Source organism: Cucumis melo, chromosome 4 (genome assembly GCF_025177605.1).
Source record: "Cucumis melo cultivar AY chromosome 4, USDA_Cmelo_AY_1.0, whole genome shotgun sequence".
Taxonomy (NCBI): Eukaryota; Viridiplantae; Streptophyta; class Magnoliopsida; order Cucurbitales; family Cucurbitaceae; genus Cucumis; species Cucumis melo.
In genome coordinates, this window is record NC_066860.1 from 34,274,520 (window position 1) to 34,335,985 (window position 61,466).

General features: G+C 31.8%; 6 protein-coding genes and 2 long non-coding RNA genes across 14 annotated transcripts; 3 read left to right on the plus strand and 5 right to left on the minus strand.

Annotated features, from left to right (window-relative positions):
- Window positions 1-2,424: 2,424 nt before the first annotated feature.
- On the plus strand, window positions 2,425-4,553 carry LOC103486319 (uncharacterized acetyltransferase At3g50280). The gene is made up of 2 exons (XM_008444240.3): window positions 2,425-3,054; window positions 3,165-4,553. The coding sequence occupies exons 1-2, from the start codon at window positions 2,626-2,628 to the stop codon at window positions 4,191-4,193; spliced, it is 1,458 nt and encodes a 485-aa protein (XP_008442462.2). The 5' UTR covers window positions 2,425-2,625; the 3' UTR covers window positions 4,194-4,553.
- Window positions 4,554-6,410: 1,857 nt separating this feature from the next.
- LOC103486318 (sulfoquinovosyl transferase SQD2) lies at window positions 6,411-11,778 on the minus strand. 2 transcript variants are annotated; one of them, XM_008444239.3, is made up of 11 exons: window positions 11,116-11,778; window positions 9,899-9,965; window positions 9,533-9,603; window positions 9,239-9,356; window positions 9,078-9,151; window positions 8,866-8,921; window positions 8,702-8,785; window positions 8,431-8,518; window positions 8,272-8,349; window positions 7,298-7,354; window positions 6,411-7,048 (listed from the first exon to the last, which is right to left on the minus strand). In XM_008444239.3, exons 1-11 carry the CDS (start codon window positions 11,469-11,471, stop codon window positions 6,553-6,555), a joined length of 1,545 nt encoding a protein of 514 aa, XP_008442461.1. In that variant the 5' UTR covers window positions 11,472-11,778; the 3' UTR covers window positions 6,411-6,552. The 2 variants fall into 2 exon arrangements, with proteins under 2 accessions (XP_008442461.1, XP_050940195.1); XM_051084238.1 differs by having other exon boundaries at window positions 8,866-9,151; window positions 11,116-11,739.
- Window positions 11,779-17,277: 5,499 nt separating this feature from the next.
- Window positions 17,278-17,918, plus strand: LOC103486317 (josephin-like protein). Its single transcript, XM_008444238.3, has one exon. The coding sequence runs from the start codon at window positions 17,415-17,417 to the stop codon at window positions 17,784-17,786; it is 372 nt and encodes a 123-aa protein (XP_008442460.1). The 5' UTR covers window positions 17,278-17,414; the 3' UTR covers window positions 17,787-17,918.
- Window positions 17,919-18,551: 633 nt separating this feature from the next.
- Window positions 18,552-25,398, minus strand: LOC103486316 (putative tRNA (cytidine(32)/guanosine(34)-2'-O)-methyltransferase). Of its 3 annotated transcripts, none has more exons than XM_051084239.1 (13): window positions 25,238-25,367; window positions 24,702-24,792; window positions 23,045-23,121; window positions 22,865-22,958; window positions 22,587-22,636; window positions 22,157-22,206; window positions 21,630-21,738; window positions 21,298-21,358; window positions 21,163-21,215; window positions 20,573-20,665; window positions 20,207-20,270; window positions 19,237-19,344; window positions 18,552-18,984 (listed from the first exon to the last, which is right to left on the minus strand). In XM_051084239.1, the coding sequence occupies exons 3-13, from the start codon at window positions 23,069-23,071 to the stop codon at window positions 18,743-18,745; spliced, it is 951 nt and encodes a 316-aa protein (XP_050940196.1). In that variant the 5' UTR covers window positions 23,072-23,121; window positions 24,702-24,792; window positions 25,238-25,367; the 3' UTR covers window positions 18,552-18,742. The 3 variants fall into 3 exon arrangements, with proteins under 3 accessions (XP_050940196.1, XP_008442456.1, XP_008442455.1); XM_008444234.3 differs by lacking the exon at window positions 25,238-25,367 and adding an exon at window positions 23,813-23,907 and having other exon boundaries at window positions 24,044-24,787; XM_008444233.3 differs by lacking the exon at window positions 24,702-24,792 and having other exon boundaries at window positions 25,238-25,398.
- A 696-nt stretch (window positions 25,399-26,094) lies between these two features.
- On the minus strand, window positions 26,095-30,372 carry LOC103486315 (26S proteasome non-ATPase regulatory subunit 7 homolog A). Its single transcript, XM_008444232.3, has 10 exons — window positions 29,927-30,372; window positions 29,084-29,176; window positions 28,914-28,995; window positions 28,553-28,649; window positions 28,358-28,433; window positions 28,172-28,230; window positions 27,889-28,011; window positions 26,749-26,806; window positions 26,580-26,665; window positions 26,095-26,437 (listed from the first exon to the last, which is right to left on the minus strand). Exons 1-10 carry the CDS (start codon window positions 30,111-30,113, stop codon window positions 26,366-26,368), a joined length of 933 nt encoding a protein of 310 aa, XP_008442454.1. The 5' UTR covers window positions 30,114-30,372; the 3' UTR covers window positions 26,095-26,365.
- A 3,778-nt stretch (window positions 30,373-34,150) lies between these two features.
- LOC103486314 (glycerol-3-phosphate 2-O-acyltransferase 6) lies at window positions 34,151-37,616 on the minus strand. Its single transcript, XM_008444230.3, has 2 exons — window positions 36,922-37,616; window positions 34,151-35,287 (listed from the first exon to the last, which is right to left on the minus strand). The coding sequence occupies exons 1-2, from the start codon at window positions 37,537-37,539 to the stop codon at window positions 34,391-34,393; spliced, it is 1,515 nt and encodes a 504-aa protein (XP_008442452.1). The 5' UTR covers window positions 37,540-37,616; the 3' UTR covers window positions 34,151-34,390.
- A 7,088-nt stretch (window positions 37,617-44,704) lies between these two features.
- LOC103486313 (uncharacterized) lies at window positions 44,705-46,587 on the plus strand. 4 transcript variants are annotated; one of them, XR_537074.3, is made up of 4 exons: window positions 44,705-44,806; window positions 45,402-45,656; window positions 45,748-46,033; window positions 46,124-46,587. It is a non-coding gene; the product is annotated as an uncharacterized LOC103486313 (long non-coding RNA). The 4 variants fall into 4 exon arrangements; XR_537073.3 differs by having other exon boundaries at window positions 44,708-45,124; window positions 45,399-45,656; XR_537072.3 differs by having other exon boundaries at window positions 44,708-45,124.
- A 4,695-nt stretch (window positions 46,588-51,282) lies between these two features.
- LOC103486312 (uncharacterized) lies at window positions 51,283-52,441 on the minus strand. Its single transcript, XR_537071.3, has 2 exons — window positions 52,056-52,441; window positions 51,283-51,449 (listed from the first exon to the last, which is right to left on the minus strand). It is a non-coding gene; the product is annotated as an uncharacterized LOC103486312 (long non-coding RNA).
- Window positions 52,442-61,466: the final 9,025 nt, after the last annotated feature.

The following is a 61,466-nucleotide window of genomic DNA, read 5'->3' on the forward strand; positions in this document are numbered from 1 at the left end:
GGAAAAGTTTAGTATTTACAAATCTAGCTTAACATAGCTAATTAAACATTAATTAGTTAAGTAAAATAAAAAGAAAAAAAATGCAACTTTTGAGTTCTTAACTTGCATCCGATAAAGATTTATACCAACAAAATACATCTTCCATATTTTAATGTCTCGGTCATAAAAAAGTATGAAAATATTCATAGATATCTCAATAAATATATAAATCGAAGGGTCCGGTACATACATCAAATATTCGTGGATATTTCCAACTTTTTTTTTTATATATAAATGACCGTAAAACAAAAGGAATTCTATTTATTTAGTCCAATATGAATATGACTACGAACAACAATTTTGAGTAAAAAAACAACTTAATTATTAATATATATAAGTTTTATAAATTTCGTGACTTACGTAAAAGAACCATCGATATCAATATTATATCTATATATCAGTAAAAAACTGAAATCTTCATATTGATATCAACATCGATTATTTTAATTCTTGATTATAAACACTTTCAATGTCAAGTGTGTTTTTAACTTAGATCATAAGTATCGTATATTGAATGACACGTTGTAAGGTCTCGGCCACCCACCCACCCGCAAAATGCAAAATGCAAAAAAAAAAAAAAAAAAAAAAAAAAAAGAGGTAGTTAGATATGCTTAGAAGCATTAGGCATATTTAATATATGGTAATGGCCGGAAAGGGGAAGAAGAGAAGTGAACATAAGAAACACTATCATTATGGCTGCTTATATAATTTGTTAACGTTTATGAGTTTCTTCACATTTTTCTTTTCTTTCTTCAAATTTCAAATAAAATGCCAAAGGGTAATGATTGTTACAGTGTTTTATTTTAAAGAAAAGAGAATGATGCCAATGGAAAAATAAACTCAACGATGTCCACGTTTTAATTAAATTCAATAAAGTACTTCCTCTCTTCTTCTTAGTCAATACTTTTATTTCTTCTTCTTCTTCTACTACTTAAAAATCCATGGCCGCCATCTCTTTTCTAATTATTTTACTCTTCAAAATTTGCATCTTTAATTCCCTTCACGTACTGTTAATTATATACACAAATGGATGATTAGAACAACCCATTACGTATAATTAATTGTAATGATCGAATTTCAATTTGACCAACAAAAAGGAAAATAGAACGTTTTTATTATTACTAATTTTTAGTATGTATTACTTTAACTTTTTTAAAAAAAAAATAAAATTTGATTCCTCAAACCATTAATAGAAAGTAGAGGATATAAATATTAATTTGTGATTGGAAGTATAAATTTTAAACTAATATATATAATAGTTGTCAAAGGGAACCATTCATTTTGACTTTAAATTCTTATTAAGTTTTGTTATTTGGAATCATTTGAAAGAAAGAGACAATAAAATTTGGTCTAATTCCGTAAAAGCCATTAAGGTAATTAATGGGAAGCAATTGATAAAATTAATAAATATTTTTTAGCTTGAGAGTTTAATTAATTACATAATAATTGATGTATTTAGTCTCTCTTGAAATTTATGAATATGAATTAATGTAAGAGATAGGTTGATTCCTTGAATGATTAAGAGCTTTAATCTTTTTTTTTTTTTCAAATACAAATTATATTAATTTTAAGTATAATAATTAAAAGGCAGTGTTAGAAATGTTGTCATTTAGCACATATGTACAAAAACAATACGTAACCATAATCTTTTTACAACTTAATTAAAAGATCTTGTTTAAGATTTTTGACGAAAGAAATAATTTCTTTGTTTAATTTCTTTCTCCAATGACAAGTTAGACAAAAGAAAAGGCAATTTACTAATATGATCCTTAAAAGTTGACGACTCCCTTTTAGATGAAGTTTAGGATAAGTTTTAGATAAATTAAAATAATGTTTGGGTAGATAATAATTTTTTTTTTTAAAAAAAAAAGATATTTCTTTGGTATACAATAGCATTTACAATTCGTCCTCTATATGGTAAATTTTTGTATGATCAAAACCTAAGCTGGAAAAATACAAATTACCTTTAGTAGCAACACATGATGACCTACAATATAAAAGAAATATATACATTGGCATAATGTTTGTAACAAATCTACGTTTATAATGTTGTAAAACGGATCCATAATATTTATTTATACATATACACCCTCATATGTATATAGATATATATATATATATATATATATAAAAGTTACCATACTCATAGGCTCATAAAAGTGAGAAATATAGCACAGAAATCAAGAGTGAGTTTGTTTGTCAGAGAAAGGTGAAAGGGATGATGTTTTTTAATGTTTGGGAGGGGTAAGTAGAGAATCCATGTGTCCTTCTTCAACCTCACTGTTCAATTCAGACTGGATTCTATTCTTGCCACGTCATCAAACTCATATACTAATCTTTCTTTCTTTCTTTCTTTTTTTTTTTACAAATATTAATTAATAAAATAAAAATTGTAGTGAGAGAGAGAGAGAGAGAGAGAGTTAAGCACCACCCAACATGAGTAGGTCCAAGTACTCAAAGTGCATGAATCAGCCACTTCCCCTCAATTCCTATATATACTTCTTTTCCCTTCCCTTTCAATCCCAAAAACCTTAATTTCAATAAAATCTACAAAACTCACATATACACTTACATCAATTAAAAAACATGCCTTCTTCTTCCATTTCTATTGTTTCAAAATGCAGTATTTTCCCAGATCAACCTTCCCCATTACACTCTCTTCAGCTCTCTGTTTCTGATCTTCCTATGCTCTCTTGCCACTATATTCAAAAAGGTGTTCTTTTTCCTTCCCCTCCTTATTCCTTTCCTGATTTTGTTTCCTTTCTCAAACGCTCCCTCTCCACCACTCTCTCTCATTTCTCCCCTCTCGCCGGTCGCCTCTCCACCGACTCCAATGGCTACGTTCACATCCTCTGTAATGACGCCGGTGTCGAATTCATCCAAGCCAAAGCTAAACATCTCACCCTCCACTCCCTTCTTTCCCCTCTTGACGTCCCTAATTACTTCAAGGAGTTTTTCGACTTTGATCGCACTATTAGCTACTCTGGTCACTCCATGCCCTTAGTTGCTGTCCAGGTAACCCAAAAGCTAAAACATTCTTTATTCGATTTCGTGATTTACTAAACTATTGACATTTTTAACTGCACGGAATTTCTTATGTTGACGGTTGATTTCTTTTTTTATAGGTGACAGAGCTGGCAGATGGGGTGTTTGTTGGATGTACCGTCAACCACGCCGTTACCGACGGGACTTCTTTCTGGCATTTCTTCAATACATTTGCTGAAGTTTGTAAAGGGACTAAAAAGATCTCCAAGTCGCCGGCGTTTAGTAGAGATACTGTTTTTAACTCCTCGGCGGTGCTGAAATTTCCCGAAGGTGGGCCGGTGGTGACGTTCAACAGCGACGAGCCATTGAGAGAGAGGATTTTTCACTTCACACGAGAATCCATTCTGAAGCTGAAGCTGAGAGCTAATACAAACAATCAAATCGCTGGCCGGAGACCGGTCAACGGATTTCACGACGCCGTTGAGATTTTGGGGAAACAGGGGAATGACAGTTGGAAAACCGTCAACGGAACTAATAACGGAGGAAATATAACGGCTGTTTTGGAGAATTTGATTAAAACGAATGTTCCAAATCGTACGGCGGAGATTTCTTCTTTCCAATCTTTATGTGCACATCTGTGGCGCTCGGTTACACGTGCGAGGAAATTAGACGAGTCTAAAACGACGACGTTTCGCATGGCAGTTAACTGCCGTCACCGTCTAAACCCACGGATGGAACCTTACTACTTCGGAAACGCGATACAGAGTATTCCGACGGTCGCGACGGTCAGAGATGTTCTGTCGAACGATCTCCGGTGGTGTGCCGATCTGCTACATAAAAACGTGGTGGCACACGACGACGCTACCGTTCGTCGGGGAATCTCTGATTGGGAGAGCCAACCACGACTGTTTCCACTAGGGAACTTCGACGGCGCGATGATCACCATGGGCAGCTCGCCAAGATTCCCGATGTACGACAACGATTTTGGTTGGGGACGACCGATTGCAGTCAGAAGCGGTAGAGCAAATAAATTCGACGGCAAGATCTCCGCCTTCCCAGGGCGAGATGGAAACGGCAGCGTGGATCTGGAAGTCGTTCTTTCGCCGGAAACAATGGCGGGACTGGAGCGGGACTCAGATTTTATGCAGTACGTCACCACTACAGGATGATTGGTCCACCCATCCATGGGGCCCGCAAAGTAAAAATCTCTTTCACGAATTAATTACTTTTTATGGTAAAAGTAAAAATTATATATATTTTCAAGATTGTCTCTTGGAAGGTTAAAATGTAAAACTGAGAGTGTGAAAGTGGAGCGAAGTTTGGTAGTCAAACTTGATGGAGAAACACAAAACGGCGACGTTTTGGCTACGGGGTTCTCTCTCTCTCTCTCTCTCTCTCTCTCTCTCTCTCTCTCTTCTAAAATATATATATTCCTATTATGTGTTTGTAGGGTTGCTTATGATCTATGTAACTTTCCAACATCGTGGAGATTAAAAAAGAAATCAAGATGATTTTCTAATCTTTTGCTATGATTGAGACCAAACAATTGGATAAATATCTTTGAAATGATTTCCTTTTCATAAAAAAAAATCTTTTATGTTTAAACTACCTACATTCAAATGGGTTAACTATGAATAGTGGACCAATCTATTAAAATGAAAAAACTTTAAATTCTTCTATCACAATTGAGTTATTTGAATTATTTAACAATCTAAAATTGATTATCATCCAACTTAGATTTATGTGGTTGAAAAAGAAAGGAAAGGAGAAAGTGGAACGACTTTAGAAAAATGGGGCTGAAAATTAATGATTGGTCCAATTAAAATTATATCTTTCTTTTTTCTTTTCCTATTCCTTTTTGTGTTGAAACGTAAAAGAAAGTCAAAATCTATTATTATATTAGAGATAAACGATGAAAGGGGAAATGAGGCAAATTACGATTCTGACCCCAACATAAGCCTCCGGTTTTGACCTTAATTAATTATTTTTTAAACCATCTAAATCAATATTACTCAATAAATCGTGGGGGCGGCAATTGTTTTTCACTTTTTCTTTTCTTAAGACAAAGAGACAAAAATAGAAATCCCAAGATTAAGTGATTTCATTACTCGAAACAAAGCATAGAGAATCATTCTATATAAAGAGTAAAATGAATGGAAGATTAAGTGATTACATTACGTGAAACAAACATAGAGAATCATTCTAATATAAAGAGTAAAAGGAATGGAAAATTCACGCTCTTGACTTTTGTAAGGATTCAAAGTCAACTCCAAGATAATCACATTTAAACAATCAAATTTAAACAAAATGTTCGAAGGAAGAATTTAGAGAATATACTATGACATAAACATATATAGAATAGTTACTTTGAAACTTGATAGTAGGTATTTAAAGAAAAAAGTTATGTGTAGAAACAAATAAATAAGATTGGATTTTTAGAGTTTAAGTTTTATTGGGTGAATCAACAAAATGAGTTTGGTTTAAAATCTTAAGCTATAATTGAACCACTCTCAATGCTCTGACGTCGTCACTGCACTTAAGGCCTCTTCTTCTAGGTAGAAGAGAAATGGTGTATGCTTTTCCTTTTTTATCTACTTGACGTTCTCTAACAATCATCATTAACCTTATTCATTCTTTTGTCCTCATCTAAATGATACTTAACTCAAAATTTGACTAAATTATTATCTACTCATATGTCAAAATCATTAATAGTGAGAGTCATAACTCTACTAGCATAAGTTCAAGGCTCAATGTAACTCACGAAAATATATATATATATATATATATATATATATATATATATATATATATATATATATGTATGTATGTATTTTTTATCAATGTAACTCACGAAAAATAAATATTCTTGTGATACTTAATGAAGGGATATATCGTGAAGGACCATATTGTCCAATGATAAGTTGACAGCACAGATAGAATCTGGTGGCACATGGTCGCTGTCATGAATTGGGCAGTGACCAAAAATGGTGTAACCAAAGCAGGTGAGTTTGAGATGAAGATGGTGTCAGATTGTAATGATACTGAAAAGACCTTCTTTTAGAACAACATATCTATTATTTCATCAATTGATATGTCCTCACGTACTTTCTTTTCTCCTCAACAATTTGGTGGGTAAGATTTTATCAATCGATTCCAACTTCTGAAAAAAAAAATGTAATCAAACCATCCCATGTTCTCCATTTTCTTACTTTCTGGCCAAAATGCCTGTTTCTGTCAACATTAATTTGAATAAGGTTGAAGCATTGTTAATATTCTAAACACTTTATGTTTGTAAGTTCTTCATTTTGTAAGTACAAATGAAATGGAACTAACAGTTTAGGTGATGAATTAATAATCAAGGTATGAATTACAAAGAAGACCATGTGTTTTTTTTTTCTTTTTTTGGTTTAATGAATATATACACAATGAATGTATATTATATAGCAAACAATCACACAGATGTTTTCTTCTGCTAATGAAACCAAGCTGATAGAGAAATGAGATAATCAGATCTGAATGAAGCATATTTCACTGATAACTAACTTCTGGGGATGGAAAAATTCGTTTAAACAACCACTGAAATGGTCTTAGAAACTGCGCTCTTTTCTTGCGCCAGAACCATATGGCTGCATTGTATTGTTCGTTGCGAATCGTTCGAGTTGCAGCCTTCCAATCGTATTTCTCCATCTCCTCACGTGCTGCTTTCCCCATAGTTTCCCTCAGTTCACGATTCTCCAACAGAGGCTTCAGCTTGCTTAAGCAGTCATCGATGTCTCCTGGGGTGTAAAGGTAACCAATTTTACCATCTTGTTCAGGAGGAATTATGTCTGGAACTCCACCAGCACGAGCACCGATCACAGGGATCCCAGAGGACATAGCTTCCAGTACCACGAGTCCTAATGTCTCCGATTCGGAAGGCATTACAAAAACGTCGCCACTAGCGTAAGCCTGAGATAGCTCTTCCCCTGATAACATTCCGGTAAATACTGCAGGCATGCCAGTGAAAATCTTTTCTAGCTCCTCCCTGCCATGAAGGAAAACACATCGAACAATTACAAACAAAGTCATCAATTATAATCTGTCCAATGATTGATAAAGTAAAAAAGAAAAGTTGTTTGTTCCACCTTTGATAGTGGATTCATAATTCATAGAAGATTTAATGATATCCTATAGAATCAAATCTGGTTGGTCTACCAGAACTCTTTTTTTTTAAGAATATTCAACTAATTTAGATAATAAGCTCATTACAGCTTTCAAAATCTAGAACAGATACCTGTACGGTCCATCTCCAACTATTGCAATTCTCGCTTCAGGGAGCCTGTCCATGATCCTATCAGATTGCGGGAACAAATGTCAGTATGGGCAAGATATGAATATATGTACAACGCATATTTATGAGGACCATGCATAGTCAAAGGTGGAAGGAAGTAAGATAGGCGGAAGCAGAATCTAAGCTTTGTTTGATAATCAAAAGTTTCAAGATTGTGCTGGTTTTATTACAATTTCTTACCATAGTTTTCATCTTTCTAATGGAAGCTTTAGAATTTTTAACCAAAATCCAAATGACAAAAAATATAACTTTGAAAGTATTTATGAAAAGTAGATCATAAGATAAAGAAACGTATAGATAAAAGTATTGTTTACAAGGTTTATTTCAAAAATGCAAATGGCTAGTAAGTAAGTAAAGCCTTGCAATTTCTTTCGAGAAGAGAGATGAAGTTAAGGACCATTCAATAGTAAGAGAATCGTTTTCAATCAGGTTTGAGGGTGAACATTGAGACAAATTCTTCAAAAGGAAGTGCCTTTCAACGAGTGATAATGGTGCTTCTTTATAATTGTTTCTCAAGCTTCTACTTTGAAGTTGAAGTTTACTTTTAGTTAGACTTTCTTACTCCCTTTTAGTAACAAAGGGACTCATGTCACAACAATGACAAAAACAAAGGCTGTGAAAGAAATCTCCCTTTAAACATTTTCTTCACTACTTTTCTCATTACTTCATGAAAATGCACATCGTTCTGAATTCTCTTTTCTTTTTTTTCAAACTCAATCATTTAAGACTTCGTTCTTATCTAATTAATGAAATTTGAGAAAACTCAGGCAATCACTTTTCTAGATCTTTTTGCAAAACCTCAGCCAGACTATAGACCATGGTTGTTACTTGTTAGTGTATAAATTCTAAAAATGCAGAGAAGGCCAAGAAAGCTGCTAAACGTATTATTTTACATTTCTATTAATCAAAACCAATACCTTTTGAGGAAATCCAAGCTCTTCTCAACTCCAATTCTTCCAACATGAACTATCAGCGGTTTATCAGGCTCTCCACCACTGTTAGACAAAACCAATCGTGTTAAATGAGATCATTTCTTAAGTTTCATGATTAAGGATATATATGTGAGGTAATCTTACCTAAGCCTTAATCTCATTTCATGAGAGCGGAAGCGAGGATGAAAGCTAACAGAATCAACACCCTTATTCCAAAGTCGAATCTTATTTGCTGCAAAGAAAGAGAGATAGAGTAAATAACACTGTTCTTATTTGCTCGTGAACCTATGCTCTAAGGTAAATGAAACAAAAAAAGTACAATTGAGGGCACAAGCCTTCTCATGGAGACCAATTTCTCATATTACATTATAATAAATGAAAATCTATCATCAGTTTGTTCAATATTTCAAATCACCTGCCGTCACTCTTTCAGCTTCAAGATCCTTGCCAATGGCAGCAGATGGGACCAAGGTAAGATCTGCCGCTCTGTGCAGGAATTCTAAAAAGAAAAACTAAATTCTAAAAAGCGATCCTTAACATTCATATTGATATTATGAAATAGAATAAATCTTCACGTACTTATAACAAGCCACATGGGTTTAACCAACCAACTAAATGTATATCTTGGAATGTATCTGCAACACATCACAAAAAACAGATATATGGTTATGTAATATCCGATATAATCAACAACAAGACGATCTTGGATGCAACTGTTCTTGAATCCCCAATCCTCATAATTGGTTGGAACTAAAAGTTGAAGTCCAAGAAAAGAATAGAAAAGAACTAACACTGGTACATGAGTATGGTAAGACATAACTAGTGGCACACTTAATAGTTTAGCAATAATCAGAGCTCCAAACACCTGTAAATAGAATAGAGTTGGACAACAGTCAGTCTGCTTGCTCAATTCAAAAACTTCAAAATATATTGGGATGATATTGACACTTGCCATTATCCCCGGTGATGATGCGTGAATGATATCGGGTTTAAACCGAGCAACTTCTGAAATTATTCTTGGACTAAGTGCTAGAGAAAGGGGAACCTTCTGATACCAAGGGCATGGAAAGCTGCCAGTAGTCAAAGATAAGTTGAGCAATTGTTAGAATCTTCTACTGAAACTGAAGGCTTGAGATTACAAATTTCATGAAATGAAGAGAGTTGAGGTAAGAAGTGAATATGAGAGCAACAAGAAAGAATCAGAGGTTAATAGATATTATGATCTGACATAAAGTACCTAACTTACCTTCGTGATCCGATTAATTTTGCACCATAGAACTCCTTGGGTACACCTTCATGAGTTGTCACAACCATCACCTAAGTAATTTATAGAAAAAGTCAAGTTGTCTATTGTTAAAATATTCACTTTTTCTTCTATCCATATTAATGGCCAAGATATTCGCACTGTTTTCTTCTATCCATATTAATGGCTAAAATATTCGCACTTTTTTCTTCTATCCATATTAATGGCTAAAATATTCACATTTTTTTCTTCTATCCATATTAATTAAATAGAACACGCTCAAGCTTGTTGCGTTGAAGAGATTAAGATTGAATAAAATGGCTGTTGACAGAAGCTAAAATAGAAGTCTGGAAGGGAATAAAATTGAACCTCATCGCCCATTTCACGTAGATAGCGAATGAAGTTTTGGAACCGGTTTTTGTAACCTGACACATACCTGTGAAACCAACGATGGAAGATAACTCTCAGTGATTCAACATTTTAATTAAGAATAAGAAAGTTGATATAAAAAAGAATAAGAAAGTATCCACCTATAGTTCACAATTCACACTTCCAACCACGTCAAACATTTAGTATATAATTCTAAGACAGATGTCTTTTATATATGTGTGTGTTTGTGTGTGGTTTGTATGTATGCATGTAGGTAAGTAAGTATGATTGTATATCCTTTCTTGGAAAAAAAAAGTCCATCAAGAAAAGTTTCAACAGAAAGGGCATGTTGAGATATTGACTAGTGAGTGAGACCACTCAACTGCATTTGTCAAAATAGCAACTCAGCTTGATATCTAATGGCATAAAGCAATTGACTACAACCCCTAGACTCTATTCAACCTCAACGTCAATCTACTTGAGCCATAAGAGAAAAAAAGCAACAGTAGGTAATTCAAAATCTAACACGATTTACATGAAAAATGTCAATAGATGCAAACTTTGGCTAAATATCAATGGAAGGACAACTAATGGCAAAGGTAAGGCATTGGTGACATTCAAAACTGTTCTGCAAGTTCAATGAAATAACAAAAACTGTTTGTGCAAACAAACAGATCCATAGATAGAGAAACAATGATTAAACTATAGATCAATGCAGCTAATTGTTCAGGTAAAAGAAAAATTACTGCTACAAAGAAACAGTCCTGAACATAGGTATCGGTTCCTTTCCAAAAAAACAACATAGGTATCAGTTAAGTAGTTGTGAAATTAGATGTTCATCTAAAGGATCCATGTGAAAACCCGCCATAGGCCAGCGGGCGGAATAGTTGAACAGACACATGGGGAAGAACAAAGTGGCTTTCCATATCAAAAGCTGAGTCAATAATGTTATAAACAAATAACCCCTTCAAGCAGAGGCTTAATTAGGACACCTAACAATGAGATTCAAACAAACATCTCGCTTAACATCAAGCATATAGCAACCTTAGATACAATTAAGTCATGATTTAGTTGAAGAAATCATAAGATCAGCTAAATATGATATTCACCAATCACTTAAATTAGAAAGTAGCAAAGAAGATGAGCAACAAATACACGAGGACAAGAGAATACCCAACACTAGAAATCACAAGTTGAATATGCAAAGTAAGACTCACGCGAAGGGAGAAGGTTCCACAAAGAGAGCAATACGACGAGGTTTTGAATTAGTCTCAGGGTCAAGCAAAGGAGGGCTATCTTCTTCTCCATCTTCAGGCCTAACTTCAGCAATAGTCATTTTATTAGCCTTAACACTAAGAATTCCTCTTCCCCTACTCCTGAATGAACTTTTCAAGCAAGTAAATCGAGAAATTTCACAAAAAGAACTTGTGGGGTTTGAGGCTAAAGATCTAAAATGTGGGAATCTCAAAGAAGAGGGGGCTTCATAGAAGGAAGTGGTGGTTGCTACGGCGGCGGAAGTGGAAAAGGGGGGAGGAGAAAGAGAGAGATTTATAGAGAGAGAAGTGGAGGTCATTATGAAAAGGGGAATTTGCCAGCATATAATATAGTAGGTGCAGTGTCGAGTTGGTTTTGGGAAAAAGGAAGAATTTTAGCTGTCTGATAAATTTGTAAAGTTGAGTAACAAAGCAAGCAATCGAGAACCAAAGGGAGAGATAGATAAAGAAGACAGAAAGAAAGAAAATTCGTCAAGTGGGTATCGAAAGAGTATCTGTGAGGGATTGAAGAGACTCCATTTCTGGATATTCCATCTCTGATTAGTGGGTTTTTTGTCTCTTTGTGGAATCAACCAAATGTTCTTTCAGCATATACCCTTTTCCTCTCATTAAATAATCATTTGATTTCTTTTTCTAACATACAACATCATATTCAATTTTTAGAATACAATTATCGTTGAGTTTAGCTCACTTTTTAGTTAGATTATTGTTTGTTTATATTTTTAATCAATAACTTATTCAAATGATTTGAGTTTTCTGTTTTCTTTATCAATTTGAAGCTAAAAGTTATAACCTTGAATTTGTATCTAAATCAAGTGTTAGATGTTAGTCGAAGAAAACTCATGATTGAAATATTTATATAAATGGTATTTTACTAATTTGATAAGGAAATTACAAATGAACTATTTTCTACTTAGAGAACATTCTCAGATACTGAAAAACAGTTCATTTTTATTCTCACCCTATAATTGTACTTTAGGGATTTCTCATTAAGGTTTAGTTGAGGAAAAAAAATCCTCCTTTTTTTTCCCTTAGCTTACATATTAATCAAATTTGGATTTGTAAAATCCTTCAAAATAATATTTAAGTGGCTGATTGGATATTGGGAAATCTGAAAATTTCAAAACCCCACCATTGTGGCATTGACACATGGACCAAGATCCCTTTTTTTTTTCCTTATGCTGCCCTAGTGGTTGGTCAATGGTCACCCTAACTCTTCTCCCCAATCACATTTTAGCATATTTTAAACTTGATATCAGACAACTATTTACAAACAAAATTTCAATTTAAAATTTGGGTTTCATTATAAGTTTTGGAAAAAGAAAATTAATAAATCTTTTAACCTTTCTTTTCTTTTTTTTTATTCAAATTTATATATAATTGTCTAATTAATTTTAAGTTTCAATTTGTGAAACTTTAAATATTTTATAAGATATTTTGGTAGGTTTAAAAACTTATCGGTCACCTTAAAAAATTAAAAAATCAAATAAACGTGTATGACAAATCAACGAGCATATAATTTAATTATATGATTCAATTTGTTTATGTTGGTACAAACAAGGTGTATGTAAATTTAACATAAATATCTTTGCCCCAATAAAATGTAAACTCCTTAATATAACATTTTACCAATTTACATTGATGGCCATGTGGGTTCCCATATGTCTTCTTTAACTCTCTTAATCTTTCTTATTTCTAAAGTTGACTTCTTAACTAATTTTTTAGATATAAGATGCGAGGATACTAAACTTATAACATTCCGCTCCATGACAATTTATCTTTAAGGACAAAATTGTTTGAAAATATTTAGGTTACAATAAACATCTATTTATCAATATACATCGCTTAAGTAAAAAACATCTATATGAATATATCACGATCTCTCACAAGTTTCATAGTCAAAAGAAGAATTATCTTGAAGTAACGTATTGAGAATTTGACATGAAAACGTCGATTTCGTCGTAATTGTTTAGGTTTGAGAGCACGTAATGAAGTCAAGGTCAATTAAAAAAAAAAAAAAAAGGTTTTTTCCACCCTTTTTGTAACCTTGCCTTTTGTTGGAAAGCATAAGCTACCATTCTAATATATATATGTTTTTTCATTTTATATTATACATCAAAGCAAACAGGTACTTTTTGACCTTCTTTTTGTTTTTGTTTCTTTGAATTATTTATAATGGCATCATACTTGTAACCTTCACTTTTGGATTTCAATTATTAGGAAGACTTGTCTCTAATTATCTTTTTTTTTTTTTTGTGTGTGTGTATTTTACCTCAGGTAATTCTATTTGCAGCTATTTGTAATTTTGAAAGTAACATATACCACTTGATAATAAATTACTTTTGATTTTTTTTTCTCCTTTGATAAAGGTATAAGCTATTAGTAAAAATTTCATGTTTTTAATTACTGAATAGATATTTTTTTAGTTTTTGTGACCAAAGGTGGTGTTTTTTTTTTTTTTAATAAATAAAACACTCCAAGTCTCGCCGATTTGTTATGGGCCTCTATTGGTAATCCACGATAATTTAGGCCAATTTAAGCCCAGTCCACGTATCGAATCCATCAAGCCCACCTAAAAGAGCTTCATTGACAATGTGGGCCTTGTTCTGCTTTTGGCCCACACACAAGGGTTTGAAAGCCCATATTTCCGGTCAAAGAAATTGAGGTAACCGTAATTCGCAGCAATAATAATAAAACCCACCGGTGATAAACTGATAGATCCTTATGAGTAAACAATATCCTAATAAACTCTAACCATTGAATCTAAATTTATATGTATCTGTAGTTTTTTTTTCCAATCTATATGTAAATACTTAGGATGCTTATTGCTATTTTTGCAATTATCCTTCAAAATAATAACTAAACTTTACTGCATTAAGATTTGACAAGAGCCAAAAATAAAATAAAAATATTATTTCAATAGCCAAAAACAAGCATATTTAATATACGATTATACTAACGATCAAGAGATATTATTATTATTTTAATTAAAGTAATAAAAAATTACCGCCAGAATTGATAATTATTTTACTATTAATTAATGATATCCCCCGCTGAGAAACCACTTTATTTTGAAAACTTGCATCAGTATAAAAGATGAGCTTTTTGAAAGGATTGGTCAAATTGGTTGATCAACAATAGTTATTATTATTATTTATTTTTTTTTACGAAAAGAAACCATCAATTTGGTAATGAATCATGGCTAATCCTTGTTCAACTTTAAATAATAAAATAATTATAAGGACAAGTAAACGTGAAACTATCATTTTCTTCAACATATATACAATTTTTAGACGACACGTTCATCATAGAAATTAAGCAAAAACCAGATATTATGGAGATGGTGATGGATGAATTGTGTGGCTTAGACTATTACTTTTATATTAAAGTGATTAACGTCTGAGAATTACTGATTCACGCATTTTTCATTTAAAAATTAATAAAGTAATAAAATATATGGTGCTCAAACATTCACATGTTGCCATGTGACCTATTAATGTTGTAGTTTATAATTTTTGTCCCGTAGGTCCAAGAAAATTGAAATTTAGGGTTTATTTGTTTAACTTTTCAAGTATTTATTTTTAAAAATAATATTTTACATATATATATATATATATATCATTTTAAAAAAAGTTGAAGGGTCTATAGTTATTCAAGGTAGCTTTGGAGAAAATGAGTTTATAAAATAAGTTGGTTTGAAATCAATTTTAAGAAAAATGATCTTTGAGTATTTAGCAATTAATTTCTTCCCAACTCGTATAAATCCTAAAATTACCAAAATGTACTCACCAATCTTCTACTTCACCTCCACCATGTTGCCGCTGATTACCTCTAGTAACCATCATCGATAACCTACTCTCGTGAAACTTTTGGCAACCATCTTCCACTGATGACCAATTCTAAAAACCATTTTTTAAAATTATTAGTTCATACTGTTCAAGTAATTTGTCACTTACAAAAACACTTGTAAGGTATAGCAAACAAAAATTTGTATAGCAAACAAAAATTTACTTATATATAAAACATTGTTTTAAAAAGTGTTGCCAAACACATTAACATTTATTATAAGTATTTATTAAAAGTTCATAAACAAAAATGACATTTCGTAAAACAACATTTTGACTCCCAAGGTCTTTAAGAGCTTAAAAGTTAAAATTCCATCTTAATGATAGAAATAAAACCTCGTAAACAATCTTTTATAATTTGATTAAAAAAAAACCCTAAAAGATATTTAGGAAGGTTTCATCAAACTATAGAAATCAAATTCATAATATATACTACCTACAACTTAGGCTTTAATATATATGAGATTATTCCATGGGTGGTTATTCCTTCACAAGGTAAGTAAATTGGAACCATATCGCTATCCAACAATTGCCAATAAAAAATAGAGGGGAAATTGCAGCAATCCACATTTAAAAAAGGTGAATAGAGATGATGAAAAATGAGTTATGGATGAAAGAGTAGGAAATGATAAAATGAAAAAAGAAAAGAAAAGGATTTCTTTGATTGTCAATAGCAAAAAGCTATTGAGGAAATGTTGGCGCGTGGAATGAACAATCCAATGGCTGTGAACAAGAATTGGTTAAGAAAAAGTAGTAGAGAGGGAAAGAAACAATGACGTAGAGGGAGGGTATAATTAAAGGTGTTGAACAGATGAAGAGAGACATAGGAGAGGGAGTCAACAGGCAGATGAAGAATTCAATTTTCAGGCCCCTCCTTTAGCTTTATTTCTCAGTCAAAAGCCCTAAAAAAGATCTGAGAGCATGCAGATTTTTCAAGACAAAATTCTTCTGCCAAACGACAGTAAAAGAAGAAAAGAAAAAGTGAATGCACAAAAGTTTTATTTGCTTTCCTTTGCTCATTCAAATAAAAAACACCTTGTGACCTCACGGAAAGGAAACAATCCTACTCCCTATCCTACTTTATTACTGGCCTAATACTAGCATTTACGGGTAAATATCAATTCATTCAACAAACTTTAAATTTTCTACACCATTCTTTATTTTCATTCTGTGAAACTTATAACTTAAATAATTAAACTACTAAATTTTCAAAGTTTATTGATATAGACTCTTTGTTACAATTAGATCTAAGAATTATCCCTGCATTAATTCTTAAACACTTACAAACTTTTTAAACGTGGACTCTCTACAAAATAAATGATTAGGAGTAAATGCATGAATGGTTTTCAAAGACAATTTTGTCTTTGTCTCAAAAGTCTAAATTAACAATATTTACCGATAGAGAGTGTAAATTGATATACTTACAAAAGTTCAAAGTCCGAATTGATACAATTATTAGTTATCACTAACTTAAAGTTTATAGTTAGTTTATGATATAAATTGATACTTTTTCAATAAGTCGGTGGCTGTAGAATAAACTAACCTATCATTTAGTGATTCAAGTACTAAAAAATTTATCTATGCTCAAGCAAGAAGGAGAGAGAAATAAAGAGAGAGGAGCATTACCAGGCGGATGGATTTCTGTGATACTACTGGAAATGAGAATCAAGATGGCCAACAAAAGAGAAACTTGTAGGGCCCTTCCATTGTGCCTCAAAAGCAACGATGATGCTGAAGAGTATCGAGTGGTTGTCTCTCTCTTGCTCCCCTTTTATTCCTCCTCCCTCTTCTACTTCTTCTCATTCTCCTTTTTATTCTCTGTTGGCTCCACTCATCTCTTTTTCTGACCTAATCCACTTCCCATTGCTTAATCTTTTAACCAAAACTCCTCCTGTTGCAATTTGCACATATAAAAAACCTAATCTTTCCTTAAATCCTTCAATTGCAAACCAAGAATAAGAGGAGTTGTAAGCATATTCTTCAAAGTTTTTTCATGGGGTCCAACGTTTTCTAAAGGGTAGGTAAAAGTTCCTGGTGCATCACTCATTTGGAATCCATATATAAATGACATGTCTGTTTGAGCGTAATCTAAACGCTCACTTTGAGCCTTACTCCCGACTGAATCAATCTTCTTCAATCTTCCTACAGCGGAGAGTTACTTAATTAAGCCCCATTCTTTCGCTTTCATTCTTCTCTCTATTTCCTTAAATTTGAAGCAATAAATGCTCCTTATTCTCACAACCTAACACACTGTCTCTTCTCCTCAAGAAATCTACTCCATTTACTTCTCACACATCCCTTCCCATATCTTTTACACACTACACGAAATCTCTTTATCTTCTCTCTTTAAAGCCACTATTTTACCCTTAGGATTTACATCTCAGTTGGAAGGTTCAAATGTCAAGGAAAGCGAGCAAACGAGTCAGCTTCAGTCCTGATGTGAATGATAAGCCAACGGTTGTGCTCAAACACGGCAACGGTGGTGATGGCGGAGCCGGAATGTGGAGCTTCGGCCTTAGCAGAGAAACAAGGTACTTGCCGGTGAGGTTTCTACAGAGCCTTAAGGCCAGAGTAAGTGAAGCAATTCGCTTTGTCTCAACAAGAAAATCTTCACGAAAGGTTTCTTCAGCCTCCACTTTTACAAGGTCAAGATCGGTCTCGGATTCCATGGACTCGCATCGAGCTGAAGCCATTGAAGATTGTATCGAGTTCTTAAACCACTCTTCATCTTTGTCCAGATCAAATTCAGTCTCTGGAAGTACTTACTGAAAGTTCTGTACTTGTGAGAATAGAAAATGTGCATGTAAAATTTAGTCGATATTTTAGACATTCTTTTGCGTGCCCGTCTCTGTAAGATGATGCTTTAGCAGGAGATAATAGAGTTTCTGCCTTTGAAGCTCAGGATTTTTTGTCTAAGTGCCGTGATCACGAGCAGATATCTGTTCATTAAAAAATTAAATAAATTGGATATCGACAAAATATCACCTAATCGGGTAAATTCAATAAACGTAAATTTTAACTTGGCTGAGTTATTCTTGTTCAGTGGTGTCTATAAATGAAGGAACTGGATGTAACAACCACCATTAAAGGCCTAAATAATGGCATCTTCTCGAGGAATGAATGGCCTAGACAGCACGAATCTCTCTGCGTGATATGTTTGGGCCATAAATTTTTAGAAAACAATAGTTAGGGAAAGGGATGAGTTAGACCTGTGAATTTGGAGGGCCACGCCTTTGGATAGCCGAGAGATTCCCAATTAGCAAGCATGGTTGGTCGATTCTCAATCAGGGGACCCACCTGTAAAACCCCAGTTTGTCCAAACATTTGCAAAGTAGAAACATAGGAACATGCAGACCCACATGCAGTAGAATACCCTTCAAAATGTGCAATGCTTAATAGTAATGCTCAAAATGAATTTCCATTTTTGTTTTAGTTTGAGGTATGCATGGAGGGTGGGGTTCATGTCTAAGGAAATAATGAAGGATGAGTAATACTCGTGCGGGATAATCTCATGCTAATCATAATACATCTCCATAATTTTAATGTATCTCAAATTAAAAGAATCGAAATCAAGATCCACAGCCATTTTTTACATAAATAGGCGGGAGTAGTCATCACTTTAAACGAGAGAGAGGGGAGAGGAGGGAGAAATGATTGCTTTTTCTAATAATTACCGGTCCATTCCAAACCACTTTGTTGGTTATCTAAAACATTGAATAGCATAATCAGGAATCCAAGGAAAGTTTTTCAAGTTCTCGAATTCCTTGACTGGAAGCTTTCTTCATTTCGAGAGCCCTCTTGTATGGAGGGGCAATAGGAGGCTGCACAGGATCTAAGCTCCGATAAGTTCCCTCAGCACCTCTGGGCAGTGGATATGAACGGTCGGAGTCATATCCACTGAGGTCCCCACAGGCAAGAAATGGGATGTAAACTTTATTGGGACCTTCCAGCCATCCACTACTGCAATCTGAGAGGGACAAAATGTAGCAAAATAGAAATGCTATTACTTCCTCTTATGTAACCAAAAATACCAGAGCATTGACCACATCAAAATCAGCAGACACACTAATTTTTAAAAGCCTAGAGACAAGTAGACAGCTCGGTCATAGCGCCAGCTGTAAAACAAATTAATCTTTAAAAATAGGATAAGAACATGCTTGATCTTAGGATACGTCTATCGAAATGTGAACTCCAAATCAAGGTAGGATATTGAGTTTACCTAAGTCATCTCCTCCTGACGGACTTCCCACCTTTTCCAGCAAGCGATGCAGATCTTTTGGATTGAAACCTTCGGGAGGAGAATAGTTCTCACAAACTGCAAATGCCTCTGCATTTGCACCCAGTCAACGTATGAGCTTCGACATAAAGTTAAATCATAATCTAACTCAACTTTGTTTAGAAGTTGTTACTGTGCGTTCACCTAGGCAACTAAAAGAAAGCACTGGAATGAATTACAAATTTAGTTCAATAATTTTAATACTTGTGCCCACTTAGTCCATTCAACTTTCAGACGTTCTAATTATGTTCTTGAACTCTTGATTTTTTATCCTAGTAATTTCTTATGGTTAATACCGTAGCTTAAATGTTTTCTTGGAACTTTGATTTGACTAACGTTAACAAATAATGATCTTGTATGATATACCGTGTGATATAAAAGAGAAAGCCAACTAAGTAAGGGCAGAAAAACCAAAAAACTCTATTTCTGGTACACAATGCCAAATAATCACAGCTTACCTGTTTAAAACATTAAAGCAAGTGATAAAAGGAGACTTACCATAATGGACTATTTGGATTCATGGATGTCCACAAAAGCAACAGTGAAAGTTCAAAAATTTTACTTTTACTCTTGACTATTTTGTCCTCTTGCACACCTTTTTTTATATTACAAACCACCCCTAAATGTACCAACTCCACAATTTGCTGTTGGGCAGACACCAGTCCGACCAGCTAGTATTAATCGATAACAATCTAAAGTTGATTTAAGGAATCTAAGTACAATGGGTATCTAAAAATTCATGCGCAAGAATCCTATGAACCAGAAGCGATAAAGGGATTAAAAAATAAGAATAAGAGAGAGAGAGGCCATTTTCAATTAAGAGAATATCATTTTCTGGAAACAAAATCAATTATAATCGAAAGATGGACTTCTATAGCAACCAATCAACAAAAGTGGAAAACCGAAAGGTTACCTATACTCGAGTTCCGACTGCTTTTTGGCTTTGCAAAAGTCACTACAGGGAAAAATAACTTCAGCTGCAACAGAAAAACTCAAAAATGTAAAAATCATTGGCGGCTTCATAACCATGTATGGAACAACAAACACCCTTGATTAAGCTGCTTATCTAATCCATGATAATACTTGAAAAAATCATATAGTCAATGCAATAATTACAGGGAAAAGGAGCTCAAAGCAAAATTTCCCTTTGATTGGAAGAAGAAAAGTTGAAAGAGAGATTATGATTCATATTGCAAATGCATTTAGTGAGAACACCATAAATTTCTTTACAACACGAGTATGCTACATATTTCTATTGGGTCCTGTAACAACCATTCACCTGACTATACAAAAGGCTGGTATCCTTTCCACGGAATATCTTTGCTATGAACTTACCACCTTCTCTGAGTATGTGCGTAACAATTGTTAAACCCTGAGAAGAAAAGGAAAAAAAGTCCAGCTCATCTCTGTAAAACTCATATATCTCCTACTGCATTGAGAACTAGCTGAAGGAAGAGAGAGAAATAGAGAAAACGAGGCAGCAGCAGAGGACACTGATGACAGCAACAAAATTCAATCCATAAAGGAAAAAGGTCAACCAGTGCAGGCAACATGCAATAGAAAAACCTTTAGAAGATTTCAATATAACTTCATAATATGCAGCAACCACGATTAACCTAAAGGATCTCATCTACCTTGCTCACTTGTCACACGGTATTTTCTATTTGTAGATTCAAACAATTTGACACTCATTAGTGCTTCTTGTTGGTTTTATTTTTTTTATCCTCTCCAGCACTGTAAACGAGAACTGGAGCAACATCATTACTGTCAATGTGCATGCATCTCATGCATTTTCAAAAATATTTTAAACTATTCATCAGCACCATCTAGAGAAATTAAACAGTCTGTACAAAAAAACACTGCACTTACAGCTAGTATGAGCTGGAACTGAACAAACTCGTCCATGTCATGAAGACCAGTAACTACGAACACAAGCACATAATCAGTAACAAAATATCATCAGGTAGAATACCAAGAGAGAATTCAAAAAACACAAATATCTACCATCAGGTGCACCGTCACAAACAACCAGGTCAGCCTTGCACCCATCAAAATGCCTAATGACCTGGTAAAATTAAATATTTGATAAACCATGAACAAACGGATATCACAATTTCATGTGACAATTTTTTTAATAGAAGAAAAAGGACTTACAACACAGCGTGAGTACTCATTCAAAAGAAAAAGTAATCCAGTATGAAGAAAAACGTAGGAAAATTATCACAAATGGAAATTTTAAAACAAAATTGACCATGTTGGTGCATTAGGATCTGGATATGTCTTCGTTTACCATATCAAATGTTAAAAATAGTGTGTACATGATACACACTGCTTACCACTTCAGCTGTCCTAGCATTTGTTATATCACCCTGCACTTCAATAACACCTTCAATTGGAGCCATCGGCTGTAAATCAATAGCAACAATAAGAGGAAGATCGCCATCCCTGCAAATGAAGCTAGAGAATCAATAAAAGAGGGAGATAACAAGGGGACAATGGAGAGAAGGATGGGAAGGAAAAAGTTATGGCCCCATTTGGTAACCATCTGGTTTTTAGTGTTCAGTTTTTAAAAATTAAGCCTATTACCCCTTCCACTTCTAAATTTCCTACTTCGTGAACTACTTTTCAGTTTTTACTATTGTTTTTAAAAACCAAGCCAAATTCTGAAACTAAAAAAATAGTCTTGAAAAACTTGTTTTTGTTTTGGAATTTGGTTAAGAACTCAACTCTTTCACTTAAGAAAAATGTAAATCATTGTCAGGAATTGAGAGAAAACAAGTTTGCTGTTCAAAAACCAAAAACCAAAAACAAGATGATTAATAAATGAGGCCTACATTTTCATATAATAATCTACCATGCTTACTTTAAATCTGGAGAAAGCTTTGCTGGGAGATACAATTTTCTACTGAGGACCTATATATGATTAGTAGGCAAGAAAATGTCAGAACAACTTTGAAATAATTAACAGCAATAAACTATATTTGTAAGCAATAGTTGCATCACCACATACTACATTGCTTTTATCAGCCCTCATTATGTTTAGCGTTTATCAAAACATACTCAGTGTGCCAAGATCCAGGGTCAATGAAGGGAGGAGAGGATTGCACCCCCATATACACTATATAGGCATGCTTTCCAAACAAAAAAGATGCTTGCAAAGACTATCGCAAGAGGAATTCTTCTTAGGTTTATTTGTTTTATACAAAAAAAAAAAAATTCCCCATAAGGCATTGAGTCATTGACCACTAGTTTGATAAACAAATTGCAACGAGAAGACGCTGAAAAGAAATTACCTGGCTCCAGCTACCGGGGGCTGCACATAAATCTACCACTCTCTTGACTCCTGCATATAAAATTTCATTGTAGACGATGTACTTAGAAGCATTTCAAAACACTTATACATGATAAAACAAGATGATTATAAAGTTATAAAGATCACACAAAACAACTCTGTTAGAAAGGTTAATCCAAAATGTTGCAGAAAGATTAATTATCATGACCAACTCAGTGATTGACATACTACCAGAAACATAACAATATTTTAATAGAGGAGCTCAATACAAGAACACACCTTCAAATATGTTAAATTCCTCATCTATCTGAAGAAGTTTAAATGCACTTCTAGCACGCCAACCTTCTTCTTTTGCTTTACGGTAGTATATATCCTGCAAATGAGACCAAGGAATGAGACCAAGTAAACAAATGATAATGAATCAGGAATACAAATAATCAAATAGAATAGAGCTTAAACCCTCTTATCTCTTGAAGCTTTGCCCATGATTGAAGAACCAAGCAAGAGTTACCGGTAGTGCAGAGCAGACAGGCCTCCTGGCAACATTCAAACCCAGCAAGAAAGTTAAAGTTGGGCATCAAAGGAAGTCTAAGTGTATTTAATATTAAATAAAAATATCGAACCCTCAATAAAAAAAATTCACAATTTTTTTATAAATCCAACAAGCCTCATTGATAATCCAATTGAGCACAATCATCAAATTCCTAATTTCCAATAATAACAAGAGGTTTGCCACATTCAAGGATAAAATCGAAATTGAGCAAATATTTAATTGAAAAGTTCAAGCTCCGATTGATAACCATTGAGCTTTTCAATTTTTTGTTTTGAAAATTAGCCCTTTTAATTTATAAAAACCACAACTTTCATTAAGACAGAATGCACAGATAAAACCAAGCCCTCAAAAAAGAGGAATCCCTCTACAAGAAGTGACTCCAACTATAAAAAATCATGTTCATAGGATAATTACAAAAAAATCTTTGAAATCAAAGCTCAATGAGAAACATGAAAACAAACAAGAGACTATAAGCCTCCACTAAACACCCTACAATTCCTCTCGTCCCATAACACCCACAAAATAGCAGACACTAGCACACCAGAGAAATCGGTCTTTCTTCCCAAACGGAGGATTGAGGAGGAAATCCTCTATCATATCTTTAACAATTCTGTGACGAACACTGCTCAAGAAAAAAGTCTAGAAAAAGGCATCCCAAATATAACATGGCTCACCATCTCACAATCGCAAAAGATATTGTCTAAAGTCTTCCTCCACCTTCCACAGAATACAGCAAAAAGGCCCAACCAACAACATCTTCCTCGAAAACCTATCCAACGTGATGATACGGCAATGAAGGACAAGCCATGTAAGAACCTTTTTAGGGATCTTAATCCTCCAAATCGATGAAAAGACCAACTCAACTGAAGGTGAAGGATTAACCAAGCATTGAAAAAAAGACTTACACGAAAACCCGTCCAAAGGACTGGGGCTCTAGACTCTCACATCTCTCCTCCCAAGACGAAATAGGTGATTGAAGAAGCGAAGGAAGAGTCATCATGTCCATTGTTTCCCTATCAGTAGGAGACGATGGAACCCAAAGGAAAACATACAAGAACTCCCAATCCACACAAGAAACCTTAAAAACAAACACTGCTTACACTTGTGAGTTCCTTGGTTATGTTATTCATGTTCCATCAATATTTTCAAAATCCATACCAAATTTTGAAAATATAAACAATTGTTTTTACAAAATTTGTTTTTTCTTTTGAAATTATGCTAAGAATTCAAATTTTAGCTTACAAGCGATGAAACATTTGTAAAGAAATTGCGAGAAAACATAACAATTTTCAAAAATCAAAACCAAAAACCAAATGTTTATAAAAATGAGGCCTAAAAGTTTTAAATTAGGATACAAAAAAGTGCTTTACGTGGTCTAAGAATTCAAACGTTACCTTAGAGAGAATGAACCGTTGTAAAGAAATTGTGAGAAAGCATAACAATTTTCAAAAATCAAAACCAAAACCCAGAAGCTTGTAAAATGGTGCCAAAAAGTTCTAGATTAGAATACGGAAAAGTATTGTACTCATAAACAACTCTAAGATCTAGCTTTAGAATTTTCACCTCAGAGTACCACAGCCTAGAGTAAACGTTTACATGGATAATCTTGATCAGGCATTTCATCGAGCATATTAGGTGCCTCGGAATAGAAGTTCTAACAAATAGACAAGCAAACTAATAGTTACAACTGCTTATATTTAATCAGACACAGCCTGATCAAGTTTCTAACAAACAACTACACAAGCAAACTAATAGTTAATCAAACAACTGCTTAGATTTAATCAGACACAGCCAAAAACAAGTTTCTAACAAATAAAACCAATATTATTTCTATCATATTTGATGTCAACTTCAAGGGACAATTTGTAAAGTTATCAACAACTAACTACACAAGCAAATTAATAGCTACAACGCAACCAATCACCAACTAATTTACAGGTTGACTAGTTACATAGTATAACAACAAACTAATAGGAGCTGCGAAGGATTAAACATAAATGCACTGAATTCGTAAATATAATAGAATGAATTAGGGCAACAGAGGCAGAACGTGTTCGTAGAGCAATGCAAGAAAAACAAGAAAGGGATGAAACTCTTACGATGAATGAGTAGATCCGTTAAAGCTGAAATCAATCAGTGGAACTTCAAATCTTTAGTACAATAGTGTCCGATGCAGGCGCGCCGCCGTTGTTAACCGCGTATTGAATTTTTCTCCCTCCTTATTTCTTTAAAAAAAAAATTCTTATAAATTTTCAAATTAATTGGAAAATCTCTATAAATCCCATTGAAAATTATATTACGGTTCGGGTAAAAAACTTACTATATATGTGTTTAAAAAAAAATAGTAAACTTTGACGAACTATTTATAAAATATAATACTATTTGATTAAATCCGATAAAATTGTAAATTGTAAATGCATGTAAGTTAAAATTAATTAAATTACAAACATAAAAATGAATATTATGTGTCTAGTTTATAAAATTTAAAAATGTTTAACAGATGAATGACTTTAGAAAATGTATTTATGGAACAATGGGTTAGGTTAGGTTATAAAGGAGTAATAAAATATGTGTTTGAAGTAGAAAGTTATAAGATAGAATTTTTCAATAAGGGAAAGTTGAAATTTCTTGTAAATATGAAAATTTCAATCATAATTACTATTAAATTTTGAGTTGTTTAACCTGGCTCTAGAGATATTCAGACAGTATTAAGATCAAATACTATTATGAAGGAATTTACAACCAAAGAATTTAAGCTACAAATGACATTTGTGGTCTCGGTGGAACAAAGACAATAATAATAATATTAATTAAATTAATTAACTAATGATACACAAAGGAGAAAATATTGGCACCTATTGAATGATTAAAAATAGTTTCAAACCGATAGAATACTACAGCATAAGTTTGGTTTAGTTTTATCCATCAATAATTGGAGCTTAGGATTCTATACTAGTTTCATTAAACCTGACTTCATTCAAATGGCATTTAAACAAGAAAAAGAGAAATGAGTGGTCTACATCATGATATATTTGGGGAAATAAAGTGAGGGTGTACAAATTAATAACATTGAACAAAAAATGGTCAGGGAAATACATGCTGGGAAACTAGCCATCTCTTCCAATAGGATAAAACAAAAATATCATCATCAATCAAGAACTCGACAAACAGATAACTAGTTCCTTCAACTAAGATCTTTCAAAGGGCTGATGGATGGTAGTTGCATGTTAGTTTCCAGACGTTATGGGGCCGATTGCTGGTTTTGCATCCTCGGCTTTTTCATGTTCTTTGTTTAGCATCTGGAAAACAGAATTTGCATGAGCAGTGAACGCTTATTATGAGCTAATTGATACATGTGTGCATGAAAACATAAACGTCTTGAAGTGATTAAAAAATTATCCCAACCATATCCTCCATCAGCAGGAAATGACAGTAACTAACCTTGTTATTGATTAAATTATGAAGTGCGATGACGCTCCGGATGAGTGAGGAAAGATAAATAACCAGCATCATATCATTGGTTTTTACTGCACAGTAGGGTTAATATAGATGAAGGCTTTTAAGGAAACAACATGTTAAGCCAACGGAGAATCTTCAGTTTGTAACATACCTGCGAATGATTTTATCAACTCTGCCACATTTAGATTTGGAAGAAGGTTGAATACATCCTGCAATTTTAAGAGGAAATTAGGCATCGGTATATACCTTTTGGTGTAAACTTATAAATCATAATGAATTGGCCTGTTCCATGTTAGTATGTCCGCACCACATAATGCACAAAACACTGTTGTAAATAAAGAACCCCACGATGATGAATAGCTTAAGTAATGGAGTGTGGGAACGTAACCAATCTACAAACATGTGCCATGCATCTAACAATTGACACTCGATCATTATAGAAACTGTGTATTTCTTTAGTCTTCTTTTTTCTTCTTTGGGGGGGAGGGGGGCTGCCTTTGGTTGTTTACTTATTTAATTGATCGATGAAACTGCAACACCACAAGGTCTTACATTTTTTTTTTTAATCTACGAGTGTCCAAACCAGATTACACGCACTTCAACTAATCTCACGGGACAATCAGCCTAGCCTTACAACATTTGGGTGACAAGGTAAGTTGCCACCATAGATTGAGCCCATGACCTCTTAGTTAGTTATTGGGTCATCTTACATATATGAGATATCAATATCCAAAAAAATACTGTCCACGCGATTTGATTTCAAGATATCCTAGTTGAATACAAATTACAAAGGCATTCCAATCCATCAGTTAGGTTATTGACCTATTTGAACATTGGGAAAAAACCAGCCCTTTCCAAGGCACAAGCACAAGCACCCCAATGCCCGAATGAGGTGGGGTGCAATATGTAATTATCAAAGAATAAAATAGAAAACAACTTTTAAAAGCATGTAAATAACAATAAAACTTAAGCCAGGTAACGATCAATTAACAAACAAAAATAAATAAAATAAACATCAGAAAAAGAAGGGAAGAAAAAGGAGCACATAGGTAAGGTACTCGAATATAACACATATTTTCTTGAAATGTTTCCTCCTCTTTTAACTCTGGATCTTTCTGAGTTGCAAAACATGCTTGGAGTTGCAGAATATTTGTCACTTTGATTAAACACGTGGTACAGAAACAGCATCAAATACATACTATAATAATTACTACACATACATACATGTAAATCAGTATAATGCAGTGACATGCAAAAGTATCGCACAAAAAGGGTAGAGAAAAAATGGAACCTGTAAATGGTAAAGAATTTCGTGATTTAATGGAAGCTTCTCATCAATAACAAGATCAAGGTAGCCACGAATCTCACGTAGTCGTGCATCCAAACCTTTTAAAGCAGTAAGTTTTCCAGTAACCTACAAAATATCATTTATATCAGTCAATGCCTTTGTGACCTAATACTGTCATCTAAAACGTGAAATTTAATATAAGTCAATCAAAGACTTGCAGAACAGTTTGAATAAAAGGAAACTGATTAGAGAGAAATGCAAGTCAAGCAATGATAAGGAGAATAACCTCATTGGCTAGTGTACTAATGGTGGTATCCTTGACATCCCTTAGTAAGTGTTCCACACCTGAATTTAGACAAACCAACAATGTTACGTGGTAAACAAAATAAAATAAATATATATATATATTAAAAAAAAACCGAAACTGAAAAACACCTTAAAATAAAGATTTGAATCTCATTTTATTACTCACCAATTTCCTCAACCTCGTGGGCAGCAATGACTGAAGGAACATGAACAAAGATCTTCTGGCTCTTTTGGGTAGCATTCTGTTACCCAAATTAGAAGATGTGTATTGGCAATTAGAAAATCGACTTTATAGCTATTCAGAACCATTCACTCTCAAATGCCTCTGATATTTTGGGGAAGAGATAACATAAAACCATACCTCTTTGACTTCTTCAACATCATAGTAAGCTTTAGTAGGTATTCCCAGCTCCTTTGGTTGTACATCAATAATCACAAGCACAGGATTTGGTACGTAACTAAAAATCCAACACAGAGGATATCAGTGATTCGCAGAGTTACCAGAAAAACAACATTGGTCAAGAGGATACAAAATTCGACATTGAACAACTATAGGATCTTCAAAAGGATCAAAATTGGAGGTATGTTAGAAAACTAGAAAAAAGGAACACATAGATGACGGGGGACAAAATAAATATAATAGTTCTTATTTTTTAACAATGCAGAATTTGAGAACTAGAAACTAAGGAATCTCGAATCCCAAACAAGTGCTGAGATCTTACTTGTGGAACAACTGGTGAATATCCAGGTCATTCTCTCGTAGCTTTGGACCTGTGCTATACCAACCTACTATGTGCTCCTTGGCTGACACATCCACAAATTCATGGCTGTTGTGAACAAACAATTCTAACTAAATAAAAAGCAGAAAAGGTACTAGAACAAGAGAAAATACCATTTATCCTCTTAAACATTGAAAACATCGATTCATGATAGTTGTGGTCAAGAAACCATATGCTTGGATCTTTCTCGTCTTCTTCAAAGGGGACTGAAATAATGAGAGTGCACTATATAAATGTCACCATTAAACAATGACTAAGACTAAATAACATAACCACACATGCATTGCATATATATAAACTTGCTCACTACCCATCAGAACAAGAACCACCCTACTGAACATGGTGGATATGAAACCAGAAAACTACAATGGAGGGAAACTATAGCTAAAATCTAAAATGGTTCGATCTTATGTCCAAACAATCTTGAGTCAGATGGATAATACTGATGTTCCAAAGATATTCAAAGTTTTAAACACTGTGCGCGTAGAGTATCGGGAAAAAACTGGCTGTCTAATCCTTCAAACCTGAAATTCCCAATTAAAGGAATCAATCGAGTATAACGAATTTCCACTGTCATCCAAACCATGAAAGTAGTCACAGCCAACTCGGGTGGAAAAAAGCAGGCAGCTGAATGCCCTAATTAATTTACAATGAGAGGCAATCAAAGCACAAACAATCCTTCTTTTCGTGCCTTTTTCGCGAATCAGGGAAACCACGAGAATGGTACATTTCCAGTCTCCGTAGCCAATACTATTTTATGTTCAACTAACTTCAAATTCAGACAAATACCCAACAAAATACCCAGATTCCTAGAACCCTTGAAACAAAAATCAACCAGAATCCACTTCGAGGTATCAAACCGAATCAAACGACAATAAAATTCAGATCCAAACAGAATACAGCAAGATTTTTAACAAAAGGCGAGAGAAAAATCGGTATGAGAAAATAATAACGACCTGCATAGCTATTGCTGACATCAACGGTACCCTTGAAAGAGCTACCGAGTAAAACTCCGACAACTCGTTTGCGGGATTCCTTAGCGACTCGGTTGTAGTTATCGACGATGCTGAGTAAAACCAGAGGGTGAACTACAACCTTCTCAACTGGCCTCGATGAAATTTGCTGCGTCTTGATCACATCCATGGCGGAATTTTTGCAGTGTATCAGAGTTGAATCGAATTGGCGCTTCCGTGCTAAAGGCTAAACCCACTTAGAAATGGAGCAGCTGCTTATTAAGCCCCTTTTCTTTGAGGGGTTTTCTTGGCAGAAAAGCAAACCTCCGCTGTTATGAGCAACCCACTCGGCCCAAAGAAACCGCGATTCTAAAGCGCGCTTTTTGCTTCCCTCTTCCAATGTTCGGATATAAAGTTTAAAGTAACAAAATTAAGGTCCAAATCTTTGCATTGCATCTAATTCATCATTCTTCTTAAATTCTTATGATGTTTTAAAGTCACCAAACGTTGTTGAGGATTGTACAGAACGAGGAGACATTTTAAGAGAAATAAGTCAAAGTCTTATAGTTTTTATCTACTAATTGAGTCTGTAGATATATATGAAAAATGATCGAGCTATTCTCGATCTGACACTCTACAACATTGGTGATGAAAACCACACATAACAAATACAAACAAGATTTGACAACCAACATAGTTCACTTGTCTACATCTTTATTGTTGGCAACAACCACAAATACTCATTAATCAATATCTATCAATCACATATGAGGACCAAACGACCATAATGTTTTTTAATGTAAATTTAAAGTTTTAGTTCACAGTCTTAACTAGCAACCATTACTACTAACTCGATACGTGTAGACATATTTTGTACGCAAATCAAACTAAATTGCGCTGAAAACACTTTCAATAAAATATGACAAACATATAATTGTTTTGTTAGCATGATAGGGGTAGGACGATTCAAATTAAATACCTCTTGATTGTTAATGCGCTTATATACCAATTAAGTCAATACTCAGATAGGTTCAAAACACTTGCCAAAACTTCATAAACATTCCCTAAAGTGTTTATAAAATAAGTACTTTGGTCAACAACTTGAGAAAATATGGTTAACGACAATCTATCAATATTATTATAAACTCAACCATTATTTAATATACGACTTTCAATGTATACTCTTGACTCAAGATTATTGGTTCGGATCTAATTATTCCTCATCTTGTTTAAAATATAATTATATCCACAATCAAAACATTTATTTTACTTTTATAACATCTTCTTAAAATATATTTCCGTAGTCAATCAAGCATAGAAACTCGATCTATATCACATCACCCGAATAAAACATACAAAGTGACCTCCGATATCGAGGAAATAAAGGTGGGAATATTTTTGTAGGACGAAAATGAATGTAAAAACATAATTGAAAAATATGTTAAAACGTCGATTTGATTCCATTATTTTTGGATTCGTTCAATTTTAACTTTTATATTTTAAATAAAATAAAATTCCATATTTATAATTATTTGAATAAAGAAATGAAATAAATTGGGAGAGAAACCCAACACAATTCGGCAGATCCAAAGCCCAAAACTTCAAGGCCCAATATTATAGAAGGGCCCGCTTCACATTGTCTAGAGATAGAGAGTATAGGGTAAGGCGGACAAGGACTTGGACTATGAGGGCAGCCGTAAATAGTCCTATACGAAGCAGACCAAAGGTCAAGTCCACGAGGACGAAATTCAAACAAAGCAAGGGTAAATCAACATTTACTTTTATATTAAAAAACATCAAACAAAAAAAGGATCACCAATATGAACTTTAGTATCAATAACATAAGAAATTAAACGTATTTAAAAAAAAAAAAAGAGAGAAGAATTTGCAATAAATTTTCATTTCATTGAAGGGTATAAATTTCGAGATCTCAACAAATTCTCATTCCATCAATATCAACACTTAAAAGAAGACAAGGAAAGCAGTAGAAAAAAATGCTGAAAATAAATAAGTGTAAACCAAACATATTATTTATAAAAGAAAGAAAGAAGGAAAGAAAGAAAGAAAGAAAGAAAGAAAGGATATGATATGTTGACAATGGGAAGCCAAAAAGAGAGAGTAACCAATTTTGAAGGCAAAGGCATCCTAATTAGTTGACATTTATTGATCACTCTCTCCCTCTACCTCTTTCCCATAATTTCTACCACATAAACATATCCCCTAATTCATTTCTCTCCCCCTCAACTTTCCAGTCTGTCCTCATCTCCTCTTAATTATTATTCATCTATCTATTTCCACCCATTATTATTTTCCCTCGTTAAAAAAAAATAAATAACTATTATTCTAGGAATGTTCCCGTACTATCCCTCTTTATATATCTACGATCGTGTATAAAAAAAATCAAGGTACCTAGTCAACATAATAACACAAGTTACTGCTTTTTGTGTTATATCATAACAAATATTATTTCATAATATCATCGTTTCTTTTCTTTTTGTTATATTCTATCATTTATATGGAGATTTTGAACTTCTAACACTTAAAAGATTTGGTAGAAAATATATGCATCATGATCAAGTCAACAATGCTTGGGACTGACAATTGATAATTAATATTGAATGATATATAATATGGAGCTGTGTTGTTTTGTTACTATCCATGAGGTATTGGGATCGACCCATAAATTTGGTTGGTGTGAGATTTATTGTATATCCTCTACTATTGCCAGCGTTGTTTAATAAATACCACATAACACTATCATATATATAAATTTTTTACACTCTCCTCTGCCAAACTATAACCTAAAGAACCAACCAAAACTTGCCCTTTTATTATTATTATTGTTTCGATCAAAGGATGACAACTTTTATTTGCTATTGTTGTCGTTTCTCTTTCTCTCTCTCTCTTTTTAATCAGTCATCAAATGTGATGAAAAATTCGAACTATGGTGATAGACAGAGACGATTTGTTTGTTCTACTTGATGAGAGGGGTAGATGGGTTGTGAATATTTTGGAGTTTTGTGGGGGTGTGTTTTATGATATAAATTAAAGGATGGGGGAGTTGGGAGAGATATAAATAATAAATGCATTGACATTCATATTGCCACACCCAAATTCAAATTATATGCCATTTGGTGAATCTCCCAACTGTTATAAGGTTTCTGCCACCGCCAGCGCCGCCGCCATCGCTTCCCCTATCCCCACTTTCTGTCGTTCTCATAAGTTTGTAAATTGTCTTACCCAATACACTGATTATATTATATATTGAAAAGTATAATTGAAATGCTACACTTTGGATATATCTATAATTAGCTTTTTGGTATATTTACTATTTTAGAGACGAAATTTCTTGTGTTGCGAAATAAATTAGGTCGGAAATACAAACTCAAAAGCTTACTTGGAATTTGAAAGTAGTAAATTTGAACAATGGGACAAGTAGTTTGAGAAGCTCTTATTTTTCTCTCAACACACAACACTCTTTTGCATTTGGACTCTCGAGTTTGTAAAGTCAACAATTTAATTTGGAGATTTACGTTGAACTAAACAAACCCCCCTACTTTTTTCATATAATTTAAGTTAATTTAAACATGTGGTTTAGGTTTTATATCTAGACATTTGCTAACTCTTTTTTTTATAAAAAAATTGTGTTACGCATAACATTAGAAAAATCTATATATTGTTCGACACAAAATTCAACTTTGCATCCAATAATTTAAAGAATAAAGAAGAAAAGGTTAATAGGGTATCCTATCTATCGACTTAAAATTGATCAAATAACCACATTTATAATACGTGAAAGATTTATTATATACTATTTATTTTAGTTAATTTTATATTGAATGTCTTTCTACTCTTAATTTTTTCATTCATCTCCATCGTAAATTAGTTTATTATATACATTCTATAATTTATAAAAAGAAAAAAGAAATACGACGTTTCTAGAATTTAGGACCACCTCAAATTGTTTTTTCTTCGGAATGAATGAGTTAAAACATATCAATTATTCAAACATGTATAACTTAATGGATAAACCATTTCATTAACATTTAAAAAGTTGATGATTCGATATCTCTTTTTTATATTGTTAAATTAAAACTGTTAATATTATTAAGAGGTTCGACATTCAAATTCTCCATTACCAATAGAAGATAAATTTAAAAAAATAAAAATAAAAATATTGTTCGAGAAGAATGTTAGGTTACATGAATGGTCTAAAAAAGAAAACTATGAAAATGGAAGAAAAATATAACATTAAAACAACGACATTTTTGTGTATACATATTGGAAGAGAACAATATACATAAAACGATTTATATGATGATTAATTAATCTATGACCATGTTGGCAGCCGAATCTTATTTTTTGTTTTTTTTCCCCATTCTAATAATTAACTTTTCTTTTATGGAAAATCAAACCAATAGAGAATAATTGGGATTTTTGTTTTTGTCCTTTTTTTTTTTTTTCCTTTTAAGTACTTTTCTTCTTAATAACAACTTCTCCATTTTCTTTTTCAGGAGAAACTCGGCCATCAGTTCCGGCGAGAATTCCATATTTCCCCTTTCTTGTCAAATTAGTACACTCAAAACCTAGGGTTCCGCCGAGTACCTTCTGGATGTAATTCGCCACTTCAATCGCCGATTTCCCACTGCTGCAAGTCATTTCTGCTGGCAATTGATTCAGGAACGTGATTTCGTAAGTCGGTCTCGGATTCATAAATACAAAATACGGATCCAGCAATTTGTGTCCATTAACTGTTGTCCCGTAAAACACACTCTGTTTCGTGTTAATGGCGACGGGGACGATTCTGTCTGTTAGCTCCGCGAACAGAGCACTGAATCGCAACAGAAATGGTTCTCTGCAAGTGGTCCCTTCGGGGCAAATTACAAGGTCGCCATCTTCAAGAAGGCGTTTAATGTGAGCCGCATCCTTTTCCCTCTCTCTCGACAGAGCGACGGCCTTGATCGGAGAAATTATCTCTGTGAATTTGCTTATACTGTAAGTAACGCAGCTGATTTTTCTGCCCAAGGCGACGGCGATGATCACTGGATCTAAGACGGTGCGGTGGTTGCAGACGAAGAGGACGCCGCTCTGCCCTTTCTTCGGTGGCGGTGGTGGAGTGCCCTTAACGATGAGCTTGATTCCGAGGAATTTGTAGTTGTACCAAGCGATTCTTTCCGGTAAGGGGATGTTGGTGTAGACTCTGAAAATTGAAAGGATGATACCGATCGGCAGCCATAAGAAGGTCAATAGCGCCGCCAGTGGCGTCGGCCTTTGTACAAATCGGCCGTCGTGGAAAATAATTGGGCTTAAAAGTTCGTTTCTCGGTAGTGGCTCACACTTGGATCTTGGTACCATATAACCTTCCTGCAAAATCAACCACAAGTTTTAAGGTCAAAAATCATCCCCTAAATATCATTTCCTAAACAAAAATTCACATAAACTCTATACCAAAAAAAGGAAACTCAAGTGTCACATCACAATTTTTAATAGTTTCTACCATGGGTTGCAATGCAAGATAGAGCTCTACCCAAATTGGTCTTCCTTTCCATTTTTTTACTCACATGTTATTAAACCAAAAGAAGTCACGGTTACTTTGTGTAAGGTATTGGATGGCTTAATATATTCATTCACGATGAATGAAATTGAGTTTAGAATGTGCGTGAGGAAGGTGTGGGTGTGAAACGAACTTCTTGTGGCAATATGTGAGAATCATACGATGAGTTGCTATCACAATGTTAAATTGATGTTTTTATAAAATCCATAAATTGAGTTTTTGTTTTTGTTTTTGTTTTAAATAAATGTTACGTATGTGAATTTATACGAAGCAAACTAATGCTTTACCTCGAGCCGATGTTAATATGGAAACTTTATGGTATACGGTACACGCGTAGTTTAAATAAGAATAAATGTACATGGTAATAAAACAATATTAATTGTAGGCACGTGCTAGGCAAAAAATGAATAGGAAAAAAAAGAAGAAAAAACAGCTGGAGGATTTTAAATATTTTGAAATCAAAATGAAATTTATTGAGGTTTGGTTGGAGATTGAGTCATGTAATATGTGTAAATAGACCCACTAGGGGCTAATGAAAATGATTTAATGATCATTAAATTAAAGTTAAGTTCATTAATTAAATCTACTTTCAAAAGAAAAGAATATTAATTCAATCCCTCAACTGTTAAAAAAAAAGTAATAATTTCCAAAACATTCAATTTTGTATTAAACATACTAAAAAAAATAATAATCAAATAAATTTGAATGTTCAATTTAAAATTCATGTTTGGATTAAATCCTTTGTTATATTAAACTAATAAAACATATTATTCATTAATTTTTTTTAATATCAATACATTACCTACACACCAATGACATTGTGTTTTCCTTTGTAGATCTGTTTATAATTGCATAAACACCATAACAATGAACACTATTAAATAATTAAGTTGCAGCCAATTTTATGAACACCACAGGAAAACTGTGTAGAAACTTTAATATAAAAAGAATTAATCTTACACATTACATCTTAAAAATTGACAGTTCAAAAAAGATAATTTATTAAGAACAATGACATAAAAAACATTAAGCTTGTCTTAATGATGTAAACATGATTTCTATATCTTACTCTCCAGAAATCCGAAAAACATCCTAATTAAAATTAAATTTAAGTTGTTGTACTAAAAAAACAACTTCTGTATTAATTACTTTTAGCCAAAAAAGAAAAATTAGATTATTGTAATACCTACCACTCTTACGTGACACTTCATATTTATTAATCTGTTTATTAGACCATACTTAGTTCTTAAATGCTATTCTTGGTGAGTGAGTGAATGAATGAATGAATGAATGAAGTAGAAGAAATTTTTTCCTTAATTCAAAGGTATTTGAGAATATGCGCATGTTGATTATTTTATAAATTTAAATTATCATATATAAAAAAAAGATATAGCAAATATGAGATTAGTAGTATGAGAATTGAAAGAAATTGTTAGAAGATCACCTTGCAAATGGACATGAAATCATGATCAGTTTCTCTATCACCGAGCCCTAAATCAGGCAAATCAGTCCCAACTTCCTTAACAAGAGCCGTCTTCTTCAGATCGCCAACAAGAACCCCAGGTTTCTTAACAAATCCAGTAGCCCTACCGGATTTCGTCACTCCAAGCTCTGTTCCGATCACCTTATCAGCGCCCAAAAACGTCTTAACAAACGGCTCCACCATAATCCTCGGATTAGCCGTCACAATAATCTTCTTCCCAAACGAATTAAACACCTTCCATGTTAATGGATGAACATCCTCAGAGTAAAATTTAGGCAAAACAGAGCGAGCCACCATTTCGATATCCGCGACTTTCAATCCAGCAAATGCAACGAAAATGAAAGTCTGAATGGCGAGAGATTCAGATAAGAACAAGTAAATCAAGTAAACTAAAGGGGATGAAGCCAGAAGGAGAAGTCCTCGGAAAATGCTACCGGCTTCAACGGCGACGAGCATGAAGTAAGGGAAAGCGTTGTGGGAAATAAGAAGAGTTCCGTCTAAATCAGCGGCGACGGTCTGGTCGGAACGGTCGTGGGTGGTGCATTTGGAAATGGAGGGGAATTGGCGGTAAGCTCCCATGGGGAATTTGTTGGGAAAAACAGAGAGAGAGAGAGAGAAAGAGAGAGGGAGGAATGACTAATGAGTTGAGAAGAGAAAAGGGGAGAAGACGGGGTTTATAAAGGGAAGGTAGCCAAATGCTATAATTACAAAAATAATGCATGGAAAAAGATCCATGTGGTTGAGAGAGATCTGTACCTGAATTTGGAAAATTTACACAATTTTTACCAACTGCTTCAAACTCTATACTCTTTCAAAATCCACTTCAATTTTTCTATTATTATTTATAATTTAATTCCTCGATTTATATATATTATTACTTTTAGGTGTGTCTCGAGTTCAATATTCTATGTGATTTTAGATGAGCTATAGGAAGAATGGTAGGTCTAAAATGTTGATATCGATAAAAAGCATAATATTAATTTTACGAAAATATTGATATCCATGGATATCAATAAAAGAAATATAAAAACAAAACATTTTTAAAAAATAAAATTTAATTAGTTAATACAAAACTTTATGATTCGTGTTATTAATAAAACAAAGCAAAATATTTACTATTCTTTTTATTTTTTAAATTTTTTTTAAGTACCCAATTTCTATAATTCATATGAATGCAACATCCAAGAAAATGTGATATTAACACATTAACATAAATTTAATATTATAACAATCAACTATAAGTGTCTGTAGTTTTAAAATATAATTTATTGTTTTTAGAAATTAAAAAGATAGCTTTTTAGTTGAATATGTTTAAAAGGATACACTAATAATAATAATTTTTTTTCCCATTATATTATTTAAAATGTCATTTTCTCTTTTCTCATCCCTCTAGTCTTCTTCCCGTTTAATTATTTATTTTTAATTTTAAAATGAGATGTTATAAAAAAAGTAAAATGTTTATAGAGTACTTAAAATTGATGATAGAAATAGAATTATTTAAAAGATAGGTAAAGTTAGAGAGAGAGAGAGGAGTGAAGTATTAAATAGGTTTGGTTAATATTTGTTTTTATTATTAAATATGTTGAAGAAATTAAAATAAATAAATAAATAATAATAAAGTAGAGGTGTAGAAGTAAGGGGAGATTTGAGTGGTTGAAGGTGGATAACATTGAATTGGCCTACTTTTTTAGTTTATAGGCGCCGCCGTCCCATCCTCACTGCCGCATTTAACCGCCTCCTCCTCCGCCCCTCTCTCAAACCCACACAATTTTCTCACCACTCTCAACCTCACTTCTCTCGTTTCTAACCACCTTTCTTTTCTTTCTCTCCCCCTTCTCAAACCCTAAATACTAATAATATGTCATGATTTTCGACATCGAGAAGATTTAATTGATTAATTTTAAGATCAAATACATAAAGATTCGAATGAGTTTTTAGTCTTATTTGTGCGCTATCTATACGATAAATAAATATGAAAACCTATTTGAAATTGGTAGATACATTATACATTATTCTCTTGATTAAAATTTTAAAAATTAGAAGGATAAAAAGAAGAGGCAATATAGTTTAAAATTAAAGTGTTTTTTTTTTTCTTTTCTTTTCTCAACAACCATATTTATTAGGTTTCTTTTGTCTTTCTACCTGAAATTTTTTCTTGCTGTTTTTTAAACCTTTTGTGGTGTATACTTCTCATTCTGCCTTTTACACACTTGCATTCTCATGTCAACAACACCCAACCAAATTATAGTTCTCTCTCTACAATAAAACAAGAAAAGAACCAAAAACTTTACTTCTACACTCAATATATTTGGGCAAAGTCAAAATAAACTATTTATTTAATTTTCCTTTTATCTATGTATTTGGGCAACATAAACAACCAAAGTTGCTTGTGATATTTAGCCAACCAAAGGTAACATCTTTTTAGGGGTGGCCACCCTATCAAGAAGGGTTTTGGTTGGAAATTCATTTTTCACCAAACCCAATTTATCTCCCTATTTCATTAGATATTTTGGATTGGTTTGGAAATTGTTTTTGTTTCCCACATAAATGATCATATAGTTTTCTTTCAAAAGGAAAAGTTAAAAAAAAAAATATTTAAAAATACTATAATAGATTTTTAAAGTGTCCTAAGTATATATGTATATTAACCCATTAATATTGCACTCAACCATGTTTAATTTATGAAAATATTCGGTAAAAACAATATATGTAAAATAGGAAATTTTAGTTACAATCTTCTTTAGTTAATTACATACATGTCTTAGCCAATTGATCACAGTTATTTTTTCGTTCTAGTATTAGTTGTATTTTATGCATAATATTATTTTTTGTTTATCTTGTCCATGTCTTTATTCTCAAAATAAAAAAAACCGTAAAAAAGTATTTTAATGACACTATTTCTAATTAAAGTGGGAGAAACACTATTGTCATTTGGACCACGTCCTAATAAAAGTATAGGATATAGCTACAAATTTCTTGGCAATCGAACTTTTTCTTAGTACAATTATTGATTTATACAACAAATCACATAATTATTAACACATACTGTATATCAATTATGCTATATATACTCACTTTCACGTAGAATTATTTTGGAAGAGATAACATAATTAATTTAAATATTCCTTACTATTAGACCTTTCTTAAACTTTTCTATTTTAATTAGTTGGTTTAATTAGATGTCACAAAACTTGTCAAACCAAAACTCTACTCTCTTTCTTAGAAGCATATGGAAATAAATCACTTTTAAAAAAAAAGCAATTAAAGAAAAGTGGGATTAATTAAATATAAAAATGTTGGCTTTAAATGTGAAACTATGGATTTTGTTGTTGAGAGTAGGAAGAGCCCCTTCTCTCAATTCTTCTACATTTATTCTTACAACTACCTACAACAACTGTCTTCTTATTTCTTTTAATAATTTGATTTACTTATTATTGCCATCAATCAAAAGAAGAAAACAATAAATTTTTTAATGGGATGTATGGGGATCATATATCTTCTGCATTATTTATTGAATTAGATTAAATAATTCAAAGAAAAAAAATTATGCTTTTGAGATCATTTAAGTTGAATTTTTCCACACACAGTCTATAATGGATGATATTTAATCATTTTAATATAAAAACTTTTTGTTTCTTTTTTTTTTTTTCTTATATATAAAAGGTGAAAAATGGAGTAAGGTTATTAGGGGTTATGATCCGAAATGGAGAGTAGAATATAGTGATTGCTGAGGAAGATTTGAATTTAACTTAAATTAGAGTATGTTTAGATGAAATCAAATGCAATAATTATATAGAAAATTGATTAAGTTTTATACCTTTTCGAAGGTTGATAGCTAAAATTAGGAATGTGGGCTTCAGCCAACACGAGTCAAGGTAAGAAGGTGGAACCTATAATTTGGCCACACACATGCATGCTTTATCGATATCTAATAATATATGGACTTTTTTGTTGATGGGCTTGCTTCTCATATTGCAGTAGGATGAGGGAAGACATTTGATCTCTTTATGTCACTTGTGCTCGTTTGACAATCTCTTGAATTTGAATACCAACATTTTTACCTACTAGAACTCACGATTTCTCCTCTTTTTTGTTTTAGAAAAGAAAACCCAACAATTTTGTTTTATGTATATTTACATTTTCCCTTTATCTTTTCAATTGACCCAACTCGTTTATATAGTCCAACCCGACTTATTTGCAATTTATTATGACTACATCGCATTTTTTACCATTTTATTTCTAAAATGTATCACATAATTCTATCGGTTCTTCAATAACACACTAGCTAGAACCAAATAGGGATCAAAATAAGACACACACAAACATCAACGGTTTTATAAAAAAAAAACGAACAATCTATAAAGGTATATACGTATTAAAAAAACACACACACAAACATCAACGGTTATTTAATATTTTTTTTTATTTTGAAAAAATATATATACGTAAAAAAATAGAAAATTTTATTTTAAAAATAACAAGATGATTTTTTTATTTTTTCCATTTTATATATTTGTAAATATGTTTTCTTTTTTTGCCATTTCTAACATTTTCAATCGATGGTTGACGTGATTTTAAAAAGAAATCTATGGTGGGTGTTGATTATTGAATATGTCATTTTATATAGGAGTTTTTTCAAAAATAGAAAAAGTTAGACAAAAATTATTTACACATCAAAGGACAAAATCAAAATCATTAAAAAATAATATTTATTATATTTGATTTTTCTACGAAGTCAACGTTTTATTTACGACAATTTCTCTTATGTTATTATATATAATTTCAAAAAAAAAAAAACGTCATGCATGTTTTTCTTTTATTCGAATTCCCAGTTTCAGAACAATTTGAGTTCAAATTTCATAATTGTATTAATCAACAATTTCTCTCCTTTCTCTCCTTTCATTTTCATTTTAATTCTCTCTCAATCCAAACCTTATATTAAATAACACCTAACGTAAGAGAGTTCTCTACACCTCAATAATTAATGCCAATACAATTTGAATATGAATTTTAACTTTCTAATTTATGGTATAATTTAATTTATAGTTAGAATAGAATTAGCTACGTGTATGTATGTCAATATTTCTATAATTATGTATACAACTTATAATAATTGTTATCTACTCTAGATTTAGACAAAATTTGAGTTGACTTAAATTTATAGTTGTTATAAGTGAATTGCTTAGACTAGAACGAGCGCGTGTGCAATTTAAACATGTGAAATAAACTTACGAATATAGTTATATGGTAAAACGACATATTGAACGAGTACAATTAACACGTAATCGAACAACAAACACATTGATATTAATCTTAGAATGAATTAAACTTACAAATTCTATCAACCTAACTTGGTAGCACTTATTAATTTATATATGTAGGAAAGTGACCCTCCACTTTGTCCCAAATTTATTGCTCCAAACAATTTTTGGTGGATTCATCCAACAATATTTGCCATATGACAAATGTTTTTTATTTTGGTTTCAAGAATAGAATGTAGGTTTAGAATTTTCATCTCAACAATCTAAAAGAGTTTGATAAGCATGCAAAACTCAATCAAATTAAAATACGTGTGCATAATCAATATAAAAAATTTAGAAGGTTTACTTCAACTCGACTTAAATATACAACTAAATCACCTCGACAAAGCTATGAGAAATTATCAAGAAATTGAATTGAATCTCTAAGGGTGGGACTTCTCGAGTTCAAGAATCACCTTAGTCATTTCATTTAGTTAAATAAGTAAAATGCTTAGACATACGTAGAGAGTATACTTTTAACTGAATCTAGATATTCAACTGAGTCAAATTTATAGCTTTTTAAGAGATTCAAATTTGGTCGATTGAGTTAATTTTGGTTCTTCCATATATACTTGATATCATTCGAATTGATAACCAATATAGTTTTTTATTAATTTTAATTAGCCGGGTTTTCAGGTTTTTGAATTTTTCTTACACCCCAATTTACATGGGCTCAAACTAAGGAGGCAATGGAACTTCAACACCACACCAATATGATGAAGCAACCACCTCGACAAATAATATGTTACCAAAAATACATTTTAACATTAGAATAAGCCAAATACAATGAGAGCAAGATCAATTCCGACGAATCAAGTTGCATCAATGCACAGTGCTTGATCTTGAAAGTACAATTCTCTTTTGTTCTAAAGTGAGCATAACTCTATTGGCATAAAATATTCTTACTATACTCGAAATAAGAGGTTTAAATTAGGGTTCATCGAGTGACCATTTTGGTTACTATGAAAATTGATTATCAACTATATTAGTTAGGTCGATTGTAGGTTTGGAACAATTTTCAATTTTCATTTCTACTTTATTTCAACTCTATGTATATATATGTTTATATCTAATAATAATTATGAAAAAAAAAACATTTTGAACAGCAAAAAAACAACCATTTACTAAATCATTTCTCAAATTTTTTATTTATTCAATTTTGGTGTACTTCAAAAGAAAAAATCTTAAAAATTTGAATCTATGATAAAACCGATTTAAGAATTATATGGAAGTCTACTAAATAAATTAGCAAATCATTTAATAACGAATCATATAATGATCTAAAGAAGTTGATATTATAATGGTACAAGATTTTTTTCTTTATTAACATGTTTTTGCGTCGTATAGAGAAGTCAATCTAAAAATTTAGTTGATAAGATAGTTAACTATTTCTTGAGATTAATTTTTTGGTGTTCCTAACGATGCCATTGATTTTTGGCCCTAAAAAAGGAAAAACATCTTTTTAGCCGATGTAAGTAACAAAGAATGCGGTCAATATACCTAACTTAGGAACATTTATATTTGAGAACATGGTCATTTATTTATGTGTGGAAAGTTTACACTTTTGTTTTTACACCAATTTGGAAAGTTTACTTGATATCAAACTGAAAGTGAAATGAAAGTTCACTTTATATCATATCACCAAACTTAGTGGCCAATTTAGAAAATAACTCTAGAACAAACACAAAATAAATCAAAGTGTTAATTAATGATTTCTCACTTATATCACTTACTATGACGTGTGATTTATTTATTTTTAATGATCAAACATGATAAAAATATTAAATTGAGTATGACGTAAACCCGTTTTACATAATTTTTTCCTCTCTTTTCAACGAAATGTAGTATCAAATCTTGACAATTAAGTATCGTTCATAACTATCAAATAGTGGAATATGCAATTTTTTAGGTTAAAAGATTTAAGCTCAAAACCTAATCATTCTTTTTGATAATTAAATAAACGTTACAAATTAGTTTATGAAATTTAACATGAGTCTATTTTTTTAAACAAACTAAACCTTCAAATCTTTTAACAATTAATACGATATTTCCAATATTATTAAATTGTAAAATATGAATGACTGTAAATTAAATATTCAACTTCAAACTCTCGATCACTTTTTCAAGTCTTTTTTAAAAAAATTGAAATGGATAACAATTTTAGAGATAATAATAAATTGTTTAACAACGATTAAAATTTTTTCAATATAAGAAAATTTAAAGCGATAAACTTCAGTATATTTACAATATTTTTAAAATCTTTATATATGTGTAAATATTTGGAATATTTGTTCTCTTGAAAGCGCGCAAGGGGATATCAAGTTGGGCTGAAAGATTCGATGAAGTCCAATCCGTACTGGCCTGAAATATGGCCGGTCGGCCCATATTTTAGAACCCAACTTCACTATAAAGTCGATCCCGTATCAACGCCGCATGAAGCGTTCCAAAATGTACAATTAGGGTTGAGATATTGGAACCTCAAGACTTCGAGATTTATAGAAATGGTTTTCCTTCTTCCCTAAGAATAAGAATCCTTTTGATAAAAGGTAGAAAATCTTCGTTCCAAACGATAGTACGGCTTCAGGATAAAACCCTAATCTGTCTATTAACTACTTTAGTACGTTCACAACATGAATTTACTCTTGGCTAACTTCGATTCTTTGTAAAACCGAAATTGAAATCACGATCAAGGTGCGTAATCAAACAAATCAATCAATGAATTTAAAGACAGGACACTACATAAACCCTCGGTTTCTTTTCTTCGATTTTGGAAAGCGTCGAGTAATCTTTCAAATTGAATTTACCCTATTTCTTTGAATGCACCATTTGCTCACCTGATTCATATGCAAAGCCATTGCTTCGAGGTATTTTTACACATTTCCTGTAATTGTTTTTCTTTGGTTTGAATTGTCTGAGAGATATTGGTTCAAGTGTAATATGTAGATGGATAGTTGATATAATGCAAACGGGTATGTAATTGGTTATCTAGATGCTTGCTTTTGGAATTCTATCTTCTTCACAGTTCTTATCATCTAATTAAATGGGGTTGAATAATGTGCTTGCCTTTATTGTTACATGGCTGTCTATTTACATTCTTAGGTTGTGTTCTCGGGAAGTAAATTTTTTCTTTGATAATAGCAGACTAGCAGTCAATTTTCATTGGCGGCTCTTCGACTTTGGCCATCAATTTTAGAGTCCATATCTTCTTCTTCCATTGAAGGCGATTAGTTTTTCAGGAGCAAATCCATAAATGTGTTAACATAATGTGATCTGATCCTGGATATCTCAGCGTGAAGCATTGGATCCCATAATAAGAACTCCAAAATGCACGAGAATGCATTTTCTTTCCCGAGAAGCTCCTTCAAGTGGGCCTCAGTCGTGCTACTATAATTTGAGGTTTGAAGTTTAGTTATTCAGAATTTTGGGAAGAGGTTTGCTATTGAATAAATTTGAAGTTGATCAATATTATTGCATTGTTTTGATGCAGAGGCCATATATTTGTTCAGTAGATGGTTGTCAATCCAGTTATAGAAGAGAGGATCATTTGACATGCCACCTTCTCCAGCACCAAGGAACAACATTCAAGTGTTCAATTGAGCCTTGTAGCCGTGAATTTGCATACCTATCTAGCGTAAATAGACACTTGAAAGAATTCCATGATGATAATTCTCCTCTTGAAGTTGAATGTCAGAAACAGTTCGTTTGTCCAAAGGATGAATGTGGAAAAGTGTTTAGATATGCATCTCGACTGCAAAAGCATGAAGATTTCCATGGTTAATTTCTATTTTTCTAAGTTGCTCTAAATTTTGATTGTTTGATTCAAGGATATTTATTTATCAATTTCAAATTTTACTGTACTGTAGTTAAGCGGTCAATAGATATCATTGTACTGCACCGAGTTACGGAAGTGGGTTGCCTTCACAGCATGCGATTTCACGATGGATGAGGAATGCTAAGGCTTTTTTGTGAGTAGTATCCGAACCTCAAACCTCTTTTGGTTGTGGGCATAGGCCTTTTAAAGCTTTGTTTGCTGAAACTCTACTAGAAAGAAGTGGCCCCCTTTGGTACAAATCCATGCTCATTACAAATGTTTGGTGGCTAACCAGTGTATAGAATGATAGAATCGGTATGTATAATCATACCCAACGGAGAAAAAAGAGAACAATGATAAACACTAAAAAGCGATGTGTTATCGTCTAAGTGTTTGCCAGTGTGTTTTGTCTTTTCCCCTCTTATTCTCTCCAAAAGTAATATACTTCTTTGTCTTGTGGATTTCAAAACTCGTGTAAAAGTGCCATTTTAACAAAATTTTATTAATTATTAACCATACGTACTAGTTAATTCAACATTAATGAGAGTGAGGCAATGAAAAAGAGTGATAACTATATCTTTGAAGACGGGAAAGTAAAGTGAATTGGGAATTAAAGTATAATTTGTAAGCATAGTTTATAAATAAATAAGCATAGGATTAAGACTTTGAGACTATTTGTACTTACTTCAACAAAGGCAGCAAGACCCACAAAGCTGGCCTGCCTTAGTGATCCGACGGTGTCGAGTGGAAGGGTTGTCGCTACTTACTCTAAGAGAGAGAAAGGCTACTCTAAGAGAGAGAAAGGCTACTCTAAGAGAGAGAAATGCTACTCTAAGAGAGAGAAAGGCTACTCTAAGAGAGAGAAAGGCTACTCTAGAGACTAGAGAGAAAGGCTACTCTAGAGACTAGAGAGAAAGGTTACTCTAGAGAGAAAGGTTACTCTAGAGAGAAAGGTTACTCTAGAGAGAAAGGTTACAAAGCTGCAAGTACTGCCCCAACCAACGGCCTTGCACGGAACACCCACTGCCCGAACACAATATTAACTAAGGTAATTAACAACATCTAATGTTCATTTAATGTTATCTAATTCTAATTTCAAATTAATACAATCTCACGAGACATTGTTAATCAAACAAAAATAAACCTGACACATGACTCATTTTTAGTCCTTCAAATGATTAATAATTACCTACCTATCTGGTTAGGACTACGAAAGAAGATACTCTTTGGCACAATAATTATATAAAATGTTGAAGTGCTAAACAAAAGGTTGGTTTTTAGGTTTTTTTTTTTCTTTTTGAAAAAAAAAATCTATTTGCTAGAAAAAAAAATACTAAAAATAAAAATCATTACACCCACACTCTCCTTTTCTTCCAATTATTTCACTTTACTACTTTGTTAAAAAAAATTCCATAGTTGTTTATTTAAACATTTGATAATTAAAATTAGATTGACTCTAAATATTTGGAGTCTTCTTTTAAATATCAAGTTTCAGTATATTTTCAGTTGATAAATCTTAAAAAAAAAAAAAGAAAGACAACATTCCCTTTGGTAAATTGATGTTTTTCTACTTACGAATGTGTGACATGAAAATATTTCAAAACATATCGACCATGATAAATACTTGAAAACAACCCATTATCTAATGAAAGAGGGAAATTTGATTTCGAAGTACTAATTTTAAATTTTATTGGAAGCAAAAGAAATAGATTGGTCGTAAGAAAAGATTATGTAGTGAAAGGCCGAAATAACCTGGGTGTGTATAATATGAAGCCCACCTAAGATGGGCCAATTTTTGGGCACACATCGCATTTCTAGGCCCAAATGGATTCATTAGTGAGCTTTCGGTTTTGAGCTCACATCGACTCAAGCCCAAATGGATTAAACCCCAAAAAGCCACCATATGCAACAACTTTCCATGAGAATCCCACATTCTTAATTCTTTGAAGAACTGAGAGACGAAGAGAGCAATAAAATATTGGTTATAATAATAATAGTAAAAAAAAAAAAAGAGATACGTTTGTTGATACGTTTGACTATTGAATAAATAGAATTAAGATTACGAATTTCCATATAGGATGCTTTGGTCAATAACCACTGAAGTTTTTCTTTACTAAATTAAATTATAATAAATTTCTTCTTACCTTTAAATAAAAGCTATATTGTATTTATGTTTGAAGATAGTGAGGGAAAAGGGAAAATATTTAATAAAAAGAAAATAGCGTAAAATGTGGAGAGAAACTAATTTCCAACAGAATCCTATTGGTCTTCCAATGTCTGCCATTTTCATCAAATCCACAAAATCAGGAAGAGGAAGAAGAAGAAGAAGCATTAATAGTGGAGACATACACAAGCTGTAACGCAGTGCCTAACGAGATATATGCTTTTCTCAAACACTTTAAAAAAAGAAAAAAAATCCACTGCACATTAGAAGGAATAACCACCATTTAATTTGTTTGGATTTATTTAAGTTATCGTTTCAAACATGTTGATTTATTAATGTTTTAATTTTGGATTGCCAAAATAATAATAGTAATAATAATGTCTTAGTTTGGACAAGATTGAGCATTTTGTGATATGATGATGATAATGAACTGGTGAAAATAAACTAGAAGGCCGTACTGAAATTGTGTTTTGTGATGAAATCTAAATCATAAGAAGATATGATATTAAATAGCTATTAAAAACATAATAATAAAAGATATGGAGACTCAGATTGGAAGTTAAGTTGAGAGCTTCTAAAAATGGAACCCTAATTGAAAACAGAAAATTACCTTTCCGACCTCAAATTTTACAAATCTCATTTTTTTTCAAAATTTTAAGCATATGTACAGTTTTTTAAATTAAAATTAAAAATGTTTTGTTTTTAGAGGTAAGCATCAATTTTGTTTTTTAGCGAAAGCACCACCAAACAAACGTAGACTATGATTGGTCTAGTAAATGTTCAACAAATTTAGATCATAAAAGAGTATAAATACAAATCTACTATTAGTTTATCAATCGGTCTGATTTTTTAAATTTTCTTAAATGTTTGTCAATTCGATTAGTTTTTTCCGGTCTTTCGATCTACCTTGCTTCCCTAATCTCTATTAAGGTTTAAGATTCGATAATTGAAAAAATAAAAATCGAAAATTGAGGGATCAGACACGTATTGTTGAGAATTTAGAAACCAAAAATAAAAATGATATGTTTTGAAAAGTCTGTGATCAACATGGTGTATTCTTGAAAACTCCTAAAAGAGTGAAAATTTATAAAAATGTAATAATGAACAATTGAACATGTGATATGATTTTTAATGTAGATTGAATAGTGTTAGTTAAGCTGGAAGATGTTTTCTTCTCCAGATTCCTTCTTCTGCTTCACCAATGAGTAATAAAGCTTCGGCAGAAAAGATATAGTTTTGTTATGACCCGAAACCGAAACCAAAACAAAAGGGGACAAATTCAAAAAAGAAAAAGGATTCAATGCAGAGCTCTGCACGTGCATAGATGATTAAAAGCTTTTCCCTTTAGCTTTTTACAATAAAAATCAATCAACTTTTTAAAAATAAAAAATAAAAATCTGCCTAATTTTATGATCCAATTCATCCATAATTCTCAACAGTTCAACATACATTTTCCTTCAATTTTAAGGCCAACAAGAAGAAAAAGGAGAAGAAAACAGCAATCTCTACTTTCTTCTTTCATTCATTTGGGTTGAAAGGAGAAAAAAAAAATGATCACGTGGCTTGAGACATTCTCAGTGCCCACTTTAGCTAAAAAAGAAACATCAAATTTCGTTTTCTGAATTAAAATGTATCATAAAGTCAAAAAGATACCCACAAATTCGGTGGTTCATGTTGATTTGAAGAGACAAGACCATTTTGATTATCCTTAACAATACTACTAATTTATTTAATTTCTCAAAATCTAATTTCCTGTTCAAATTAATACATAGTGGATTCCGAACTACCCCATGTCTCCTTCACACTGATTGACATCCAAAAGATTGTTTTTTTTGGACCAATCTTTTCTACTTTATCACAAATCTATCTTAAATTTCTCTGTTTTCTCCCTTATGTTAGATTGGACAAAAACTTTGTAACTGAACTATGAAATGAAAGAGAACTATATGAAATGAAAGAGAAGTATATTAACTAATCGAATAATGGTGATTAGGTTTAGGATTAGTGTTTTTTGATTGGGTTATTGATAGAATGGATATTTAGGCAACTATTGGATTGGCAGAGAAAGAGGAGGGCCACATGAAGGAAAGGTGAGGTTCCATTCGAATGTCTGTCTTAAGACCCGCGCCGCCCCCCCCCCCCCCCCCCCCCAAAAAAAAAAAAAAAAAATTATTTGATTAAACACTCACTAGCTGTTTAGCTTTGGGAAGACCCACCAAATTAATGCTGGGTACTGACTGATCTAATGAACAGTATCTACTTTCTTCTTCTTCTTCTTCTTCTTCTTCTTTTTTCCCTTGAACTAGTTGTACAATTACACAATCAAGTGACAAAAGGATTGTGATTCGAAATATGACGAGAATTGGTAGGAAACGGGGCCTGTGTAAGGTAAGTGTGGGCTCTCCCCTTTTGGCTAAGCAACATTTCAAACACTTGGCTGAGAAGAATTGGCACCCACAGCATTTAACACAAGAGTATACATTTTCTTCGATGCCCTAGTGAGAATTGGACCTATTGGGGTAGTAAAGAGATAATGGGGTCCTTATCTTGTTTTCCCATTTCATTCACACATGATAATGGCCTCTCCTAATTTGACTATAGAAGAAGCTCCAAATGGGAGTTATAATTCCCTGTGGAGTAAGCATCTGGATTGATACCCCAACTAGATGTGCATGAATAGAAACTTGATCATACAAACACTTGGGTTTTGAAAGGGAGAAGGCAAGAGGTTTTGATAGCCATATAAATCCAAATAAAAATTCAAAAAAGAGTCTTGGATATCATCATGACCCAACATATCAAACAGGTGGCAGGTGGAAGACATCGACAAGATTGATGGCAACAAAGTTTTTTGGGTTTACTCTGGCCATCAAGTGTTTGGGGAAAAAATTTTACTCTACGGTTCATCACCTCACCTCCCATTTATGAACACAATTCTTCATTGGACAAGGATGTGCAACAAACTCCAGTCTAATTAGACAGATAAGAGACAGATCATATTGGTATGGCAACTTGCAACAACAAAGTGGTAAAGAGACTCACTCACAAATCAAACACCATCATCATCTCAATCAAAACCCAAATCAATACTTTTCAAGTAGATGCCACAATGCAAAATAATAATTCAACTTTGTAAAATAACATTTTGTTATAAAATTAAAATTTGTATCAACATGATGCAAGTCCTGTCATCACCAAAAATCAACTCAAGTTCCTGTCATCACCAAAAATTAACTCAAGTTCAGCATGTTAGTCGCATTATGATTCCAATTATAATGATTAAATTAATGTAAAACAAACAAGATCTTTAACCTCATCATTAACCACAAACTACCCAATTTCAAAACCACCCCTCATTCAAATCTGACTAATCATCTCTGACAACCCTGTTTCTAGGAACAAACAGTTGAAAAAGTATAGTTTTTTTCTCCTCGACATTTCATCAAACAGCTAGAGTGCATCAGACAGTTAACGAACAAATGAAGCAATTTGAAGGGTGTCGGAGGGGAATGGCAGCCACTTTATCGGCGTGCATTGAGGCCGAGCTCAAGTAAGCTTCATCCTCCCTCCCCCCCCCGTCCATAAAAAAAAAAAATCATGTGGTTAATAACATGCCTTTCCACGCTTTCCAATGGCCACCAAGCCGTTGCCCACATGCCTATGTATGCTTAAAGTTAGGCATCTGACATTACTTCCAATCAAACTCATCAATACCTTCTTTTTCAAAACATTTTTTTAATCTCTCTGTAAAATATTCATCTATGTAAAAAAAAAAAGAAAGAACAAATCCAAAAGAATTCTTCAATTGTAGCTTACTTACATTACACAAATCAATTGCGGGGCCATGTCTTCTACCGCTTTCGTCCCATTCAAGCCTTCCAACTTTTTATCCTCTGTGGATTTTCGTTTGAGATATGGGAAAAAAATCTGACAGTTTCTTTTTTACAAAAAAATTAATTAATTATTTATTTATTTGGGTAGGATCTGACTATCTTTTTAAGAAATCAAAGAGTGAGAGTTGGATTTTGGGACGCCCAATTCTCCAAGGAACAAGAAAGCGCCCAAGTATTTTAATTGTTACTCCATTTCCTTCGACTTTGACTTTTATTACCCCTTACAATGTCATTCTTGAGTTTGACTTTTCATCAACAGTCAAATCTTCAATTTAGGGTTTTATTTTATTCACATTACGAATGGTTTGAGCTCAATTTCGAAGAAGTTTGGGTGTATATTGGTCCTCAGCATGGATTGCAAAAGAAACTTTTACTCACCTTATTTTATGCCCAAATACGGTTACTACCATACATCATAATTTTGTTTTTCTCACGATGAATCTCCACTGAGATTGTCCCCGAGATTCTTCACAAATGAAGAAAATCTTCGATCAGATGCTTCACTAAGATATGAGATAGTATTTTTTATTAAAGCGTTTTTTTTCTTGATTTGGAAAAAATCTCGGAGTCAGTCTTAGCCGAGATTAATTATGATAAAAAACAAAATTTTCAGTGGTCCCGAGATACATTCGTTCTTGAGAGAGTGGAATGGTGTAACTAGGATTTATAAGTGTAAAATAGAGGGAGTAAAATAACACTACTCCCTTTTGTTCAATCCATATACCAAATATGGAGTTGGATTAATAGCTCAGTCCAATTTCCAACTATTATAATTTCTAGACTATTATAAATCACTGTTCGCCCCAAGCGTCGAATAGATTCTATAAGAATGTTGCATCAATTATATATTAAAGAAAAAACTTATATTCATTACCATTTTGATTAAAAATTAATGGTAAGTTATGTTGACTGTAATGTAATTTGATTAGTAGGTACAACCTTTTACTCTAAAAAAGTGAAGTATTAATGCACTCGTTTTGCGGGGTAGGGATTTCATTCAATTTTTGTACCAAAATATTCCACATAGTTTTTTTTTTTTTTTCCTTTTTTCTCAATAGATTTGGTGGTTGGATTGCGGTGTCTACTTTGATTGCTTTGTTTCTAAGAGTACAATTGAGATGACCCACATTATGCATTCTTCAATTTTATAAGTATTTTTTTGTGGAAAACATTGGTATCAATTATTCTATTTTTTAGAATAATTTGACTCCATAAAGCAAAGTTATGAATTAAGATGTTAATTTGTTAATATTTTTTATATAAACATCCATAAATCTACAATTTTTTTAAAAAAACTAAACATTAATTTCAATTACAAACTTTAATTTTAGTTAGATTAAAACGAATGTTGAATTATTATCACATCAAAAGCAAAAGTATGGGGAAAAAAACAACATTATTATTCCTTTCTCAAAATGTGTCACTCCAAAGATAGGCTTCCCTTATCCTTTGAGCATGCTTGTCATTCCATTATAGTATTTAATGGGCTTGATGTCACTTTTAGGAAAGAGAGATATATGTGTATTATTTTTAGGTGTATCCTTTTCTTAGAGTTATAGATGATTTTGACATTTTCTTCATTTTTTTTTTCTTTGTGTTCTCACTGAATTTAAGACATTAGGCATAATCATGACAGAGAAAATGAAAGATAGAGATAAAAAGAAAAACTTATAGACATATATGGATCATAACGAAAAAGTGATAAAGAAAAAATAGGAGAGAGTGACCATTGTTAAAGAGTACTTCGATCATTCGTTTAGTTGTTTAGGGAAATAAATAAGATTGAAGATAAAAGTGAGAGGTATCAAAACATAGTGTTGAAATTATCATGTGTGTTGGCACATACATATCTCGTGGCGGTCTTAGACCGTGAATGAAACTCCTTTAGACTTGTAGGGATGTGTTTGGACCGACCTATAAGAAAAATTACAAAGATGTTGTGTTGAGCATAGTTGACTTTATGCGTGAGAAAAACAAGCTTGTTTTAGATAAGCGACCAAAATATTATTTACACTTTTAGATGGAAGAACGAGACTCTATCTAGAGTTTGCATTGTCTAACACTTGCTTGGGTGATGTCGGCTCATATGTTACTCTTTTAGCAATAGGAACTAAGTTCAACATCGATAATCAAATACTTTTTACTTTGACAGTTCAACATGTATTTTTTGAAACGCCTTGAACAATACTCAACCATTTATAATTAATTTTTACGCACCAATATTATTCTAATTTTTACACTATTATCACCTTAATTTTCATCTTATTTCCTTTTTAAAGACTTTGAAACAAAGCATAAACATGGTTGGAAATTAAAGATGCCTTAAAATTTCTGTTTACAATGCATCGATAATTTAAACATTTTTTTTAAGTAAATAACACATATTTTAAAGAAATAATGTGAAAAGGAAGATGTGGAATTTTAATAGTTTTAATTACAAATCTGCTTTAATTCTATTAACTTTTGTAATTTAATTAAGTTAAATGATTGAATTATTATGATTATTATTGTTTGGTTGTGTTGTGTTGTGTTGAATGAAGGATGATGAGATGAAAGGATTGACTTGTTTTTAAAAATGCTTTAAATTAAACTAATTAATGATGGATTTGGATCCAAAATCTGTATCGCATTAATGAAGAGAAAGCATTTGAAAGCAACCAAAAGCCATATTAATAATGTTTATTTACTCAATTTCGAGGCATTAACACAAAGTCAAATTTTGTTATGATGAACGTTCATCTTTACTCCATCCTTTTGCACCTTTTTTTTTCTCCCTTTCATTCTTAATTATAAGTCTTTGGTTAAATTTATATGCCCCAATTTCATAGCTGTTTCACTCTTACACCATTTATTTATTAAAAAAATTTAACGAAGCTTTAAAATATTTAATAGTTGACTCCCATAAAGTTCAAAATCATTTTTCCATTAAAAAAAAATCCACCATGTCGTAAATCGTGAACTAATATTTGAAAAATAAAAGTTAGATCGTAATATTTAAAATAAAAATATATTCTTTAAGGTAATATATCGAGTAATAGGCAAAGTTGAAAGATATGTTATGAACTAATGGTCGAAGTCGTTCTTTTTCAAAATTCTAAGCCTTGAGCTGTTTTGGTTACACTATGAAATTGTTTGTCTTCATTGGTCACTGTAGGATGTCTGGTCTCTTGATTGAGATAGATTGAGTAGGTAATAAAAATTCACTCACTATTTAGTTCGTAGAGAATTATAGACGATGTGTTTATTCGACACACCTGTTTTCACCTCGTCGTATTAACTTTTCTAATTACTCTGTTTATATAATAATTTTGAACTTTAACATACTCTTTGAATATGTTTTAAAAATTTGTGTAAAATTCTACTGTGGTTAGTTGAAATAAAGTAGACTAAAATTTTGGAAGATAAATTTTGTATCGGTAAATATCAATTTATAACCTTAAACTATTTGTTGTAACAATTTTAGACATTTAACAAATATTTGTATCAATTTAAACATTAAACTTTTGAAATTATATTGATTCAAACCTCAAATAAACTTATAATTGTATTAGTTTGACGTTAAAGTTTTACTTAAACTCCAAGCTTTCTTAAATATATCGGTTTAAAACCTCTATCCAACTAAAAGATAATAGAAGGTTTACATGATATAATTACTTAAAGTTTAGAAATTAAATGAATATAATTTTAAAATTTTAAATTTTAAATTTATATAATTATTAGTTTAGGGTTGAATTGATATTTTCCAATTTTTTTTCTTAAGAAAATATTCGCCGTGTGGTAATTCCATGTGTGGATAAGTTTCTTAGAAAAATTGATTGATGGGGGTATGGGTTAGTTGGGTGAAATTTCATTGTTGGAATTAATCAAAATGCTGTCAGTGTAATTATGAGTAGGGAATTTCATGAGGGCGACACTCACGGGGGCAGCGCCGCCGCAGACGGTGGTCACGAAACCCAAGAAATAGGAAAAAAGAAAAAGTAAAAAAAGAAAAAAGAAAGGAGAAGGTTATGAGTATATATTATTAATGATATGAATTTTAATGAAATGTCAAAATTATACGCTGCAAAGTTTACAACTTTTTGGAGTTGGGAGTGATGGTTTCTCACGCATAAAATCCTCTTTCTTTTTAACTCTATATTTTTGTTTTAGAAAAGCAAATGTAAACCCACAAAAAGAAGAACCCCAACCCCTTTAAATTGCTTTCAATTCCTTTCCTTTTCTTTTTTCTTTTTTCTTTTTTTTCTTTTCTATTCATTATTTATTATTTTCTCTCTTCACTTATCCAAATGAACCAAACCCATGAGGTGAGAGAAGAGAAAACAAAAACAAACATTCCCATTTTCTTTTCTTAAAAATTTATTGAAAAAGAAAAAACCCCTTTTGGAAAGGTTAAAACTTAGGTATTAAAATTCCACAAGTTTCCTACTTTTTGCCTTTCTTGTCCTAAGATTTCTTTCTCACCAAAAAAATGAAAAGAAAAAAAAAACATAATTTCATTTTCTTGAGAGAAAAAAAAAACTACAAAACTAATTTTCTATCATGTCACTAGGAAATTATAGATAAAAAATTAAAATACTATTGTAACCAAATTCTTTTTTATATATATATATATATATATATATATATATATATATATATATATATATATATTTTACAAATATTTTAACAAAATTTTCATTTTAGCATAGGAATATTTTTATGATTGTTGTAAGTTTATAATTTGTGTTGTATTTATCAATTCTTAGATTAGATTTGATACCATGAGACAAGTCATTATTAGCATTGTAGAAGAAAAGAAACCATATTGATTAGGCATAATTTAGAATATAGAATATGGTCAATGTAGATATAAATATAGAGAATGGGCATGAGCATTGGCATGCTCTAATGTATTCATTCATTCATTCATCACAAGAGAGGAACAACATGATACTTCACAATAATGAGCAAAGGCAATAGCTGTTGGGGTAGGAATTTTTGGACCCCTCCATAGGAGTGGCCCATAAATATTTATAAATAGGGAAATCAATTCAAAAAAAGTTTGGTCAACTGGCATTTCTATCATAATTTATTCATACCCCCCCCCCCCCCCCACCCCACCCCCTTCTCCTATATCTTATAGTACTATCTTCATTTTATGTACTGTTCTGCTTCCTTTTATCTTTATTAATTTCCAACAAATAAATGATAATATATCATATATTATTATTATATTTTAGATTTAAATACAATTTCGATCTTTGTGTTCTTTTGGTTTATTACTATGTTTATTCTTTTATCTCTTAAAAGAAAATGAAAATGAAAGAACTAAATGATCTAAATGAACTAAAATCGAAAGTGAATGTGTTTTTAGAATGATTATTTAATAGAAGGAAATGGAAAAGATGTGAAATAAAGACAAAGCAATAAAGTTAGGAATTTGTCAATTACATTGTAGTAGTAGTAACCTAATTAGTAACAACTTGTTGGAGAGGTAGATAGATACCTTTAATGAATTGATCATTAACTAATATTATGAATCTAAACTTACTTGCATTAATATAATTTATTATTAAACACATGTTAATTTTACATGAACATTAAAACACGAAGGAGGAAAACAAAAATGGAAAAACAAGTTTTCCTTTTATTTCTAGATTTTTAAATGTTGCAATTAATTTTAAGATTTTGATTATTTTTAATTAACAAAATGATACCGAAAGAGTTCGGTCAAAATTGATGTTAAATGGTCAGTCTTAAAACCTAGAACTTAAATTCAATTCAAATGTTAAGGAAATAGAAATGTAATAATTTGGAACATTCCAACGACCAAATAAGGTTTTTTAAAAAAAAAACGAAACTTTTAGATAAATAAGATAAATTGATTCGATAAGTGAGAATCGGTAGAAATACAAGTGATCATCTAGCTAACATATAGGCTAGCTTCCATTTTGCTCACTTAAGGAGTAGTCAAGGTTTACAAATTCTCATATTGAATCAAGAATTCGAGTCATACATTCGTTATATTCTAGCTGTCCAATCGAGGGTCGAGCAGGATTGGCTTAATATGTAAGACTAGTAAAATTCCCAAGGGATAGAGAGGGACCTAGGGAAAGTTTAGGGTATGGGTCACATAATGAAATGGGTCATAAAGGGGAGAGGGATAGTCACTTTCAATGGGTCCAAATGAACAATATTTCTTACTCTTATCAGAATTCAATGCCTTTATTTGTAGGGTCATTTTTTGAGTACCAATTATTGAACTAACTTATTCACATATATTCTTCTTTACTTTTCATTTGAATCCTTACCTTTTAACTAATTAAAAGCCTTTTAATTCCCATATACTCTATGATCTATAGCAACTACTATACATTATTCCTTAGAGAATCCATTAATATGCAATTTTTAAATATATAGATATCATCAAAACCAATCCCACTCAATTTAAATTATACCCAAATCATTTATATGTGTTATCACTATCTTATAACATAAATTAATTGGTGCTTTAAAATAAACCTAATTTCAAATTTATGCATAAGCTGACAACATATTTTTAATAATATATTATTGATTTGGGTTACAAAAAGGTTAAATCAATTCCTATGGTATTAAGTGAATTAGGGTTTATAGGTGTTTACTAATTAAAATTTTTGTGTTGAATCTTTGATAACTATTTTTTTTTTCAAGATAATTTAAGTACATAAATGAATCCATTTTAATTAATACAAATTTAAAAGAAAAAACTCCAACATGCATAATAATAATAATTTACAAAATAGAGCCCATTTTATATATAAACAATTCATTTAATATGAATCATGCATGTGAGATCTAATGAATAGGACTAATAAACTTATATTTATTCTTCATGAATAGTGTGGAATAACTAATGTGGTATTTGCTATAAATATATCCAATCCACTAATAAACAGTAAATATATAAGTACATTCAATAATCAAAGGGGAAAAATAATTTCGTCAAAGACATGTGGAGGAACTTTTTTAGCAGTACACAATTTGAAATTGACTCTATATATATATATATATATATATATATATATATATATATATATATATATATATATATATATATATATATATATATATATATATATATATATATATGTATGGAGAGTGGAACATTTTATATCATAAATTTAGTCCATCAAATTTGAGAAAACAATACGTCAAAGATCTTAATTAGACTATTAATTTAAAAATTTAAAATTAAGAATGAAGTGATCTTGAAAACTTATGAGGCAATAAAATTTCATCTGTTTTGTCGTTTTATAATTCAAACATAGAACATTATTTGACTCGAATATTAAATATCATATACATAAATAAACAATTTTACTTTAATAACAAGAAAACCCCTCAATGTCTTTTTTTTTTTTTTTTTTCTTTCTTTAATATATAGATCAAGCTGTATAAAATGATGTGGTGGGTTGTTTTATTAATGAATAAATTCACCAAGATCTAAAATTTTGATTCAAGTCAAACTACAAATGATTTGAATATACTATTTTTCAATATTATGGGAGATGGGAATAGCTTATATTTATACAAATATTCGAAGGATCTTATCTCATGAAAAAACATTGGTGTCACCAAAATCTTGGATGGAGACAATAGAGAAAGATACAAAGAATGATTGAAGGTTTTGGTCACCAATTGCATCATAAGGGGGAACGTTCCCATGGCCAAAAATGTTGTGTTTGTTTATTCTCTTATTGAGTGGTGTTTTTGGAAGCTAAGGAAAAAAATAAATCTATGTATCTTCATTCTCATAATTTATGGCTTGACCATTTGATGCAATTTGTCCGATTGGAATTTTGAAATAATGGAAGATGAATGATATGTGAATGTTATCGCTAATATCTTGACATAGAAAATAAGTTCGACCTTCATATGATAATTACATCGATCGATCTATAATTTGGATGGAAAATAACTTGATTCAATTTTTTCTTTTTTTTTTTTATCTTTGGTATGGTTTAATGACTCCAATTTAAATATAATAGTTGTAAGAAGTAAGACTTACGAGTTTTAGCCATAATTAATTAATTAATACTATTATTTTTTTTAGAGAAAGAATTTCGTTTAAACATTTACAAACTTTGTATTTATTCACTTTCAATTGCATAACGATAAATGCATATCAAATTTTACTATGACGATGTAACGTTACTTCAAAACGCAACAATAAATTGGATTGAACTTCAAATACCATTTTCTTTTTATTGTATATTTTGATAATTAAAAATAGACAAAATTAAATTGAAATAATTATCAAAATATACAAACAAAAGAAAATGGTATTTGGAGTTAAATATAATTTATTGATACAAAAATATTGTGCCCATGATTTCTCTTCCTCTCTGCATGCTTTCTGCCAAAGACGTCGGCGCCTGACTTATCAACTTTCTATGTCGCTTCGAACAGTACGATCTTATGAAATTTTGGGCAGACGATTATTTTTTTTATAATAATTTGGATTCAGAATTAAAAATCTCATTCCATTTCCTCTCCTTAATTTTCTCCCTTTCTCTTATTAAAACGTCATTTTCCCTTTTTATTTTTTTGCCTAAATTGTGACGAGAAAGAAAGAAAAAAAAAAAACAATATTGTTGTAATTTTATTTCTTTTGAAATAGAAATTTGTTCGACAAATTAAAATATTGTGCCAATGACAACGTGGTATTTATTTTTTAAAAAATGGACTCAAATCTCTACATCAAGTAAGCATTCAGATATGGTTTGTTTTGTTAAAAATATAATCTGTTAAAAATTTAATATTGTATAGTTTTTTTGTACAATACTTTTGCTTTCAAGTTCATTTACCAGTAAGCGAGCTAACAAAATTAAGTACAAATATCTTTTGTTCGAATATGTAATATTTTAATCAACTATAAATGCTCGACTTTATAAAAGAATAAAAAAATTAAAAGAATTAAAAAGTATAAGCGTTCTTTCCTTACAAGTATCAATCTAAGAATTTGAAAGCATTATTTTAAATTAGCTATATTTGTTCTTGTTTGTTTATTTAACAGGTGACATTTACAGTGAAAAAAAAACCTAAAGTAAGAATTTAAAGATTTAAAGTGTATATTACCCGATTACAAACCTAAGCTATTTTTTTTTTCTTAATCTTATTATATATATAGACATATATATATATATATATATATATATATATTTATACATGGGACACTTTGTCAAATGGGTTTCTCTTAATCAAAATGATTAATGGGTCCATCCATTTGAAACTTAAAAGAAAATCATAGATTTAAACAAACAATACAATATAAATTTTCATAAATCTTTGATTAAGAGTGAAAAGCATGTACCAAT

Coding starts and splice junctions, on each gene's coding strand:
- LOC103486315 (XM_008444232.3), bottom strand. CDS start 30,113: ATGGATGTGATCAAGACGCAGCAAATTTCATCGAGGCCAGTTGAGAAG. Junction 29,177..29,926: donor TGTCAGCAATAGCTATGCAG/GTCGTTATTATT, acceptor TCATTATTTCAG/TCCCCTTTGAAGAAGACGAG. Junction 26,438..26,579: donor ATAATTTAATCAATAACAAG/GTTAGTTACTGT, acceptor TCTGTTTTCCAG/ATGCTAAACAAAGAACATGA.
- LOC103486316 (XM_008444233.3), bottom strand. CDS start 23,071: ATGGGCAAAGCTTCAAGAGATAAGAGG. Junction 19,345..20,206: donor CAGTCGGAACTCGAGTATAG/GTAACCTTTCGG, acceptor GTGCAAATGCAG/AGGCATTTGCAGTTTGTGAG. Junction 18,985..19,236: donor GTCAGGAGGAGATGACTTAG/GTAAACTCAATA, acceptor TGTCCCTCTCAG/ATTGCAGTAGTGGATGGCTG.
- LOC103486319 (XM_008444240.3), top strand. CDS start 2,626: ATGCCTTCTTCTTCCATTTCTATTGTTTCAAAATGCAGTATTTTCCCA. Junction 3,055..3,164: donor TGCCCTTAGTTGCTGTCCAG/GTAACCCAAAAG, acceptor CTTTTTTTATAG/GTGACAGAGCTGGCAGATGG.
- LOC103486318 (XM_051084238.1), bottom strand. CDS start 11,471: ATGACCTCCACTTCTCTCTCTATAAATCTCTCTCTTTCTCCTCCCCCC. Junction 9,966..11,115: donor GTGGAACCTTCTCCCTTCGC/GTGAGTCTTACT, acceptor TTGGTTTCACAG/GTATGTGTCAGGTTACAAAA. Junction 9,357..9,532: donor AAATTAATCGGATCACGAAG/GTAAGTTAGGTA, acceptor GACTACTGGCAG/CTTTCCATGCCCTTGGTATC.
- LOC103486314 (XM_008444230.3), bottom strand. CDS start 37,539: ATGGGAGCTTACCGCCAATTCCCCTCCATTTCCAAATGCACCACCCAC. Junction 35,288..36,921: donor ATTTCATGTCCATTTGCAAG/GTGATCTTCTAA, acceptor TTGATTTTGCAG/GAAGGTTATATGGTACCAAG.
- LOC103486317 (XM_008444238.3), top strand. CDS start 17,415: ATGTCAAGGAAAGCGAGCAAACGAGTCAGCTTCAGTCCTGATGTGAAT.